The 72,089-nt window shown below is 43.3% G+C and overlaps 1 protein-coding gene across 2 annotated transcripts; it reads left to right on the top strand.

Moving 5' to 3' along the window:
* The first annotated feature begins 17,531 nt into the window (after window positions 1-17,531).
* On the top strand, window positions 17,532-61,120 carry LOC147619989 (uncharacterized). 2 transcript variants are annotated; one of them, XM_086772114.1, is made up of 5 exons: window positions 17,532-20,129; window positions 20,222-20,658; window positions 20,905-20,957; window positions 60,038-60,741; window positions 60,966-61,120. In XM_086772114.1, exons 1-4 carry the CDS (start codon window positions 18,589-18,591, stop codon window positions 60,665-60,667), a joined length of 2,661 nt encoding a protein of 886 aa, XP_086628240.1. In that variant the 5' UTR covers window positions 17,532-18,588; the 3' UTR covers window positions 60,668-60,741; window positions 60,966-61,120. The 2 variants fall into 2 exon arrangements, with proteins under 2 accessions (XP_086628240.1, XP_086628241.1); XM_086772115.1 differs by having other exon boundaries at window positions 17,548-20,129; window positions 20,905-20,948.
* The last annotated feature ends 10,969 nt before the right edge of the window (window positions 61,121-72,089 follow it).

The raw sequence follows: 72,089 nt of genomic DNA, 5'->3' as shown, positions 1-72,089 counted from the left end.
CGGATAATTTATACTATTAAGGTACCAAGATCACTCAATAGTAAAACTTCACAACGAAACATGATTTAGTTTGAACACATCAATGTAAACATCAAGAGTTAAACCATAGAATTGAATTCAAACTAACAAGATTGAGCATACATTAAAATAAAAACAAGAAATAGAATAGACATCACCTTTAACACAATATTGGGTGCAATCTTCCCCTTTAAGAAGTGTTGGCATCCTCCCACTTCTTACGTATTTATGTCTTTATTCAAAAAAATAGCCCACATGCCAAAATAGTTACACGCTTATGCATCGGCTTATCCTTTACAAAAATAGGAGTTGCTTTTACCAAAATTTTAGATAAATTCTTCCTATCTAAACCACTAAAGGAAAAATACATAAATAACCCCAAGGGCTAATTCACATGTAACAAAATTAATAGGTCCATGCCCAAGTATAACAAAAGTAAGCAGCCAACAATAATACAAAATATCTCATAGTAAATACTACGATCAAAATACCAAAAATGAGAACATTCCCGGTATTTTCTCATGCCAAATCATTGCATCATGTCCCAGCCATATCGGCTTACAAGCACAAGGCTCGTCACTCTCACCAACCTACCGGTTGTCCATTCAAACACATTACACATTAGCAACACTCGCTCAAAATTACATAAGCATTAAATCCAACACTTAGTTCCAACCATCCCTAAATTCATATATCCTACACATGGAATATTTGGAATCACCCAAGTGCCATGCTACGAACATAGTGGTAATTAGGCATCCCTAATTAACCATAGAGGGACAGACAATCAATCCGTAACACACGTCGTCAAGCCATTAAGCCCTCACACTCTTTCCCCTCTCTTCCTCCTATCACCCTCTTAGATTTTCTAGATTCCCACACTCGTCATCTCAAACCCTCACCTCCCTTAACGCATTTATAATCCAAGGGCTTCACCGAAAATTCAGACGAGATTGCAGTTTATCGCAGGATGTGGGCATCACAAGTTGCCACATCAAGCAAGGTAACCAATACATCTAGATTACATTTAGGTGCAAGAATGCTCCTACAATGCCCAGCAACAATTGTGGTGCCACGATTGCCAAAGAAGAGGAGTTCATAAAAGAGAGTTTCAGCCAAAAGAGAGTTTTGGCCAAGTGGTTGATCGACACATCTCCATGAATTGGTTGGAGGATCACTTGGAAGGGTTTAGATATAAAGAATTTATGATGCAGCGTGTGGGCTTTACCGATCCACAATCGTCTCGCTGTCAAAGTTTAGTGATGTGGATTGTGCAAGGGCTGAGAAAGCTCTTAGGCATTGGGGGCCTAACATATCAAAGTATCTGAAGCTTCCCATGGCACTCCTCTCTCAATTGGTGTTCAAGGTACTTTTGCACCTCATACTCAGAGTGCAATAAAGCCATATTTTGATTTCCAAAGATGTTTCTAAAACATAAATATATTACAGTCTAAGTTCAATGCCACATACCAAGCAAAGGTTAGTGGCTTGCCTAAGCGAGGGAGTAGAGAATACATTCAAAATGTAGAAATATTCGATAAGAATTATAAAGATGTCCTGAAGGAGACAGAGGGGCTATTTACAAAGAGGGGACATGAGGTGGCACAAGCTGCCAACCCCCCGACTGTGGCAGAGTTTTTCAAGAAGGTGATCTCCTACTAGGGTGAAAAGGCAAGCAGATTCACTACTCCTCCCAAGCTAGAAGAGATTGCTCAGGCACATATTCCAAATGCAAAGTAAGATCACACATTTTCTCTTGATGTATTAAAGTTTTTTTGATATGTAGCTAGAACAATAAAGCTGCTTCACAATGTAGGAAATGTAGGCTCGTTGACATATTAGCGGGTGGCAAGTTTGCAATAAGGGACGCCCAGATTCCTCCTTTCGATAGAGCATTTTTCGTGTGGATACATCGGCATGTGTACTGGTTCCAATTGACCAAGTACATGCTACAACTCTATGCGAAGTTGGAGGCGAGCACAGCTGCCTTAGCCGGCATGCATGAGAGAGCCATGCTGGACTCTGGGGTGGGTATCACAGATGCCCTTAAGCTTTCAAGAAGACGCAATTTGAAAAGGCGTTCATAAGGTGGAAAGGGAAAATGTGTGCCACCTTGGATCTAGACTAGCAAACCACACTTGCCATGCACGACACGATGCCTCTTGTATAGGTATGTAGTAGCATGCCACAATATTGTATGTCTCATATTATTGTTATTCTATCATATTGAAAGAGTATTCAAATGTTTCTATATTCGGTGGTGGAGAAGTTATGTGTGTAATCGGATATGTATTCCCGAGTACCCTTAAGACGCATGGGTACAATCCGAGAGAGAGGAGACGGGACTATACCGCAAGGATACCCTCAGGGAGAGTTTCCACTTAGCGAGGCTGAGCAGTTTCAAAGTAAGTTTGATTGTGTAGGATAACACGCTTGTATGAACTATGAAGTTTGTTTTTAGGGAGCTTAAGTTGCTGGATGCAGAAGCGAAGAAGGGCAAGAAGCCTCTCACCGAGTAACAATCAGCCACCAAGGAGATGAAGGGCTAAAAATCAGCCACATCGAGGAGCGAGCTAAGGAAAAGGGCAAGAAGCTAAATGAACACACACCTCCATCATCCACAACCATGACAACAACTCCCAAAAAGAGGTCATGACTAGAGTGGGAAGGGATTGAGGATGATGAGGATAGTGGTGAGAGGGAAGAGAATGGGTCAGAGAGTCCAAAAGAAGATGATGTAGACCTATTGGGATTCAGTAAGTGAACTTTGTTAAATTTGCAGCAATGTGATGAGCTATGGTGGATCAAATGCTAGAATCAACATCATTAACAAAGAGATTAGATAATAATTAAGACGTGATTAGTGATTAACTGATAGCTTAATGTAGGCATGGATAATCAAAAACCAGCAAATTCTCATTAGGTCAATGCCTCAATTTATAGAGATTATATCCAAGCATCCAATCCCACTGATTTCTCCTTGATTCACTCCACCTCTTTTGCTTGATTCTCTCCACCAAGCTCATGGCCCCAGCCATGAAAGAAGAAGAACATTAGAGCTAGAGGAAGCATTGAAGGAAGACATGGGCGCGTGAAGAGAAGCTGACATGACAAGAAGACTGAAGATAAGAGAAGATGTGAGGCTCCAAGAAGTGATGAGGCTCCAAGAAGTGAGGAGCCATGTGAAAATCTGAGAGAGAGAGAGAGAGAGAGAGAGAGAGAGAGAGAGAGAGAGAGAGAGAGAGAGAGAGAGAGAGAGAGAAAACCCTGTCCCAACAGAGTAAAACCACCTCTCAGCCACACCGATAATGTAGGCCATGTGGTAGATGTATGTGTGAGCACTTTAGTCAAGGTCACGGGCACTTGTAGTAGCCTTGGACACATAGAGAGAGAGAGAGTGTCAAGGACTATAAGTTTAGGGACTTGAGGCACTGGTCTCGCGGACTATCAAGTAAGAGGGAAACTTGGTATTTTTAGGGTCCAGGTGTGCTAGGACTATTCACTTGAGGGGAGGTGTGCTAGGCACTGGTCATGGACTATCAAGTAAGAGGGAAACTTGGTATAGGGTCCAGGTGTGCTAGGAATATTCACTTGAGGGGAGGTGTTGAAATATACAAGTGAATAGGGTGTGTGCGGGAACAAGCCCTTAGCAAGAGGCTGTAAAAGAGAATCTGTAAATGTGAGAGAAACCCTTCACCCCATATATAGCCTAAGTAAAATCAATAACTCTAGTATGAAACCAAGCCACTAATGTATAAGAAATGTGAGCCCATGTACATCAAACATACAAAAAGTAAAATCAACCCAAGAACCTATATACAATCTACATCACCCTCACTATGGCAACATGAGTAGAAACCCTGAGCAAAAACTATAATGCTCCCAATAAGCATTACTAGGCGTGAGTTAGTATACTAGTCTTGAACATATCCACGTAACTATTGTGTATACTAGCTGGTGAGTTAATATACTAGCCTTGAACATATCCATGCAACTCTTTTGTACATGGCCTCTTTTCATGTTAGTGTCATTGCTTAATAATACATATTACTTTCCTAAAAAGGATACGCTTCAATCCCATAATTAGCCTACGTAAAAATAATAAATCTAGTCTGTATACTCAACCCAAGCCACCACAAAGCAAGGGGAGACACATAGACCAAGATGAACATTGGTGGCATTAATTAAACATATTGTATGCAACTCTTTTGTACATGGCCTCTTTTCATGTTAGTGTCATTGCTTAATAATACATATTACTTTCCTAAAAAGGATACGCTTCAATCCCATAATTAGCCTACGTAAAAATAATAAATCTAGTCTGTATACTCAACCCAAGCCACCACAAAGCAAGGGGAGACACATAGACCAAGATGAACATTGGTGGCATTAATTAAACATATTGTATATCTAAATTTCATAATGAGTACCATAAAAAATAGTAAATCTTTTAATCATCTACTGTAATAGATGCCTCAACATGTGATTCAAAGCTAGTTTTAATCATTGTACACATATGGATGCCTAAAGGTTAAAACTTAATTGTCTAAGATAATAACATTTAATATGCCAAATAATCATCACATCCAATGGCACACATATCTACCTAGGTGGCATAGTCAGACCTACAACATATCGTTAAGCAAGCCACATCAATAATGGAGATGGAACCCAAACTTAAAGGTGTCCTGACTAATAAGATGGCCCATATAGGTCTCTTTGTCACACATACAATCATTAAATCACAAAGAACATCACAAACAATGCCATTGATATGCAAGCCAGATAAGGATGCCATAATAATGTTACAAAGAGGTTCAAAGCATATAATAACACATGGAAGTATGGTGACAAAAAGGTTGTGGCCTTATCTAGGTAGGTACTAACACCCATATAATAACACATGGAAGAATGCAAATAAAAAGGTTGTGGCCTTATCTACGCAGCTCTACTAACACCCATCTTCATTACAAATATGTCAAAGATGAAATCTAAGACCTCATGAGGAGGAGCGTTAACTCAAACCTACAGGGAAGGATTTACCCATGCTAGAGAAACATGCATGCACAAGAGAAAGAACATGTGGTAAAGAACCTAGGGTTCACTTGAGTTTATTAAACCCCATATCTATAAATAATAACAACCATCTTCTAACTCCAATAAAATAAACAATTCGAGTTCAAAAAAATCCACACCTAAAAATAACACCTACCCTTTTCTAATTCTACTAAATTTTCCATAACCATAGCTACAACTCCTCCTTCTCAACCACCACCTACCACTCCACATCAACCTTATCTTCCACCATAAGTAATGCATAATTATAAGGACAAACACAAATCTAAATATCCCTAAATATAAATATGTGAAAAGCTACCCATTATTAGACCCCAATATCATTTATCAAACTAAGAATTCTAAATCTCCCAAAATATTAACATATAAAAAGCTACCCACTATTAGATCCTAAGATCATTTACCAAACGAAGCTTTGATTGCACCAAAAACCAGCTCCTCACAATGTCTTACATTAGAGGCACAACCAATAAAATGGAATACTCTTAGAAGTTTCAATAAAGCAAGCCAACAAGGTAACCTTACACTTAAGGGATACTTCAACCATGAGTAAATGCACAATTATAAGGATCTACACAAATCTAAATTCACATATAAAAAAATCCCCACCATTAGATCCCAAGATCATTGATCAAACCAAGCTTTGACTCAACCAAAAACTAGTTACTCATAATGTCTTGTAGTAGGCAAGACCAATAAAAAGGAGCACTCTTGGAAGGTTCAATAAAGCAAGTTGCTCATGCGCAAGCCAACAAGTCAAATCTCATCCATATTTGGAGCTTCTTGCACTATTCTTCTTGATCATTTAACTCTTCCAAGAAGAACACCATCTATACTTGGTGGCTAATTTACTATTTTTATTATCTTGTTTTCTATTTTTGTTAGTATGGCGGTGGCTCTTGGGTGATGTGCTTCTTAGAGGTGCTAAAGGTGGTACAACTCTACATGTAAGCTAATATGCAAGTGGATTTATGAGAGAGAGATGAACGTGAACATCACTCTGAACATTCAGCGAAGCAAGTTTGCATGCCATATTATTAGCATCAAACAATAACTCATCAAAATGATTTCAAGAAAGTGACTCTATAACAATTCGTTATCCTAACAGGGGAATGATATGTTATACGGCTCTATAATATGGCTTATTGAAACAAGGCATTAATATTTTATCTTAAAATTATAGTTTAAGGGGAGACTCTTTTTTTTTTGCAAAGGAAAAGTTTGATTTGTATTAATTTATCAGGATGAAATAAAAATAGAGAGTCACTTGACCCAATAGCTTAGTAGCATCTAACATTGGATTGCTAAAGGTGCGATGCATTGGAATTAGGGTTAGGGTTGCAACAATGCACACACACAAGATATACAAGCTTGAGAGCACACAAACGCACTAGAATAGAATGAACAAATGTGTGCCAAATACAAAATATAAGTATACACCCCAAAATGAGTAGATAAGAGGGTGTACATATGCACAAGGGAAAAAACCTCCTAGTGAGGGAAAAAGTGTCCCAACGGTCCTAAGTGTGTTCACACACATCACTACTATATAATGCTACAAATCCCCCTTGGAGTGATGATGTGAACATGTATAGGGTATAGCCAAACAATCTTGAAAAGGCAGTAAGCCCAAAGCTTTACAAAAAGCTTCAAACTTTTCACGAGGAAGAGCCTTCGTGAATAAATCTGCCATATTGTCATGTGTAGGCACATAGACCAAGCTGATCTCTGCTGCAGAGAGTCTTTCCCTGACAAAGTGGTAATACACCTCAATGTGCTTAGTGCGAGCATGATACACTGGGTTCCTCGCAACTGCTAATGCGCTTTGGCTATCAGTGAAAATCGTAGTGCTAGACGACTGTCCAACACCCAAATCAACTCACACTCAACTGTAGCTATAAAAGTTACCCTGTACTCAACTTCACAGCTAAAAGTGGCCACTGTAGGCTGCTTCTTGCTGAGCCATGATATACATGAATCACCAAGGCGAAAGCAAAACCCACTAGTGGACTCATGTGTCATAACATCCAGCCCAATCTGAATCACTAAAAGCATGCAGTTGTGACTCACCCCCTTTGGATAAAACAATCCAAAATACTGAGTACCTTGTAAATAGCGAAAAAACCTGCTTAACAGCCTACCAATGCTTCAAACCTAGGCTATGCACAAATATGCTCAACTGTGACACCACATAATGTATATATGGCCTTGTGTTGCATGCATAGAAGGGATCCAACAGCCTACTGATACAAACTAGCATCAAAAGAGTCTCCTGCATCTTAAAGATTAAGTCAAGTACCTGTCTCCACCGTAGGTGTAGCCACCACAGGTTTACAGCCTTCAAGATTAAACCTCTTTAATAGCTTCTGTATATATTTAGACTGCAACATAACAATGCCATCATTATGCTGCATAAATTGAATCTCCAAATAGTAATGCAACGGCCCCAAATCTGATATCTCAAACGATGACTGCAAACCAACCTTAAAGGCTGAAATCTGATCTATATTGGGTCCCATGAGCAGCATGTCATCGACATATAGAACGATGACCAAAAATGTGTCCTTACTCCTCTTCACATAGAGGGTACTCTCTGTTAGACTGTTGCAAAAATTGTTTGCAACCAAGTATGCATGAATCTTCTCATACCATGCTCTAGGAGTCTGCTTAAGGCCATAAAGAGCCTTTCTCAACCTGCACACTTTAGACTCTTCTCTTTTCACAACAAAACCAGGAGGCTACGATACATACACCTCCTCATTAAATCACCATTCAAGAATGCAGTCTTAACGTCCAAGTGATGTACATTCCACCCATGATGTGCTGCCAAAGCAATGGGACACCTAATGGTAGTCATACGAAATGTGGGTGCAAAGGTCTCATCATAATCAATGCCCTTTTGTTGGGCATACCCCTTTGCAGCAAGTCTGGCCTTGTAGCGATCAATGCTACCATCTGCTTTGCGTTTTAACTTGTGAACCCACTTAGTACCAATGGCCTTCTTGCCATGAGGTAGATTTGTTAAATACCAGGTGTCATTCTTGAGTATAGAGTTATACTCATCCTGCATAGCATGCATCCAATGATCATCATCCTGTGCTTCCTCAAAGGAAACAGGTTCCTCCTCATTACATAAAGTAGAAATGAGAACATGATCCACATGAGAATAATATGCATAATGAGAACCTGCACGAGTTCTGCTAGGTAAAGGAGCTTCCAACTTGCTATCCCTCAATGTCTACACAAGCCATTTTGACATACGCCTAGATTCTTCTATGGCTGCTCTCTCCTCGTCCACTACATCCTAAATAATTGCCTCATCAAAAGACTGATTTGCACGCTGATTTTGCACCTGCAAAGGCTGAATTTCAGCACTTGATTAAGCATTCAATTGCTCTACATATGGCTGCCCTCCATTAAACAAAGGTAGAAGCGAATCAAACATGTCCTGTAAGCATACATTTTGCCATGGATACGAAGTGCCTAAAGCACAAGAAAACCTCTGACTTCTACTTTAATGGATACACCCAGCTATATCTGGAGTAATCATCAATAAAAGTGACGAAGTAAAGATATCCCACAATAGATGGTGTCCTCATAGGACCACATACATCTCTATGTATAAGCTGTAATTTCTTAACAGCTCTCATAGATCCATCCTTTGGAAATGATGCCTGATGCATTTTACCAAGAATACACCCCCCATATATATGTCTAGTAGGAGTCTCAAGAGTTGGCAACTCAGACACCATATCATGCCTTTGAAGGCGTAACAAACTACAAATCGTGCATGCCATAATTTTGGATCACTCATAGCACGAGTCGTAGAGATTGGCAAGCATCATGCTGCAACTTCTCAAATACATCCATCTTGTATAGGCCATGAATCAAGGTACCTGAGGCAATGATAGAATAACCATCATTTATATCCTAAATTGTACATCTGTCATCCACAAATTTCACAGTCAAGCTTAACAAGGCTAAGGCTAAAACTGACAGCAAGTTCTTCTTAATGCCTGGCACATATAAAACTTTAGAAAGAGTAAATGTACCCCCCATTTGCAGTAGTGAGCACAACTCTACCAACTCCTTTAACACGATATGAGGAACCATTTGCACATGTGATGGTTCCTACACTTGGGATAGATTCCAGAGATGAGAACAAATTTTTTTGGTAGCACCACTGTCAAAGTACCAAGCATCCGATTTTGCCACCACTGACATGGATACATCATAAACAGAAGTGTCATAACTACAATGTATAGTCCATGCCCAATCATCTTGAGCAAAACTTGTAGATTCTTTCTTCTCTGCACTTGGTGTAGATGCATCATCCACAGCCATGCCCAATTCTTTCTTTTTCTCCTTCTCTAGCCTTTTCCTACAATAGTGACACTTGCCCTTCTTTTTAGGCTTATCACCTTCTTTCTCTGCATCCTTACCTAAGGATTTTGATTTTGGCTTATATCCACCATGCAAAGAAGCTTTACCTTTACATTTCTAATTGGCAAAAAAAGCTTGGTCACCAACTCGCATAACAAATATGTTTTGCCTAGACTGCTCTTCTTGCAAGAGTACTAAAACTAGCTCATTAAATGTAAGGGCATTTGGATTTCCCTTCATCATGAGTCTAAGGGTAGAGGCAAAAATTTTGGCAATGCATTGAGAACTATGGGAACCAATGTACTATTAGGATATATCTCATCCACACTAGCAAGCTGCTCCTTAAAATCTTTGATCTTAGTCAAGAAGCTGTCCATTGAGTCTCCCTCATTCATGTGCTCTGACTCCAACTGTTTGCGCAGATATGCAACACGTGCTTGCACACCTGGTATAATGTAGCAAGTGCATCCCATGCTTGTTTTGAAGTCTTACATGATCGAATATGAGGAATAATGCTTCGCTTCACAGAAAGTGCAAGCAATGCATGTACCTGTGCATCTCTTCCATCCCATCTCGTTTGAGCAGCAGTGAGAGGTACTAGTGGTGCATGCGGAGGAGCCACATCTGTATAAGATTCTACTTCGGATGTACCTGCAACACTTGGTTGCACTGGTAGTTGTGCATATTTTCCATGTAGTAGGGGGCATCCTCAAAATTCCACTGAGCCAATTGGAGGTTCAGTGGGCCCAACCCATTGCAGTGTAGCTAGAAAAAATGCCTTGCCACCCACTAGGTCTTGGAGAAGTGGGTAGCTTTTAATAGAGCATTTCCTAGACCCAGAGCTAGCTATCCTATGGTGCCATATGAGGCCCTACCATTATCCAGGTAGGCCACGCTGAATGTAATGTCTTGTGATCACACCCCATGCTCTGTTCGTTTCAATTCTCTGTAGCTACTTGAGGGTGAGATTTGTTGCTTCGGTGGCCATATTGGTGATACCCTGCCCACCTTTTTGCTTAGGGGATTGAGTGCACTAGGCTTTACCCTCTAGAGGAAATCTTGGAACAGCTCCTCCACTACCATACAACTTTGCTAAATACGTGGCACGTGGTGACAAACATAACATAAGCTAGCACGACATGCTTGAGAATCACGAGTCTTTCAGCAAAGGATAGTTGGGTCCAATGCCGATGGGCCATTTTGGTTTGGATTTCCTGGTAGAACCAATCAAATCTTTGCTTTTGTTTTTATGTCAGCTCCAATAGAGTAGCCTAGGAGCCAAAAGGGCTGGACCATGAGGGATCCATTTGAAGCCATTAGGTTCTCCCTGAGCATCTCAGCCTTGGGTACTTGTTTCTTGTTTTGTTTAGCCTACAACTCCCCAAATTTCTTGCAAAAATCAATAACATACCTTATGCATCTATCCCATACTACAATGGGGGGGGGCCACTTTGGGCTCTTGTTTCACCCCACACAGTACCGATGCCTTCGTCAAAATCAACCTTTTTAAGATGAGAGGTATCGAACTTGAAAGGAGGAGGTGCAGAACTGCAAGGGGTAGGCATATGCAGAGCCATCTTCTTGATAATGAGGGAGTGATCAGAACATCCCCAATTAGGCAAGGCACGAAGAGTGAAAGGTGAAGAGGCCCACCACCCTCTATTTGTAAAATAGCATTTATCGAATCTCATGGCCCACCAATCATTGCCAGCCTACATGTTTGTCTAGGTCTATCTACATGCCATGGGGGCCTCATTCACCTAGTTGCCTTCTGCAAGAGTAGTTTTGGGAGTCATTGGGCAAGATTCCTTCTTAATTAGGCACATATCTAAGCGGGCATGGGAGCACTCTACATGCTCCTCCACCATGTTAAAATTCTTGATGAGTATAGCTTCCTCCCCTTCTAGGAACATCAGAGATAGTCCCATGGGGTAGCCCTTTAAAAGAGTCATTTGGTGCATAAAGAGAGCAAAGGTTGAAGTGGATAGAGGATTTGCTCACCTTAAGAGCTAGGATTTTCATCTTTGATTTTTTGTTCACATGTCCATCTAGGCTCCAGCAATGGCCGTCTCGCTCGAACCACTTCTTGGAGCATTAATCAAGAAAGAAGCACCACCCCTCTTGAGATTTAGGGCAATTGTTTCCTATCTTAAGTTCTTGTAAGCATAATAAATATGCCTCCCATTTAGCAAACATATCTTCAGTTCTTGTAGGCACAAGAAATCCGTCTGCCTACCATTTAGCAAACATATCTAGAGCTTCTATATGTTTTTGTGCAGCACAAAACCCTCGGCAATTCCAGGAGAGAATGCTAACCTTCGCATGCATGTACATATCTTCAGTTCTTGTAGGCACAAGAAATCCGTCTGCCTACCATTTAGCAAACATATCTAGAGCTTCTATATGTTTTTGTGCAGCACAAAACCCTCGGCAATTCCAGGAGAGAATGCTAACCTTCGCATGCATGTACATACTAACTACTGTGGGGGAGGACCTAGGACATTTCTAGATTATTGGACTCAATATTTGCAAGCCATCAAACTTATTACCTAGAATGAGTGCATGCCCTTCGGTCTTTCTTGTGGGAAGCCTTACCTTGATGGGGGGGTTCTTTTGGTTACAGAGGAGTGTGGGTGTTAGGGAGCTCACCTTCTGCCCCCAAGGCGAGTGTTAGGGATCTTACCTTCTTCCCCCAAGGCAGATTTCCATGGGGGGTCCCAATCACATTTACGAGCTATCTCTACTCTAGCATCAAGAGGGACTAGTGTAGTAGAGGATCGAATTTGACTGCTGCTAGATGGAGTAGGAGAAGCTCTGCATAGACACACAAGCACATACAGCTCGAACAGAGATAAGCATGAGAGACTGAGCGTGCTAGAATATGTACTTTGATAAGAATGAAATGTGAAGTACAAAGTACTATAAGTCTAGGTTTAAAAGACTAACACATTATAAGTGTGTTCACATGGGAAAAAACCCATGTCCAACCATGGTAAAAAGTGCCCATGAGTACACTAGTTCACACCTGAACTTCTATGAGGAGAAATGACTAACGAATCCCCTAAAGTGAATGATGTGAACATAAACATGGTGTAGCAGACTACCCTGGTTGAGGCTATAGGTTTAAATCTTAGAGGTTATAGGTTTAAAGCTTTGTGATAGGCTTCAAACTTCTCTCTGCAAAGAGGCTTCCAAAATCCATCTTCCACATTGGCCTATGTAGGCACATAAGTCAAGTCAATCTCTCCAGCATGGAGCCTTTCCTTGACGTAATGGTAATGTACCTTGATATGCTTTGTGTGAGAATGAAATACGAGATTCCAAGCAATGGCCAAAACACTCCAAATGTCAGTGTGGATGGTGGTAGAAGACGGTTGTCTAATACCAAGATCGGCTAATAGACATCGTAGCCAAACACATTCCACAATAGCTGTAAAGACTGCCTTGTATTCAGCTTCAAAGCTAGAAGTGGCCACCGTAGGCTTCTTCTTGTTGAGCCACAAAATGCATGAACTACCAAGATGAAAATAGTTTCCACTGGTAAACACTCGCGTGTCATAGCATCTTGCCCAGTCATTGTTTGTAAAACCAATCAAGCACAATGTAGATGAGCTGCCATAAAACTGCGCAAAGTCGATGGTGCCTTTAAGATGGCGAAAGATATGCTGACATACTTGCCAATGCTAAGTGCTAGGGCTATGCATATATCTTCTCAACTGTGAAATAACAAATTGAATGTTTAGATGGATAGTGTATAGATGAATAAGGCATCCCACAGCCTGCTGAAATGGCTCACTAGCATCCTCAAGTGAAAGTTTTAAACTTGGTTCCATAGGAGTCGAAACAGGTTTACAATCTGTCATTTAGAAAAGCTGAAGGAGCTGCTCAATGCATTGAGATAGCAGGATACCCCCCTCAACGGATATAAACTGAATCCCAAATAGTAATGTAAATGCCCCATGTCTGTGACATCAAAAGCACGCTGCAATTCAACTTTGAAAGCTGAAAGTTTGTCCTCATCAGGACCGATAATGAGCATGTCATCTACATAAAGAATAAGGATTAACTGATTATCCCCATCTTTGCGAACGTAGAGAGTGCTCTCAGCTGGACTATTTCGAAATCCATTAACGATCAAGTATGCATGAATTTTTTGGTACCAAGCATGAGGAGCATGTTTAAAGCCATAAAGTGCTCTGAATTTTAGGAATTTCAACACCATGTGATGGCTTAACGAGCCAAAGCAAGCTCTACATCATCAACATGTGACCCGAATAAAGGTAGCAATGTATCAAAGACAGCTTCTAGTCTAATTGATGGATGTTTTTGACATGAAAGCAATGGTAGAGATGCAAATTCATCAAAGATAACATCGCGAGACAATGATTTTGCCTGTAGCAAGCACATAAAGTCGATACCCTTTGCTTTCACTATGATGTAGCCTATAAAGATACATTTTAATGGCCTTTGTATCAAGTTTATGTCTTTGTTGTGCTAGTAGATGCACATAAGCTAGACAACCAAAGACTCACATATGAGTAATCACTGGGATTCTGCCATTCCAAACCTTACAAGCTGTCATAGATTTCCAGGCTTTAATGTACAATGGTTCAACACATAGTTAGCAAACATGACCGCCTCAAGCCAAAGTTTACTTGTTTGTCAAATCTTTGCTTTTAAGCATACATTAGTTCAACACATAATTGCACACATGACCGCATCATCAAGCCAAAATTTACTTGGCAAATCCTTGCTTTTAAGCATACATCTGGCCATCTCCATAAGAGTACGGTTACTTCTCTCAGCAACACTGTTTTGCTAAGGAGTATAGGGTGTAGTACATTGATGAGATATGCCTTGAGACTACATAAAGCTGTGAACTCATTTGATAAATATTCCCCCCTCGATCTGTATGCAAAGCAACAAGCATTTTCAGCCAAGGGTAAAAAAGCATGGAAGGCTGCACAAACACATTTGATTTGGCTTTCAAGCCATACACCCAAGTGAACCGAGTGTAATCATCAATGAAAGTGACAAAATGGAGATGTTCACCAAGAGATGGAGCTCGCATCTGGCCACAAACATCACTATGCACAAGCTACAATGATCGAGTAGCTTGCACAATACCATCCTTGGGAAAAGAATGTCGATGCATCTTCCCAAGTAAACAATTCACATACATGCTTAATAGGGAGTTACAAAAGAGGCAACTCATGAACCATGTTATGCTGTTACAACTGCATAAAAGACGAGAATTTTAGGTGACCAAACCAAGCATGCCACAACTCAGTGTCATGTAGAACTACAGGGGTAGAGATAGCCATAGCATCGCGAGACTCTTATATCCTGTCATGCATATCCACCTTGTAAAAACCATTGCACAATGTACCAGATATGACAATAGAAGCTACATCTTGACGGTCATGACTGAGCAACAGTGATTAGAAAATTGAACTTTAAACCGAGTTTTAGCAAGAGCAGATACAAAGATGGGATTTTTACGAATTCCAGGTACATATAATGTGTCATCTAAAGTGAAAATGTCACCTTTGCATGCTATCAAATCTATAATCCCAATGCCTTTAATGGCATACGATGAATTATTAGCACACATCACTGTACCACCTTTAGGTGCATCCTGCAAAATGGCAAACAACATCTTACACAAAGTGATGCACTTTGTAGTACCACTATCAAAATAGCAATTAGCATCAGAAACTAACATATAGGAAGAAGGCATAGACATGGTTCTACATTTGAGAATCAATGCATAGCCATCGTGGGCCAAGTTGGCCTCTTCCTTAGTGTTATCTATGGTAGCAACCAAACCTTTTTGCTGTTTCTTTTGCTCACTTGCAATACACTTCAATGACATGTCTAGGTGTTCTCCAATAGTTACACCATTTCTTCTTGTCCCCACCCTCTTTTGACGCATGAGGATCTGAACGGGCAGGTGTCTTGCCCTCCTTAGGCTCAGCACTAGAAGATGTCCCAAATTTCTCTTTACCACGAAAAGAGGCGGCAAATGCCTAATCTGTAGCAATCATGTTGTTCCGGTTGGCAAGAGAGCTACCAAATGATCAAATGTGTTCAAATCTGAATTTCTCTTCGTCAAGAGCCAAAGAGTGGTAGCAAATCCTTGATAGGATTCAAGCAAACCATTGAGAACAATAGAAATAAATGAACTATTGAGTATCACCTCATCGATATTGATTAACTTCTCTTGCAAATCCTTAACACGGTTGATAAATACATCCATAGAATCACCCTCGGTCATATGCTCCATGTCAAGCTGCTTCCAGATAAGCTACACAAGCTTCATTGTGGATCTAATACAAAGAGGCAAGTATATACCATACACCCTTAGTAGAAGTTCATTGTGGATCTAATACAAAGAGGCAAGTATATAACATACACCCTTAGTAGAAGTTCATGAACGGAAATGAGGAATGATTTGCTGTCTACAAAAGAGAGTGATCAATGCATGAGCTAACGCATCTTTTAAGTTGTTTCTATGTAGAAGGAACATGTGCAGGTGGTGCACTACCACTGGAACGAGAATCACTAGGCCCCCCAACAGTGGATCCCCTTAACATGTTAGCAGGTACAGTACCAACAAGCCTTAAGTCAACACCAAATATATATACCCATAAATTCTTTGCAACCAATACATGCTTCATGATGTATGCCCGCATGGGATAGTTGGTACCATCCAACCTATCCTCAACTAACCACATGCCAAATAAGTCACTGGTGTTTCTGGACATTTTTCAATATTATGTCACTGACTGAACAAAAGTTTAACTCAAAACAAAGACTGCAACAACTGAATGAAACTGTCTCAAATGTCTACTGAATCTATATACATATAACAATCTGTCTGAACTAAATAACTTGCAGCCAAATGAACCAAAGTACTGCAAAAATTGGGCTAAATGTTCTTGTAAGGCAAAAGTGCACAAATGTTGGCCAAAAACCTATAAATAATGTAAATCTGAGAGAAATCCTCAAAATTTCTTACATAGACCTGTCAATCCTTATGAAATAGGCACAAATTTGAGTAAAATATGTGATTTGGGTGTAAATCTTGTATGTTACGCAAAAGCCCCAAATTTTAATAGACAAAATGTGCCCAATGTGCCAATTTCGGGTCAAATTTTGCCAAATTCCCACAATTTTGCATATAACCTATAACTTGTGTGGCTGAGGTATGGAATATAGTGCACATAGGTACGACGTAGGTACATGCATCCTTCAGGTGGAGAGAGAGAGAGAGAGAGAGAGAGAGAGAGAGAGAGAGAGAGAGAGAGAGAGAGAGAGAGAGAGAGCTCATTAGGTATTCATTTCTTCTATCCTAGAGGATGTAGCATCGTATCACGTCCTTCGTTAAGTTCGTGACAGTGCATGTAACACTTTTCCCCAGCTTCGGCCACAAATAGTATGGTAAGTTTGGAAAGCTGCCCCACATTGGGCACTCATTCTAGAGTACATGCTCAGGTAAATGTTGGGTACATGACCAAGCTGATATTGGCTGGGCACCAACGGGCAGAGAGTTTCCCTTTGTGTAGAGGATTCAACCAACACTTGAAAATAGCCCTTTTCGGCAAAGTGGTATCTGAGCAGAGGAGCTTTGCCTTGAAACGTAGCCGAGGACCATCTTTTGAAATCATCTTTCATTGGGATGCGCCCTGTGAAATATAGGTAGGCTCCGCAATGTGTGGCATGTAGGTAAACCTTATCCATTGGGCCATCAGGAGGGATACACACGCTTTGAGAACTTTCTTGCCAGTGGGAACATGAGTGTCTTTGGTTCTCTCTTTGGTGGCCTTGAGATCTACAACCATCGAACTCATGGAGGATGTGCATGGTGTTAGCATCCATAGTGCCAAAGGAGAGAGTGTGAACATGGTACGAGTCATAGGGCTAAAAAGAGCGAGAGCATGCCAAGGAACTAGTGCGTTCTTGGGAGTTCCAGTGCATGTCAATTAAGTTGCCTTGAAAGAGGAACCCTAGCAGGAGGAGGCTTAATTATCAATTCAGTTGCGTGAAAGGCCGTACACTAGTTTGTTTAGATCTTTAGAATTATAAAATTATTAGGGCACACAGACCGACAAGCAAATTGTTTATCCGTGCCGGTTGGATAAAAGGGTTCACTCACCAAGTCAACCCCCCCTCTCTGACAGAAGTTGCTGTGTGGCGTGCGCTGGCTATGGCGGGCCTGCACACTGCACAGGGAGCTCTGACAAAGTTCGCTAAATACCACTGTCCTCTCGAGTCTCTACTGCCTGCGGCTGTGGTTTCTTGAACTTCTTGTCTAAGTCAGCAGTGACTCAGCACTCAGTATATTCTCCTGTCCTCAACCCTGAACTCCTATGGTGCCCCCTCTTTGTTGTCGCCGTCTGTGATATCAATTCGTTTCCAGTGTCTGATTCCAGGTTTCTGCTCTTTCTCACACACACACACACACACACACACACACAAGTGCCAAACCTCGGCGCACTTCTCTGTCAGCAGCATAGAGGTAACCTACCAGTATCGCTTGCGGTCGTGCGTGCATTTTTTAAATCTCGGAAGCTTTTCTTGTGAGCGAGGTAAATCTTCGAAGTGCGAATTGCTGCTATAAAGATGTCACGGCAAGCATACGTGCGTGAGAATGGATAGCCCAGCGGAACTGTGCAGGCTTGCCGTGGCCATATGAGGATAGGGTTTCAACATTTCACCGCTCTTTTCGGTTTTAGTTCCGTTTTTAGCAGAGCTTGCTTTTGGAGGATGCTGGCGAGGGAAGTCGGCGGACAGCTAGGGTTTCAGCATTTCACAGTTCTTCTTGTTTCTGGTTCATGTCTATGCCCTCTGGAGCTGATAAAATCAAGGCGTGCTTCTGGAGATGGTGGCAAGGCCATAGAATATTAGGGTTTTAACATGTTGGTGCTTGTTTCATGTTCACTTTTTCCACAGTTTCTAAGAGGAGATCTTGTCTCTGGAGGATGGTGGCCAGACCATGAGGCAGACTCTTAGGGTTTTGAACTTTGACTGTTCTTTGGCTCTGGTTCTGGTTCTCGTATGGTGGTTCCTGACTCTACAGGTTGGTGACACAAATCTAATCTCTGGAGGATGGCAGCACGCAAAGCCTCCTGTAGTTCCAGGAAATTCACGTATGATAATCCAATGTTGCCACCTGCTGCAAGAACAGGCTGTGGAACAGTACATGATAGCCCTACAGTGGCCACAGATGCGAGCAGCATAGTGCTCAGATCGAATTCAGTTCTTCCAGGGAATGCCACAGCTGCCATCAAATCAAATGTCACTCTTCCTAGCAATGCCACCTCGAGATTGGAGAGGCCAGTTATGCAGTCATCTTGGATTCAGAGGCTCAAGCCCTTTGGCCAGGCCATTGATTCCGAAGAAGAGCAAAAAAAGCATCCGGAGAAGCATGGTCATGTTTGGACTCACTTCACTAAGGACTTTAGCAGCTGTAGCAATCGCCTTGATAAGGCTTCCCACCATACGCTGTCCTCGTCTTGGTCTCTCGATGGACCACCTTGTAAAGAAATAGGGTTCCCGCACGTAAGTCTAGCAGAGACTACTGACATTGAAGAACAAAAACATATGCCATCGGTGGTCTCGCCCATTTTCAGTTATCGAAATCTCTGCGTTCCTTCGGAGTACGCCACACACAGCAGTGATGCTAGCTTGAGGACAGGGACCTTGTTCTCAAATCAGGGAAATGGTCGTAAGCAAGTCTCTCTACTGGAAGCTCTTGTCCCCTGCACACAGAGTAGAGAGACATCAAGCAAGGAAAAGTTTGGTGAAATTGGAGATAGTTGCAAGCTCGATGATTTGTCTGTTCAGCATTTCCAGCATCCAGTCAAGGATGGCAAGAAAGTCAGCTCTGCCGCAAGTGTTGGTGTCTCTCGGCTTACGAAGCCATCTCTACAGCCTGAGATTCTCAGTGAGAGTCACACCCTTCTGAAGGGTGCCTCTGCCAGGGTTGTAGGTGACGTCCATGCCAAGGCGGGATCCTTCTTTTCTGAATCAACATACAGAACAAGGCATATGGTGGGTGCCGGTGCAGATACAGATGATGGGATAGTTTTGTCACCTGCTCTTTTGAAAGATGTTAATCCATTGATGCCAGCAGTAGATTTCTCTAAGTCTCATGGTGTTAAAATACAAAACAAGAAAGAACCCTCTAGAGCTTCCTTTGTAAAGCTTGATTGCGAAACAGCCATGCCGGCAGCTGTGTTGGGAAATACATTGAAGAAAGACAGGTTTGGTCAGATGGGGCTGTTTAACAATGAAATTCTGGTAGATGATCTTGACCTGGGGTTCAAGGCTGGAGATGTATCGAATGGTCCTTGCTATGATGGAGCTTCCAACAGATCTCATATCAGCAACTGGAATGTTCCTTTGGCCGATGCCTTCAATAAAACACAAGGAAAAAACGTCATGGCAGCTTGTGCTGTAGGCTCCAGTACTGTTGCAACTGCTGTAAGGCCTTCTACCTTTGAGCAAAGCAATGCACCTAAGGTATTCAATGCATTTTGCAGGAGAGGAACCAATCTGATTTCATCTGATAACCCATTCTATTTGAAGGAAGACTTGGTCAATAAGATGCCTTTCACGAGTGCATTATTGGATGAAGATGTTGCAAGGTATTTGTTGGATTCCCTCTACCCCATGTTGTGGCTAGATTCTGGATTTGTGCACGTTAGGTTTGCTCACTCTTAACTTTTGATGTTAGCAGGTCTCGCATCCGGGAAATAAGCTTGGAAGAGTATTGGAACAGTTGGGTGCAACTTTTTGAAGAGCCAGAACCTCTGAAGCCTGAAGAGACAGGCTCTTCAACAGCCAGTATACCTCAGGAATACATCCTAGAAGAGTACCGTAGACACTTCCTCAAATTGACTGCAAAAACTATGAAATGTGATGCAACAGAGAAGCTTAAGGAAGTTTCAAGTCCTAGTGCACACAGTCTTGTGAATGCTGAAAACCGCTCTTCATGCGATTTTCCACAACAAACCCGTGTTTCATCTTTCAAGAATTACAAGGTGCTTTCAAATCACGAGAAAAGCCCGATCCAGACAAAGCAGACAGGTTGGGGCCAAGAGCATCGTGCTTCAGCTGACAGGACATTATTGGATGGGTTGAAAAGTCTGAAACAGAATCTCTATTTTTACAAGGGTATGGCTGCTGCTACTCAAGGCTAGCTCCAGATTGAGTAGTTTCTCATTGAAACTCTAAGGTGTCCCTTTGCAGAACGTCGATTTGCGTAGACTCATCACATGTCTTCCTGCTCAATCAATTTATGACATTAGCGGTTTTCTCATAGAACTAGCTTGCAATGGCTTATAGGCAGCTTATGATGATTGTTTGTTCGTGCTCTGTGTGGGGCTTGAGAGATTTTGTTTTTGTGGTGGTGCTTTTCAGGAGCAACAGGTAGAGCGGCTTCGCAAGTCCACAATGAAGACCCTGTAAGACTCGTGAGTCTCTTTTCTTGTACACGGGAAATGATGTGCATGGATGATACCCCCTTATAGCAATTCTGCTAGAGTAGGTCATGTTCAATTTTGTTATAATATTTTAACTCAGGACGTTTTCGGCGGTGAAGCTTGGTTTGTGATAGAATGAATAAGAGAAGGGCTTTTTGTGAGGGCAGATTTCAGAGACATAGCATAATGGTCACTATGAGGCTGTTTTATAGTGGATTATTGCTCCGATGCTTCTGTAGGGTCTTTTGAACACCACCTTTTGACCTCCTGGTTCTCACAGTTTCTCCCCCAGCATGGCCCTTTCTAGTTGCATGTGCTGCTTCAGCCTTCTTCTCATCCTTCTCCTTTCATTCTTCTCTTCTTCCCTCTCCTCTTTCTCCTCTTTCTTGTACTTCTCTTCCTGGTCCTCATCTTTCTCATACTCCCCTCTTCTTACTCTTCTTTTTTCTTGGCCTCTCCTCTTGATTCTCTTCTCTCTTCCTTATATTTTTCTCTTCTTCTCTTCCTTCTTTGCCTCTTCTCTTTTCCCATTCTTTTCAACCTATCTCCAAGCTTGTTATCCTTTCAGAGATTGAAAGCTAGAATATTATTTTTGAAACCTCGTGTTGTTTCCCCAAGGAGAGAAGGTTGTTTGAAACAAAATATTTAAAACCCCGATATGCAACATAATCTCCATTGGATATGCGCATGCTACAAATTTGTGTGAAGATTAATGGGCATCTATCGATTACACGTTTTGAGGAGGCGTGTTTAGATTTAAACACCAATTAAACGTTGATCAAGCTGTGAATTAGTGCTAATCACATGAACTGAAAGTGCACAAAAGAGAACATTGAGTGGACCTTTTCTATTGTATATTGCATGAATGAATTTATACAATGGATGAAACGCATATCTGGAAGGGATCTGTCTCATCCTTTTGGGCGTTAATGCTGCATATACATGCCAAAAGGTTACTTGCTGTTTTGGTTGTTCCTGGGCCGAAACTTGTTGCTTGGGACCTCTTCCTGACCCACAACTTCTTGAGGATAGATGATTAATGTGATTTCTTGAAGTGCCCATTTATAGATATCTGATGGCTGATTGTTTTCTGCTCGGTCATCACTTTTCAGACCCAAAAATATTATCATAAACATCATTGATTGTGTTCATATTGTACCCAAAGGTTGCTTCACTTATGGCTGCATTTCTTGGCACTTTTGGGTGTCTATTGGCATGTCAACTTGGTGGATGCAGACTAACTGTCCCTGGACTCAGGGCCCACAATGGAGTCATGGTGTACGACAAATAATCCTAGAAAAGGTTCTACTTCTGTACAAATGCTGCATTGATGATCATGCGAGTGTGTCACCGTGTACCCCAGTGCAGGGTGCATGTGACATTCCCTCCTACTTAACTTGGCGGCAGGTTCAGGGCTTCCAAGTAGTCCGCCAACAACTAGGAGTACTTCTGAAAGAACTCTTCATCCAACCAAACTGCTTCATGGGTTCCGCGGTATTTAAACTTCGTATGGAATTTTTGTATTCTTCGACTGGATCCATGCTTCCATCTGTGGAGGAGAATTTGCTCTGGCTCTATGACTTCAGCTTCGTCTATCATATTTGGTTGTTGCTCTTTGGATATATCCTGCAATGCTGGACTTACATATGACTTCAACCAAGAAACATAAAAGACATTGTGCGTAGTCCAACTTTCCGGCAATTTTAACTTTAAAGAGACATCACTTAACTTTTGAATGACTGAAAATGGCCGAAAATTCGGAATGATAGTTTGGGACAACGCTTGCCCACTTGCTTTAGCCGTTGTTTCATGATGCGGAGATATACCCAATCCCCTTCCTTAAAGTTGACATCTTGCGTGGATTTGTTGGCTTGTCGGGTATATGCTTACTGAGCCTTGGCAAGGCGCTCCTTAACCGACTTCATGATTTCCGAGAATGTCTTGGTGGTTTTATTGGCCTCAAGAGATGGTGACACCTGTCTCATCAAAAGAGAGGAGAACCGATGACCAAATGCTGCCTCTCATACGACGTCCGACCAATACTCGATGAGTGAGTATCATTTAGGATTGCCTGAACCAAAGGAAGACATTGTTCCCATTTCGACTGCTGGTCATGGATGTGTTGGACAAGTACAACTTAGTTCCAAAATTGTCAAACAATGCTCTCCAAAATTGGGACATAAATTTTGGATCTCTATTTGATGTGGTAGTCCGTGGCAAATCACCAATGGGGTACCAAAACCGAATGAACAAGCGAGCTATGTCTTTGGTTGTGGCTGTTTGCTTGCATGGAATGAGCATGCAAAACTTGTTGAATCTATCAACAATGGTCATACAGTGTGTGCTTCTAGAGCCAACTGAGGCGAGAGGAGGGCCTACGAAGTCCATACTGATGTCGTGAAAGAGTCCCTCAGGACATGCTTGTTTGGTATCAGGAACTTTCACTTTTTGACATATCTGGCATGATTGGATATGTTGGTAGACATCCCGTCGCATCTTAGGCTAATAGAATGACCTCTCTAACTTCTCCAAGGTACTGTTGATACCCCTATGGCCCCCAACGAGAGAATCATGGACATCGTGGAGAAGGACTTGACGCTTTTCTTTGAGTACATAAAGATGGTTCTTGAAAAACAACCAACCATCCTGTATATTGTGATGGCTTGGTTCTGAACTGAGGGCCAAATGATATTGAGCCTTGAACTCTTCCGAATCCGAATACTGTGCCTTCGTATTGTTTAAGTCTTTGCCTTGAATTTCAAGGACATGGACTCCTGCAATGTCTGAATAGTGCCCTTGCGACTAAGAGCATCGACAATAGTGTTATTCTTGCCCGGGACTTGTTCAATTATTCCTCCGAATTGTTGGAACAATTGACCTTATCTAGATTGCCTGTCACTCCATTGGGCACTAGGCATGGTTTGCAACCATTTAAGTGCCTGGTGATCTGTCTTAACTGTGAAGTCCCTCCGGTAAAGGAAGTGCTTCCAATGCTTAAGAGCGGTCATCACCCCCAAGAGTTATTTGTCATACACTGAATAATTCTTCTCGGCGTTATTCAACTTGCGGCTATAATAAGCCACTGGCCTACCATCTTGCTGTAAAACAGCTCCAATGGCAAGGCTACTGGCATCGGTAATCACCTTGAAAGGATCATCCCATGATGCCAACTTCAAAACTGGAGACTTAGAGGCAACTTTCTTCATTGCCTGGAATGCCTCTAGAGTCTTGCCCGTGACGAACACTTTCTGACGACGAGTCTTCACGCCCTTGAGCAAGTCAGTAAGAGGTGCTGCAAGGTCAGAAAACTTGTCCATATGGGTGCTATAGGCCTGGCAGAGACCCACAAATGAGCGGATTTCCTGGGCTGTAGTGGGACATCCCAACTGAGAATGGCCTGTACCTATTCAGGGTCGAGGCTAATACTTGAAGAACTGATGATGTAACCCAGGTAATGGATCTCCTAGATTCCAAACTCACTCTTCTTGGCATTGATAAACAACTCATTGTCCTGCAAGAGCTGGAAAACCTGTGCCACATCTTGCTCATGCTGCTCTGCAGTCCCTAAGAAGATAAGAATGTCATCTAAGAAGATGAAGACACATTTGCCAATGAGATCCCGAAAAACCCGAGACATGATTTTGTTGAATGCCGTTGGTGCATTGGTGAGACCAAAGGGCATCACCACAAATTTGTAGTGGCCAAGCTTGGTCCTAAAGGCAGTTTTTGGAATGTCGGCCTCGAAGATCCGAAGGTAGCCACTCTTAAGATCTATCTTAGAAAAAAGCTTTGCACCATTGTGTCGTTCTATGATGTCCTCTATTCTGGGCATGGGGAACCTATTCTTCACTGTTAGCTTATTGAGCGCCCTGTAATCCACACATAATCGTGCAGACTTATCTTTTTTTTGGACAAACAGAATGGGACCGGCAAATGGTGAGGAGGATGGTCGGATAAAACCGGACCGGAGTAACTAAGCTAACTGTTGTTCTAGCTCACTCTCCAATGCCTCACAAAGGTGGTAGGAAACTTACTAGGAGGTTATGAACCAGGAACCAACTCTATGCGATGGTCCTCAGGTCTACAGGGTGAGAAAGTGGGCGGGAGGTCGTCTCGTAGCATGATGCTGCTATATCGAGACAAAAGACCAACCATCCATTGCTCCCATGCAGGTGCTATTTGAACTGCATTAGACCGAGAGCGGACGTATAGTAACGCACACTCTGCTCCTTTTCTGATGGCTCTTTGGCCTACACCTTTATGGTGACTGACCATCACCCCCCCCTTCACTATATATAGCATTGCCTATGCCTCATCATTCATGTGCCACTTCATCGCCATATCAGGTACCATCTGGTTGCCTACAGCAGGGCACGTATCTGCGTTTTTCTCTGCTGGTCCAGGCCACCTTCTACAGGGCTCACATCAGCCTTACATCAGGCTGTTTCTTGGCGTTTACATCAGGCCTTCTTCTGCTCCACATCTGCGTTTTACTTCAGCATATGTCAGCGCCTACATCAGAGCATACATCAGCGTTTATACATCAGCTTACATCGGCGCTTTGCTTCAGCAATCATCTGCGTTTTGCTGCAGCATACATCAGCGCTACACATCAGCCCACATCTGCGCTTACATCAGCGTTTATCTCAGCCTTCTTCAGCGCATGCATCAGGGCTCACATCCTTGCTTACCTTTAGCATATCTTGTGTGTTTTGGGATAGCCCTTGGGACAGCAGCCCTCTCTGCTACACATCGGGAGGGCAGCCCTCTGCTTCAGGTACGCAACACCCGTGTCACCAGAGCTTGCACCACTCAGGACGGCAGCCCTCTATGCTTCAGGTAGGCAACACCTATGTCATCAAAGACTGCACCACCATCATCATCATCGACGTTGCCTTTTTCCGCTGCCACTATCACCTCGGAGTGCTTTGCCTCACATCGACGCGAGCCTTTGTCATCAACCGTGCTTCAGCTCCAATGTCTTCTTTGCTTCAGCACTGGTCTTCTTTCTTCTTAGAGTCACCTCTCATATGAGGGCTCTTGTACGTATCTGCACTCACCCTTTTATATATATTCACTCACATATTTCATGCTGCGTGGTTTTACTCTGATCTCTCGTATATCTGGTCCTTTCGTCCTTTTGCCCTCACACTTTGGGCCTGAAGGTGGGAGATGAGTGGAATGCCAGGAATACCCCGATCCTTGCGAATCATGAGAGGCTCAGGAAAGCCTTCAACGATGGTGAAAGTGTCCTGCCTCCAATCAGGAATGGGTGCATATTGTCTAAACCACTGGATCCCGAGGATCATGTCACACCCTAAGAGAGGGGAGACAATGAAATCCCGCTGGAATGTGGCCCACTGAACCTGAAACTCAAATTGCAAAGCTTTATGAGTAATGTGTGTACATAGACCAGGGGTAAGCTGTCTACATCCAAATGATAAGGAACCAAGGTACGTCTCATCTTGGTAGCCAATTGTAGAGAGATGGCATCCTCAGAATTGCCCATGTCGAAGAGGACAATGAACTGTTGTCCCTTTGATGTGCCATAGGCACGGATGAGAGCCTTTGTCTTGCCCTCACCCTCACCCTCCTGCTTATCATCAAATACCACTGGTGTCACTGAATTCAAAGAGGGTAAAAGCTGAACGGCATTTGAGGCTGATGGTGGAGGTATGGATGATGATGCTACGGTTGCTACTGTGGAAGTGGATGCCTTAGCAGACTTTTCAGCTTAGAATATTCAGCAATCTTTCTTCCCGTGTCCCACAGTGTGACAGAAGAAATAACGGTTCTGTGTCCGGTACCGTGTTTGTTTATCAGGTTGGAGATAACCTCCAGCTATGCCCTCTTTAGCTTTTTCCTCAGGAGTCTTCTTGGGTTTAGAATCTTTCTTATGGCTTGATTGACCCAAAGAATTTTTCTTTTGGTCCTTTGGGTTTTCGCTGTTTTGAGCCCCCTTACTTTGGGTAGATGATTGTTGGGTAGATGGCTGTTGTTGGGGCTTTGGGGTAGACTGTACCTGCTTGGCCTTACCTCCGTTCAACATCGGCCTTACCTCCGTTCAGCATCAGCTGCTAATTCTGAGTGAGGGTCAGTGCTTGTGCATAAGTTTTGAGGCTCGAAATTCCGCACTGTGTACCTAATGGTAGTGTCTAAACGTCAAATAAACTACTTGAGCTTATCTTCTTCCGATATGCCCAATTGCTGGGCTAGTGTAATGACCTTGTTTGAATAGGTCAAAACAGGGGAACCACCCTGAGTGAGTTTGTAAAACTCATCCTCAAGATTGGTCATGTATTGTGGTGGAAGAAAACGGGCTTTGAGATCAGCCACGAAGGTGTTCCAATGAAAACAGACTTGGCCTGTGAGGGGGTCTGTGTGAAGTTGTGACCAATGCTGCCACCAAGTAACAGCTTCCCCAGTGAGTTGGGGTGCTGCCACATTGACTTTGTCTTGTGGATCTGTGATTTTAGCTAATGGAAAATGTGCTTCAAATTGATGAATAAATTGAATAACTGCAGCATGATCACACTTACCATCATACTTACTAAAATTTGGAGAGGTTCGTATGACGGTGGTGGTAGGGGCGGTGGAGGACGAGGAATGTGATGCCTGCTGAGGAAGAGTCGCTAGAATTTGTGCCATCGTTTGTTGATTTTGGATTTGCATAGCCTCCCAGTCGAGTCTTTGTTGGAACTCTCGTTTGGCCTTCTCCGTGCGGCGTTGGTCTTCCTCAAATTTGCGTGTGGCTTGCCTATCCCTTTGTTCCTCTGCACGTCTTAGTTCTCTTTCTTCATCTGCTTTTCTTTTTGCTTCGTTGTCTTTTCTTCGTTGTTCTTCAATATGTAGCAGGACCCGTGCCAGATCTGAGATGCCTTCTTTGGGCTTCTCCTTTTTGGCGGCAAGCCACATCCTCAGAGAATTTATTTGCTGCATCATCGTTTTCAGGAGCTCTTCTGTGCTTGGCGGAAGCATTTTTTCTATTTGGAAGCTTTGTGCCTCCATTCCTTCCTACTGGCTTTCTTCTTGATGTGATGTTTCTCTCGACATGGTGGAGGCTTGGGTTTCTTTTCCGGATTGCAGTATAACCATCCACCGGATGCTCTCACTTCTTTAGGTAGCCGAGTTGGGTTACCAACCTGATGCTCTGATACCAATGTTACGTGCACCGAGGTTGATCGTGATAACGCACAACAGGGCCTTCTTTATACCTTTATGCGGTGAGAATCTGGAGCATCAACTTTAGAGAGTAGGGAGAGAGAAGAGAATGTAGAATGTAGAAGACAACGCAGTATTGGGTCCCAATACCCACTGAAGGGCCCCCCCTCCAAGCAGGAGTATTTGCTTATATTATTCTTTGGAGAAATGCTGTACAATGCTGAGTACAAATGATATGAATGCCTAACGCAAGCACGAGGAGGCCCAAACGTCGGCGGAGTATCCAGCTATCCCGAGGCTCTGCTGAAGACTCTCCTTGGCCACTGATGCAAGTCTAGATGATTGAAGGACTGCACATATGTTGGCTGAGATGTAGAGTATCTTCCTTGTTGCCTAGAGATGAGCAGGACTGCTGAGCGCTGAATACCTGAATGTTCTTTTCTGAGTTTTTGAATGACTTTACGTGGGCTGAGGAGAGGCTTTTTATACCTCATCAGGTTAACAGTCGGCGGCCTCAAGAGGCTGTCGGCTGATGCAATTATGTCCCACGACTGCAATAATCAGTCGGCTGCTGAATATGCCTGGTCGGGTACTGTACCTGCATGTCAACTGCTGCTGTAGAGCCCACGACTGGCATCCATGCCCAGTCGGCTGCAAGAAATGCCCATATACACAGTCGGCTGCCCCAACATATGCTGTCAGGCTGTAGCACACCTGTCGGCTGCTGGCCAACTGCAGGGCCAAAGGCCGTGGAAGCCTTTGCAAGGCTAGCCCAAGCTGGGGCTGCCTGGCCCCCTTCTATATGAATAAACCTAGAATGCTTACCTGCATCTAATGCTAAGGTTGACACATATATGCTCCTGAATGATGCTTTCTCCAAGTGGGTTAAGAGGACTGACAACTGACTGACCTCTAAAGCTCAGAGACTGACCTACGTAGCTCATGCGTGACTGTCCTTTTACTGAGGGCTCACAATGGGGTCATGGCGTACAACAAATAATCCTAGAAAAGGTTCTACTTCTGTACAAATGCTGCACTGATGATCATGCCAATGTGTCACTGTGTACCCCAGTGCAGGGTGCACGTGACAAAAGCTGATGAAGATTCGGCAAAACTCTGCTGCCTCTACCTACAACGATAAGGAGCAGCTTGTAGAGGAAGCAAACATAGTGGGCTTTTTGGCCACATTATCAATATGGGGGGTATGTTAAATATAAATAGTGGTGGATGGGGGAATAAACAGGTGCTAGGTGGTTGTGTAAACTGGCACCTAATTCTAGGTTTAAAATAAAGTGGTTCCAAGTGTGTATGAACATTCGCTAGTGCGTGGGTTCTTTTGTATGTAGGAACAACCTCTTAAGAGGATATTATGTAAGCAATGATGTATGTAGGTGACACCGCTTAGGGACACTTGGCATCATGGGTTTGACATGTGGCATATGTGGTGGCAGCATATGAGTACACCTTGTAAACGGTGTGAGGGCAAAAGGGAGAAAGAGCCAGATGTGTGAGAGATCAGAGCAAATCAACACAATATGAAATGGATGAATGAATATATGATAATGGTGAATGTAATCGAGTACAAGAGGGCCTCTCATGTGAGGCATTGATGAAGTGGCTCTGAGTAGTAGACTGACGATGAAGCAAGGACTAAGTTGGAGCAAGAACATGGTCGATGCAGAAGGCTTGCATCGAAGACAGCGGAGGCACTTTGAGTGAGGTAGAGGGCTAGCGATGAAGGTACAGTGTGCTGCGCACAGGGCAAGCAGGGAGCTGTCGATAGTGAAGTAGAGTGTTGCGCTGAGCATTGGAAGCTGTGGGAGCAGGGCGGCTGCTGTATGGTGAGGATGATGGAGCAAGGAGCCGTGTTGCTGGATGGTGTGTAGCAAGACGCCGCGATGATCCGGGTTGCTGCAGTGGTGTGGTGCGCAGGAGGTAGAGCACAGATGATATGCGTGTTGCGCTTAATGATGTGTCAGGGTCCTCGATAATGAATGTTCAAGACGGCTACAGTGGTGTGCTGCGCAGGTGGTTGAGCGCCAATGATTTGATCATTATGATAGAGTAGGGGCAACGTTTATATAGTGCTGGCCCCCCTAATTCTCCAGGTTGGCCAGCCAGCCTGACCTGGAGAATGGCCTTTTTAGGCCTTTGTAAGGCTTTAAAATGAGGGCCTTCAGGGGCCCATATTAAGTGTGTTTTTGGGCTGTTTGTCACACACACCCTCTCAGGCCAAAAGGGGAACCATGAGACGAGATGAGAAAAAAAAAGGGAAGTGGGTGAAGAGGAACATGATGAAGTATTTGGCATGTTACGGATGTAGATCATTTATTTGTCTCTTCGTCTTTTGTAGTCTTTTGAGTTTGGGCTGTACTGGATCAATGCCACAATGCAAGGGGTTTTCACATGTAAGAATACCCATATGGGATTTCATTCACACGTGCCCCAAACACAAAAAACAGAATGTGATGCTAAGGGTATGCAAGACGGTAAATGCTATGCAGTGGGTTTTCACATGAGCAGTGCCCTCATGGGGTTTTCACTAACTCATGCGCCCTTTACAACAATGATAGATAATTGATGAGGATGGTCCCCCTCTCAAGATTGTGAGGGTAATGGTGGAGGACCGATGTAGATCCGCTCTCGAAGACGCTTGGTATAGACCGATTGACGGACTTTGTAAGAATGTTGGCATGGTTGTCCGCCGTAGGAATGTACCGGAGCCAGATGGTACCAAGCTCAACTTGCTGCCTGGTAAAGTGAAAATGAACACCAACATGCTTGGTATAGTTAGAAAAAATAGGATTACTGGCAATCACACTTTGACTGTTGACGTAGATGGTAGTAGCGGTGTCCATGGGAATGCGCAACTCCTCAAGAAGCTGATGGAGATACATAGCCTCAGTGGTGGCGTCATAGAGGGCCCAATACTCGGCCTTAGCTGAAGAACGTGCGATGGTGTCCTTTTTCTTGCTAGATCGAGAGAGAGAGCCGGATCCAAGTGAGTACAAATAACCACCATGCGAACGTCGGGGATCGATATCATTGGCCGAGTTGGAGTTTGTTGTCACAGGGTGAACCTGTCAGAATACGCAGCGGAGATGATGACCAAATCTGGGAACACGAGCAAACATAGTGCAGAAAAACAACACAAGAGAAGGAGAGAGACTCTGCTCTATATACACAAAGAAGATCCCGAATACAAGATACAAGACAAAAATGGCAAGGGGTGTGGGGGTCCATTATATATGGACCCTAGGCAGCAGTCGGCCTGCTCCAGAGGCAACCGACAAGGTCTAGTCCTCCACGACCAGGGCCAATTGGCCAGCACAACTTGAGTCGGCCAGCACTGTACATAAGTCGGGTTCAGTCGGCCAGAGGAAAAAGTGCTTGCCAGCTCACGAATGCCCCCCCCCCCCCAAGCCATAGATAAATGGAAAAAATATGGGGAAAAATACGGGAAGTGAGGAAAAAAGAGAAAAGCACCTACAAGGGCGGGCACACCCACAGCAGAGGCCCTGGTGTCTCAGTAAAGACAGGAGATGCCTTCTAACACCCCCTCTCAGCTCCTGGCCCTGAAACCAACCACAGGGAGCTGGGGTGCCACCTGAGCAAAGCCTGAGATAGCGTGTCACGTAGGCTGTAATGCCTGTGTGACCGACGGCAGACCGGATGGCCATGTCCGGGGTTCAGTGGGAGAGGACGCCCATGCGGAGTCATGGGCGGCCAGGCTAGTGTGGACGGCAGGCCACACACTATATAGCCTGGGGTGATGGGAGAGTATTAGGGTTAGGTTAAGTTCATGTGGGAGACATACACAGAGAAGCACAAGGGAGAGAGAGAGAGAGAGAGTTGTGGGGATAAGTCAACTCATGAGGCATGAGTGTGTGACTCCCCTATCACACATGTATATTGCACTAGTACACATAGTGCACTTAGTACATTAAAAGTACTAAGTGTACTATGTACTATAACTTATGGGCTTGTACACACTATAAGGGTGGGCATAACGCCTTTACCCCAACAACCTCCCACTTAAAGGCAAAGTGCCCTTAAGTAAAGGAAAAGAAAAAATCAGCATGTACATGATAATATACAAGGCCATATCAAGGCTGAAACTGGCCTCATCCAATGCCCATCAAGTGTCTGCAATGAGCAAACCGCTCCGGAGGCAAACTCTTTGTCAACAGATCAGCTGGGTTGTCATCCGTATGAATCTTAACAAGCTGAATTTGCTTGTTCTCTATCACCTCTCTGATGAAGTGATACTTCACATCCACATGCTTCGTCTTTGCATGAAAGACAGGGTTCTTTGCCAACTGGATGGCACTCTGACTATCACAATGCAACAATGGAATATCCCCTGTATAGCCCAAATCAACCACTAACCGAGATAACCATAATGCCTCCTTGCAAGCCTCTGTGGCTGCAATATACTCGGCCTCTGTAGTAGATAAGGCTGTGCACTTCTGCATCCTGGATATCCATGACACAGCACCTCTTGTGAATGTAAATACATAACCGGTAGTAGACTTCCGGTTATCTGGATGACCGGCATAATCCGAATCCGTGTAACCATGCACTAATGCATCCTGTTTGCCAAAACAAATGCACATATCCTGTGTGCCCTTCAGGTATCTCATGACACCTTTCACTGCTTCCCAATGCTTCTTGCCAGGGTTGGCCATGTATCTAGAAACCACTCCCACTGCAAATGCAATGTCTGGCCTAGTAGCAACCATGGCATACATGAGACTGCCACAAGCTGAAGCATACGGAATCTTGGCCATATCAGCCCTGTCTCTATCTGACTCTGGGCTGTCCATAGCACTGAGTTTCACATATGGAGGCAAAGGAGTACTAGTATTCTTCCCCCCATCCATATTGAACCTCTGCAAGACTTTGCCAATGTATTCCTTCTGAGACAAATACAACACATGCTGATTTCTGTCCCGAAGTATCCGCATACCCAAAATGTGATTTGCATCACCCAAATCCTTCATATCAAAGGTTTCATGCAGCCTCTTCTTCAAAGCATCCATCTCTTTACGAGATTTCCCGGCAATCAACATATCATCAACATACAAAATGAGAATCAATAGACTGCCATCCAAAGCTTTCTTGGTGTACAAGCAGTGATCTATGTCACTTCTCCTGAATTTCTGAGATTTCATGAATGTATCAAATTTATGATACCATTCTCTTGGTGCCTGTTTGAGCCCATAAAGACTCTTTTTCAGCTTGCATACAAGCTTCTCCTTTCCACTCACTGCATAACCCTCTGGCTGCTGCATATATATCTCCTCATGGAGATCACCGTGAAGAGAAGCAGTCTTCACATCGATCTGAATCAAGTCCAGATCATCATGTGCAACCAAAGCTAACACAGCTCTAAGTGTGGTCATTTTGACCACTGGAGAGAAGATCTCATCAAAGTCCACACCATATTCCTGCTTGAAGCCCTTAGCCACTAACCTGGCTTTGTATCTTGGCTTAGCATCTGGTGCAACTTTGAGCCTGTAAACCCATTTGCATGGCAAAACTTTCTTGTCTGCAGGCAAATGCACCAACTTCCAAGTTCCATTTTTATGCAGAGAATCCATCTCTGACTTCATGGCACGCTCCCATAGAGCCTTGTCTGCCCTCTGTAAAGCCTCTTTATAACATGAGGGCTCCCCACAGTCAGTAAGCTGTTGGGTTTTATGCTGTGTATGCACCCACAGGAGTGCTAGTGATCATCAGTAGGTTACTGGGGCACTTTTTACTTCAGTTAGTGGAGGTTTTTTCCCCCAGTTTAGTTCATTTTCACTTATATGCAGTTTATAAGTGTTTTGGTCCACCCGGCACATTTATGGCCGGTCATGTGAACACTTATCCTTTAGGGGTCACTATCATGTGGCTTGTACTTCACCTTTTCATAAATTGAAGCATATTGGAAGTCGTGTTCCTTCATCTCTTTGTTTCCACGCCTGTTTGAGCTTGTGAAAACCCTAACCCTAATCCTTCATAGTCTTCATTTGGTATCAGAGCATTGAAGCTCAGCTCAAGCCCTGTCCGTACACTATCAGCATCAGCTGCCCGTACACCTGTGCGCCGTACTGCTTCCGTACCTGACAGCGCCATCGTACTGTACCAGCCGGTAAACAGTCAGCGCCGACTGTACCAGTCATCACCGACTGTACTTGTCAGCGCCGCCTTCATCAGTACCTGTCTGCAGTCACCTTCAGTTCTGTACAGAACAAGTCGACTGTACCTGTATAGTACAGTCAACTGTACTTGTTCCTGTGGTGGACTGTACCTGCAGTACTGCTGCGTACACCTCAGTACAAGACTGCGCCGCCTTCAGCTACACCTCTGCGTCTGCTGCCCGTACATACAGTAAGCGCCGCCTTCAGGTACTGTACCTGCCCAGACTGCGCTGTACCAGCCCCGTACACCTATCAGCGCCGACTTACAGAACTGCAGAGTATCTGTTCGCATTGTTCAAAACAGTGCTTCGTAAGAGTACATTCACTGTACTTCAACTGTACCTGCAGTCTATTCACATTGAAGTCAACTTGTACCTGTCTGCTCAGATTCCGTACTGCTTTCGTACCTGCTTCCGTACAGCACCTCGACTGTAGTTGCTGTGTACCTGCACAATACAGTCGACTGTACTTCTGCTCAGCACAGAAGTGGTAAGCATTACATATTTTGAATATTGGGCATTTTTATTTTCTCTGTGAAAATATACAGGCACAACAGGCAGATTTTCTAGCCTTGAAAATATACAGGTTTTTAGCACAGTTTGGGTGCAGCAAATTTGGGCATTTTTGGGGCATTTTGGCATTGTGCACGCCATTTGCTGCTCTACTCAGTCATTGGTGCATTGAGCTGCACATTCAGAGGATTGAGAGTGCAGGCAGATTTGGGTGAACTGTATTCAGTGGAGTACAGTTGTTATCAGGGTTTTTGCTTTTGGGTTTTTTGGTAAACAGGTACAACATTGTGCGTAAAGCATAATGGCAAATCAACAGCAAAGTGATGTATTCACATATTTGTCTAAGGAAGACAAATTGGATGGCACGAACTACTCCTTGTGGAGTTTTATGCTGAAAAATGTGCTTGTGGCAAAAGGTCTTTGGGATTTTGTTAGTGGTGATGAACCACGTCCAGGTCCATTGGCTCCAGAGACTCCTCCTCAAGGGGGTGCTCGTGGACGAGGACAACAGGTACAGGCTCCAGGACAGCCATTGCCTGTTCAGAGAACAAATGCTCAAAAGACATGGGATGCCAGGGATGCACAAGCTTTGTCACTCATTGCATTGTCAGTTCAGAGGTCTATTATACCTCATATTCGTTCAGCTGGCACTTCACAGAATGCATGGGTGACTTTGGAGCAGATGTATGCTGCTCGTAATGAGGCTAGGATCTCATTTTTGAAAAGAGAGCTGGAAAATCAGAAAATGAATGAAGGGGATGATATGTCTAACCACTTAAACAAGCTGCAGGATTTGAGAGAGCAACTCATCAATGTGGATGAGATTATTCCTGAGACACAGCTTGTGTCCACCATCTTGCACTCTTTGCCAAGATCTTACTTGGCTTTCCATACCTCTTTGAACCTCAGCATGAGGAATGCTGTTGAACCCCTCAAGTATCAGGAACTTGTTGCTCTCTTACTACAAGAGGAGCAAATGAGGAAGAATATGAACATGAACACAAATGCTGAACAAGCATTTGCTACAGGTCAAAAGGGGAAAGGGAAATCTCAGCCAAAGAATGCAAATCAAAATTCTGGTGATGGTGATTCTTCACAGGATACCAAGAAAGGTAATGGACAGCCCAAGAAGAAGGGCAAATGTCATTATTGTAAGAAGCCAGGTCACTACATCACGGAATGTAGGAAGAGGATTGCCAAAGAGAAGGCAAAGGAAGCTGGGATGTCTGTTAATGATGCTCCTAAAGCTCCTCCAGAGACTGCTTCTTTTGTTGAGGACAGGGATTACTGTTTCTATACATGCAGCTATGATGCCTCTTGGTCTTCACAGGCACTCAGTATGACAGAGCATGCATGTACTTGGTATTTTGATAGTGGTGCCTCAAAGCATATCACATCTCGCAGGGATTTGTTTAGTCATGTTGGCCCTGCCCCTGTTGGCAAAACTGTTCAGTGTGCCAACAATGCTTCATATCCAGTGTGTGGCATTGGGGAGATTCAGCTTACAGCCATTGATGGCTCCATTCTCCGCCTTACAGATGCCTTATATGTACCAGGGATAAAGAAGAATTTGTTGTCCATTTCTTCTTTAGCACATTGTGGAATGCAAGTCCACTTTGATGATGATAAATGCATGGTCAGAGACAAAGCAAATGCCTTGACCTTGATGCTTACTGGTACATTATGTCATGGACTTTATGAGTTGGATGCATTTCAGCCAGTGGATCAGTCTGCTTATCATGCATTCACTCTTACTCCAGCTATGGTTGATGCGGAGTTATGGCATGCTCGCATGGGGCATGTAAATTTTGGTAGTCTTATGCTTATGCAGCGACATAATATGTTTACAGATCTACCTCTCATGGAGAAGCCTCCAGATCACATTTGTGAAGGATGTATTTTGGGAAAAATGCACAGGTTTTCCTTCCCACGTGATCAGGCTCTAAGAGCAACTGCGAAGTTGCAACTTATACACAGTGATCTTTGTGGTCCCATGCAGACGAAGTCATTAGGTGGTTGCTTTTATTTTGCAACATTTATTGATGACTTCTCTCGTATATGCTGGGTCTATCCTTTGACACAGAAATCACAGGTATATGATGCATTTTTGGCCTTTGTAGCACTTGCTGAGACAGAGTCTGGATGCAAGGTGAAGACTCTCCGTTCTGACCGAGGGGGGGAATATATGTCACATGTGCTGAATTCTTTTCTTGGGAGTAGAGGTATAAAACATCAGTATACTACTCCTTACACTCCACAGCAGAATGGAGTTGCAGAAAGGAAAAATCGGTCACTCATGGAGATGGCCAGATGTATGCTAAAGGCAAAAAGACTACCACATATCTTTTGGGTGGAAGCAGTAATGTGTGCTTGTCATATTTTGAATCGATGTCCCACAAAGGCATTGGTTTCTATTACTCCTTTTGAGGCTTGGCATGGCCGCAAGCCTTCTGTATCGCATTTTCGTATCTTTGGGTGCCTTGCATATGCACACATACCCAAAGAGTTGAGGAGGAAGCTTGATGATAAAGCCACAAAATGCATTTTTGTTGGGTATAGCCGTGAGAGCAAGGGCTACAGGTTATATGACCCACTATCCAGGAAGATATTTATCAGCCGGGATGTGATTTTTGATGAAAAATCAGAATTATCCATGGCTGGTTATGAGGCAAATCAGGCTGAAAATGATGTATTTGAAGGTCTTCTACCCATGGAGTTTCATTCCACAGTTGGTGATCCAACTCATGAGGGTAATGGACAGCCAGCAAATGATGTAGGTGGTGCAGAAATTCAGCAGCCAAATGAGCCAGAAGCTGAACCAAATATGGGACAGCAGGCACCACAGGTCAGACATATACCTAGATGGTATTTGAGGACACTACAGGACAGCCATTTAGAGGGTCCTCTTGCTGGTCGTACTCGTAGGGAGACAAGGACCAATGAGCATGCACACATCATGGATTTGAATCTGGTTATGGCAGCCAGTTTACAGGATGATGATGAGCCTGATTCATTTGTGGATGCACGAGATAATGTGCATTGGAACAAAGCCATGCAGGATGAGATTGATTCTATTAAAAAGAATCAAACATGGGATTTGGTTGATCTGCCCAAAGGCAAGAAAGCCATTGGTACTAAATGGGTCTACAAGTTGAAAAGACATGCAGATGGATCCATTGACAGGTACAAAGCCCGTCTAGTTGCAAAGGGCTATGCACAGAAGAAGGGCATTGATTATGAGGAGACATTTGCTCCTACATCCCGTATGTCGACACTTAGGTGTGTCATTGCATTGGCTGCACATCGTGGTTGGGTTGTTCACCAGTTGGACATAAAGACTGCATTCCTACATGGGGACCTCGAGGAGGAAGTTTATGTATTTCAGCCCATGGGATTTGCAGAACATGGTCATGAGGGGAAAGTATGCAGGCTGAAAAAGGCCTTGTATGGTTTGAAACAAGCTCCACGAGCTTGGTATGCAAAAATAGATGCTTTTCTACTCACTCAGGGATTTGTGAACAGTCCATCAGAGACCACTTTGTATGTGAAGAAAGAAGAGACAGATCTGCTGGTCATCAGTCTTTATGTGGATGATCTCTTGCTCATGGGATCAAATGATGACAAAATTGCAGCATTTAAAGAGATACTGCAACAGACATTTGACATGTCTGACTTGGGCCTTGTACATTACTATTTGGGCATACAGTTTGTGCAGGATAACAGAGGCATTGGGTTGTTGCAATCACGTTATGTTGCTAAACTTCTGGAGAAGTTTAAATTTCAGGATTGCAAGCCTATTAGTACTCCTATGGAGCCTGGGATGAAACTGTCACTACAAGATGACAGTGTTTCCTTTGATGCCACTACATATGCTCAGGCTGTTGGGTGCCTCATATACTTGTGTAATACAAGGCCAGATATTCAGTATGCAGTCTCTCAGTTGAGCAGATTCATGCACAGCCCACGGTTGTCACATTGGCAAGCTGTGAAGCGTGTATTCCGTTATTTGCAGGGTACCTTGTCTCTTGGGTTGCTTTATCCTGAGGGGGGTGACATGCAGTTACATGCTTACAGTGATTCAGATTGGGCTGGTGATTTTGATACCAGACATTCCACTAGTGGGAATTGTTTCTTCCTTGGCGCTTCATGCATTTCTTGGCTAAGCAAGAAACAGACCACAGTGGCCACTTCATCTTGTGAGGCAGAGTACAGAGCAGCCTACACTACTACTGTTGAGTGTGTTTGGCTGCGTCGTCTTATGACTGATATGGATATTTCAGTGGAGGAGCCTACACCTATCTATACTGATAGTCAGAGTGCCATTGCTGTGGCCAGGAATCCTGTGTTTCATGCTCGCACGAAACACATTGAGATTCACTATCATTTTGTTCGGGAGAGACTCCAGGCAGGAGATATCAGTCTGATCTACTGTCCTACAGATCAGAATGTGGCAGACATCTTCACCAAAGCATTACCACGTCCGAAATTTGAAGCATTCCGCAATGCTTTGAATTTGTTTCCTTTTGGTGGATGATGTCAGTGATCACATATCACTCCAGGGGGGTTTGTTGGGTTTTATGCTGTGTATGCACCCACAGGAGTGCTAGTGATCATCAGTAGGTTACTGGGGCACTTTTTACTTCAGTTAGTGGAGGTTTTTTCCCCCAGTTTAGTTCATTTTCACTTATATGCAGTTTATAAGTGTTTTGGTCCACCCGGCACATTTATGGCCGGTCATGTGAACACTTATCCTTTAGGAGTCACTATCATGTGGCTTGTACTTCACCTTTTCATAAATTGAAGCATATTGGAAGTCGTGTTCCTTCATCTCTTTGTTTCCACGCCTGTTTGAGCTTGTGAAAACCCTAACCCTAATCCTTCATAGTCTTCATAAGCATCAAATAGTCAACCCCTGGAACAAACCTGTCAGGGGCTCTGGAGGGTCTTGTGGACCTCCGTACCCAATGACCATCATTTGCAGGTTGCTGTCCAGCCTGCATATCACCCATTGGTGGCTCCTGTTCCATGCCATAAGGCTGAAATATCATGCCCGGTATCTCCTCCAACTGTGGTATATCCATAGGGATATCTTCTGCCATCTCTGGCTGTCCATTTGGACCATTTTCAGCACCATTTAAGGGCTGGTTTTCCTGCTGTAATGGCTGATTTACAGCCCTTTGTTGTTGTCCATGATGTCCATCATCATCAAAGATGACTCTGCCAGGCTCCTGTTGCCTTGCAGGCTCCTTATACATGCATGTTTCATCAAAAATGACATCATTGCTGCGTATGATCTTTCTATTTATGGGATCCCAAAGTCTATACCCCATTTCACCTCTGTCACCATATCCTAGGAATATGCATTTGTGAGACTTAGGATCAAGTTTGGTGCGCATTTCCCTGCGTATGTGCACGTACGCAACGCAACCAAACACTCTCAAGTGCTTGTATGACGGAGGCTTCCCTGTCCATACTTCTTCTGGCACTTTCCCACCAAGCCTCGTGTTAGGTGACCTATTTATAAGGTGAACGGCTGTCATAACAGCTTCAGCCCAAAAACCATGAGGTAATGCAGCATGTGACAACATAGAACGGACCTTCTCCTGTATGGTCCTGTTCATCCTCTCTGCTGTCCCGTTTTGTGGAGGATCATAAGGAGTAGAGAGCTCCCTCTTGATGCCTTTAGCATCACAAAAGTCCTGAAACTGTTTGGACATATACTCTCCACCATTGTCGGAACGCAGAGCCTTCAGTGTTTTGCCAGTTTGATTCTCAACATGAGCAACAAACTTCTGAAACACTGAGAATGTATCACTCTTCAAACGAAGAGGATAGACCCACACCTTGCGTGTGGCATCATCAATAAAAGACACAAAATATTTTGCCCCTCCCAAAGAAAGCTGAGGCATCTCACATACATCTGTATGCACAAGCTCTAACTGAGCATCTTTCTGTCCAAGAGCTTTCTTGTGGGGGCACTGTAGTTGCCTACCATATATACAATGCTCACAAAACTGAAAACTTGAAAACTTTAGAGAAGGCAAGTAACCCAAACGAGACAATTGCTCCATTCCCTTGACACTCATGTGTCCCAACCGGCTATGCCACATAGAGATTTCCGGCAGCTCGGTTGCATTTACATTAGCATGGTGACAAACACCTGCATGCATAAAGTAAAGAGTGTCCACCTTAGAGCCTCTGGCAACAACCAGTGAGCCCTTACTAATTTTCCACTTTCCACTACCAAATGTGGTAACATAATCAGCATCATCAAGCTGTCCAGTAGAAAGCAGGTTCTTCTTGATCTCAGGCACATGCCTGACATCATGGAGCATAAGCTGTGAGCCATCTGAAAATACAAGCCTTACATCACCTCTGCCAAGAATCTTGCATGCATGGTTATCACCCAAATAAACCACTCCTTCATTGCCAGCAGTATACCTGACAAACAAGTCTCTGCAACCTGTGACATGAAAGGAGGCACCTGAATCAATGATCCATGAGTGCATACCATGACCACCTGTAAGAAGTGAATGGGCATCAAGTGAAGACGTAAAGAGGACCTCATCCTCACTGCCACCTGCATGTGACACATTGATTTCTTCGATCTTGACTCCACTTTTGCCCTTTGGCTTTACATCTTTGGCTTCATCCTTGTCTTTGTCTTTGCCTTTTCCCTTTTCTTTTTGATCATTTTTCCATTTGTAGCATTGCTTTTTGATGTGTCCCTTCTTGCCACAATAATGGCATTCCAAATCCTTTTTGGAGCGAGACTTGCTCCTTCCCCTTTCTTGGCTTTTTCCCCTTTGTTGGGATCTCCCACGTGCATTCATTGCATTGGACTTTCCAACAGAGTTGTTTTTCCTGTTCATCTCTTCTTGAAGAAGAGCACCCTCAACATCTGCATATGACAGCATAGCATGCGAATTGCTAATGCGAATTGCTAGTGGCTGTCCTGAATGTGTCCCAACTCTCTGGCAAAGTGCATAACAGAAAAGTGGCTTTGAACTCATCGTCCATTGCCAACTTTTGATTGATGACCTGGCTGACAATACCATTAAACTCATTTAGATGGGCTGTCATAGAAGCCCCTTCCTTCATCTGAAGGCCTATGAGTTTCTTCAACCAATACACTTTGCTTGAGGCACTTTGTTGGGCATACAAGTCCTGCAATCTCTGCCACATTCCCCAAGCTGTCTTCTCTTCACGAATGCTGAAAAGTAATGAGTCTGACACAGACAACATGATAGTAGATCTTGCCAGCTCATCCATATCTTCCCACTCTTCAGCAGTAAGAGAAGCGGGCATCACACCCCTTTCTTTGATAGGCTTGTGTTGCTTTTTCTGGAGCAACACATTGTAGCACTGGGTTTGCCAAATATCATAATTATGCGAGCCTTCAAGTTTCTTGATGTGAAGCAATGAAGAGCTCTCACCTGTGGTTGCCATAGCAAAATGCAACCTGTCAATGCCTGACTCCCTGCAAAATGTGCAAACACTGCACCAAAAGCACACAAAGTGCTCACAGTTTTTCTCCCAAGCTTTATCTCCCACTGCGGAAGCAAGAATGCAACTTTTCTCCCACTTTATGTGATGAAAACACCAAAATCTGGTTGCTGCAGATTTTGGACAGCACCTTAAATGTGCTCTTTTGCCCTTCCAAAGTACTGTACAGCAGTACTAAGTGCTCACCAATGATGTACCAAACCTGTACCGGCAACTTCAGCAGCTGAAATTGAACCTTTTGGTCACTCAAAACAGTGTACAGCCATGCCAAAACATGCACAAAGCTGTGCCAAATCTGTACCAGCAGGTACAATAGCAATAAATGCTCTCCTGGCTGTCCAAATGAGTGAAAATCAGACTTTTACAGTCTTGTACACTGCATACAACAGTCCCGAACAGAAATTGGGCAAAAGCCCCTTGACTGCAAGCTGATTTCTGAGGATTCAAGGCATAAATGTCTTGCCTGCTGCTTTGCCAAGCTCAACAAGCATACAAACTTGAAAAGCCCCTTGATTTGAGATCAATTTCTGATCATACATGGTACATTGACGCACATGAAGGCATCCAGAGTGTTCACGATGCTTCCCCCTGGCCACATATACATCAAATACATGAAAGCCCCTTGATTTACAGGCACATTGAGTGCTTGTAAGGCATCAGCACATTATCCACAGCATCAAATGCGATTGCCTGCATGCAAATCAACCAAATCGGCACAAAAGCCCCTTGATTTGCACTGCAATTTGCTGCAATTTTGCCCAAATGTGCGATTTCTCACATCATACAGCATGTATGAGTGCTTAATTGCACAATTACATCAAAAGCCCCAAATTTCGACATCCAATTTCCTGCAAATTGATCCTGATTGTGATCAATTTCCTGCAAATTGATCCTGATTGTGACCAATGTCACCCAATTTTGCCAATTTTGCTCAAAAATTGAGCAATTGAGCACCTGTATCGCTCAATTGATTTAATTGATAAGAAATTCGCAAAATTGAAGCAAAAATACCTCTGATTTCTGATTTCTGTTGCAATTTGCAGGCTGAATTTTGTTGTTGCAGAAGAAAAGTGGGGACACGTTTGTGTTGATGCTCTTTTTAGCTTTCCAATTTCTCCAGCACACAGATGGCAGGGAAACCCTTTGCGCTATCTGGTTGCCTGCGCCCAGGTGCAGGGGCCGAGGGTAGAGAAGCCTTGTAGACTCCCACACAACTAGACGTAGACCAAAGTCTTGTGTGTTCGCTACGAGCTCGGCTGCCTTGCCTTCGCTTATCTGCCCAATGTGGTGTGCCTTCGCCGTTTCTGCCTGGCTGTTGGCTACCTGTAGCCCGCGTGAGTGCTTGTCACGCCTCGTATGTTCGCCTGACCACCACCACGTAGGCGTTGCAGCCTTACGCCTTGTGGAGCAGCGAAGCGACCAAAGTTGCCGCCTTCGCCTGATAGCTCTACGCCATCTTCTCTACCTTCGCCTGGGAGATCTGAGGGCAGCTATGGTACCCGCAATGGTTGATGGGCTATGGCACAGCTGCTGCTACTGGGCAGCGTGGATTCGCCTGCTGGGCAGCGTGGATGCGCCTGCCCACGCTGCTGCTTCTCTCCACCCACCTGCCTGCGACTGGTCACACAGTCGACCAGTAACCAGCGCTGCACAAAGGCGACCAGCGCTGCACAAAGGCGACCAGCAAAAAAGGCGACTTACAGAATGAGCAAACGACCAGCAAAAGGGCAAACAATTCTTGATGAGAGGGAGGGGAACCTGGTGACCAAAGCTCTGATACCAGTTGATGGGAGAGTATTAGGGTTAGGTTAAGTTCATGTGGGAGACATACACAGAGAAGCACAAGGGAGAGAGAGAGAGAGAGAGTTGTGGGGATAAGTCAACTCATGAGGCATGAGTGTGTGACTCCCCTATCACACATGTATATTGCACTAGTACACATAGTGCACTTAGTACATTAAAAGTACTAAGTGTACTATGTACTATAACTTATGGGCTTGTACACACTATAAGGGTGGGCATAACGCCTTTACCCCAACATGGGGGATGAGGGGCAATCCTCATTCTTCCTCTATGGCTAGGTGGTGAGCCAGAGGCCGTCCCCTCTTGTGGTAACGCCCGTAGCGGCGTTACAGATATCTAACACTGGTATCAGAGCGTGGTTCGATGGGATCGTCAGAGTCCGCGCGTGACCGGGGGACCGGAGCCCACTCGATGGTTTTCGACCATTCATCTCCTCATTCTTATCTCGAATGGAGGGTGTGGAGGGAGGCGGCCAAGGAAGAATGGAAGGGAAGAATTCTCTCACTCTCTCGATCTCTCTCCCCGTCACACACAGCAAGTCTCCACGCAGGTAAGCAAAGCAATTTTTCGTTTTTGTTTTGTTTTTTTTTCTTCTCTGCGTTGAATGGCTGCGAAAGAACTTGTTGAACCCTCTGTGTGGGGGTGGGGGGCGAAGCAAGCCCAGAGCATTTGCGATTTGCGTGGAAGATTAGAAAACCAACCCCACCAGTCCCACGGCCGCGTTGAAGAGCCTTGGGAGGGGGGGGGGGGGGGGGGCTTGCCTTGAAAGGGCAAAGAATCTAAGCCAACCGTCGAAGAAGAGTTTTCGAGCGCCGTTATCGAAGAAGCTAGAAATGGCTGGAGAAGGCGTTGAAGAGCATTTGCGATATGCGCCTTTGCTTGTGCTGCGTAGCCAGCCAGCCTTGCGATCTGTGTAGAGAGAGGGAAAGGCACCTTTGCCTGTGCTGCGTAGCCAGCCAGCCCAGCCAGGCTAGCCAGCCAGGCGGCGGCGACGGCGGCCAGCCAGGCGGCGGCGCCGGCTAGCCAACGGCGGCCAGCAGGCGGCGGCAACGACCACCAGGCAGCCGACCAGCCCAGCAAACGCCACGACATGAAAAAAAAAAGAAAAAAAAAGAAAAAAAAGAAAAGGGTTAAAAAACCATTTATTTTTTTAATATATTTTCATTATTCATTTTTATGAATAATGAAAATAACGGGCGGCCAGCCCTTGATGCCATCACATATGGGCCTGCCCAGCGCACAGCTGGCAACGGGCGGCCAGCCAGAATCGTGTGGACACTCCCCACGGGCGGGCGGCCACGCCCGAAGCGGCGAGGGCCGGCCCGGCCCGTTATTTTATTTAAAAAAAAAAAAGAAAAGAAAAAACAAAACAACGTCACACCCCACGAAACAAACCCAACACGGCCGTCGCGCCGTGTGGCCGTAGTGCCTCTTTTCCACGAAAGAGACCCACCGCACACGGCCGTAGCGCCGCGTGCTAAGAGAGAGACAAATCCCACGGCCGAATATTGAGTCCTTCGAGAGAGAGCCGTTCTATGGCCGTTGTGCCTAGTGAACACTTCTATGGCCGTAGCGCCTCGAAAGTAGCACATGTGGTGATCACACATTTGGTTCAGAGAGACTAAATTTAAGCTGAGCATAGACTTAGTATTGACCATCAAAGTCACGTAGTTTGGCTATAGTGTAAATCTAAAACTGCGGTGTGTTTTACTTGGGCTAAGAGGACCGGCAATGGCGTCAGTTGTGCCCAAATTAGACGAAGTGCTTATCACGAGAAATCAAAGTAAGCCTAATTGAGCCGTAGTGCTCATAACCCTTCACAATCTTTTAACAGATGCTAGAAGATTGTGATAAACTTTGGCAAATGAGAACCATGTACAAGCGTAGTCTTGATGTGGTTATGCCTTGTGTCCAAACAAGTTGCTTACTGTTTGTAGCAACAAGAGAGCCTTGGCCCGTAGAGGCAAGCTGGCCCTTGTTGGTAGTAACAAAATAGTGTCACTACTTGGGCCTAGAGAGTGGTGACTAGTTTGATTTAGTCACGTAGATTGCCTTGTCAAAGTGATCCCTAAGGTGTGTATTACTTGGGATAAAGGGGCTAGCAGTGCTGCTAGCAGTACTCAATTGAATGGTTTATCTAGGAGTACTAATCTGAAGGATTAACATACGCCTAGATAATAATAGCAGATTTAGGATTGATTTGTAGAAATCAAAGGTAAATCTGAAGGGGTATAATCTTGAGATGTAATGCTCAATGCCCTTATAGAAGTTGATCGAAGAGAACTGTTCTTAAACTTACTAGCATGGTTTTCTCTTCTTTTTATTGCCATGCGTCGACATCCCACTGCTCGAGAGGTTGTGGTGATCTTTCGAGGGAGGAAAGAGCCTTTTTATATGTCACATCAATTGGTTTGGTGGTAATTTGATGGTATGGGACATCAAATTCTCACGGAATCGATTGTAGTCTTGGTGGAATGGGACGCTAAGGCTTGTGCATGTAACTTGACTCTTTGGCAGGTCTGTATGTACACTTGTCTGTAGTAATAAAGTGTGCAAGATAAAGTTTGAACTTTGAAAATTACCAAATATAGCCATAAGTTGGGATAAAACCCAGTTACAGAGTTCGGAGAAGCTCTAGGTAGCAAGACCATGATGGTGTGCTAGTGCTAACAGAGTGATTTAGTTTCGGAGTGATCTAAATCTAGAGGTTAGCAGTAAGACTAGTTTGGTTGGACAGTTTCATGCATGGGGGACGCCCTATAGCATTTTGCAAGCGTAGTCTTGCCTATGTTCAACATAAGTGTGCGATTGTGAGCACATTTTAGTTGCTACCATATGAATTTGGGAAATATATTACTTTCCTACATAAGCAATTGTAATATTGCATGACAGGCTATTTTGCTTACAAAGTTCATGTGCGTGTAAACCCTATAAGTCGTATGACCCCTGGGGAATGAGTGGAGCATTTCTAGGATTTAATAAGGTTTTACATGGCAATAGTGAGTAGTATCTCACTCCAGATGAGCCTGGTTGTTGTTAGTATCGGATCCGACATATGTAGTGTACATAAAATCGGGCTGAGTTAGGATAGGAGGCTAAGCCGGAGAGCTTAGCGGTAAATCCTACTGTATCTGGTGAGTTTTGACTTAACCGGAGTGTTAAGAAGTAAACTCAAAGTCTGGGGCTGAACTGGAGTGTTCGGAGGCAGACATATCTGTTGTTAAATCGGAGAATTTAGCAACAGATGAGCTTGGGGTGAACCATGGTACCCAAGAAAAAAGCTCTTCACACTAAAATAGTGCACAATAATTTTAGGGTGATAAAAATCCATCGCAGGAATGTTTTACAACTTTCCATAGATGATAGATGAAGACCATGTACTTTACGGAGTTAAAGTACATAGGTGGTGACTTCGGCGCCACATTTTTTGTAGGAAGTCACCAGTGGTGTAATTAGGTCAGTCGAGACTCCACAAGACCTATGCACTAGTTTTTAAGTTGACCTGTATGATAAGGACGTCCAAAATTCGTGTTGTAATACCAGAGATTGTACTGCAATGTGCAATGGAGGGGTCAATTTGTGTAGTCACTTTTTAGTAGCAAGTGACTTAAGCATCTTGTTATAGATGGTTGTATATGGTACTCCCACTCGGGGGAGGTACGCCATTGGGTACGGAGTTACTCACAGACTAGTATGGAGCTACTAGTGTCATGATAGTGGGTACGTAGTTACTCACTACTAATACATAGTTGCTAATAAAATTAAGATCCTCGAGTGAAAGATACTCTAGATCAACATTTTAAATTACCGAACCACAATCCATGAATATCGAGATACTCATAAATATGTTGACGTTGCTCAAATCGAGGGACCGATTTGTTCAATGGTATGGAATAAGCAAGGAGAGTGGAGTAACTTAAAAGTTACACATCACTAGTCCTAGTGAGTTGTCAAGGTCATCCGTAGTTTGATGATCCCCTCTACCTATCAGACAACATTCAATTTTGCAAGCCCTGGCATTTAATCCGTAGTGATTATGAGTTTGGTGTGACATATGGTTATGAAGTTCTTACAAGAGTACTCGTTTATTTGCTTGTCATTGGTTATAGCTTGGTAGAGATTGCCACCTGTGATGGGTAGGTAGCTTTGCCGCTATAATGAAAAGGCAGCAAATAATGTTCTCATAGTTATACTTCATACCAACACCAAACAGGGATAGGATGAAATTCCTAAGTTCATCATCACGAAGTACTGTGATGTTTGCATTTATATTGAATGTATGATGTAATGAGACATTGGACTTGTGTAATTACCATCAATTATCTAGCAACCTATGGCTTCACAGCAAGCTCAGTCATTATCTGTGGATTAATAATATGGTTATTAGTAGTTTGAAATTTTCTGGATAGATGGTACAATCCACCCAAATGATTCATAAGTGTGTAACCGCTTATGAAGGGTAATCATATGCAACAATGAAGCACTTTGTTACAAGTGTGAAACCACTTATCTGTTGCAAAGCAGTTTATCAATAGTACCACCATATGTGCGTAGACACTATACCACATCTTCGTTGCAAGATGTTTAAAAGTTTCTTGGAAGGACTCAAGAATATAACATATGATATTAAACACGGTCTAGATTTGTTCTTGGACCTATGACACTAGCGCGTAGTTGCTTGAGAGTAGAGTTTTTGAGGACAAAAACCTTTCTTGAGGGATATCCTCAAATATCACATAAATTGGAATAGTTGTGTGAGTCCAGACAATACTTGAAGGGATGTGTCTGGTAATAGCAACAAAGAGTTGTAAGTGATTGGATGTAACTCCAGACACCCGTAGTGGTGCAAGAATCTTTATCAAACATCTCCACATACTATATGATCTGCCCGCATATATAGTATGGCATAAGAGATAGGAAGTTTGATTGTTATATTTGAAGGAAAATCTTCAAAAAGTTACATTTACTCTGAGTTAGAGTGGAGTTTAACCATCCGTAGATTGATGGTAGTTAGAAACTCAACAAGATTCTAGAGCATATGCTTGTGCAAAGATGTTACTCTAAGAGAAAAGTATCTCTCAAGTTTGGAACTAATCCTTGTGATGCATGATTAGATTGGCTCTAGTTTATTTCTCCTATGCCCGTAGAGCTTTCCAAGGAGAAGTTGGTGATGCAACGTGGTAGCGTAGTCTACAAATATCTAGTAGCATAGTCTAAGAACTTGCGCTACTAGAGTGCTCTCCAGTACATTAGCTTCTGTGCTAATGACATGATGCAAAATCAAGGCATGAAATTTGCCTTGGGGTTTTGGTTGAAATACCAAATCACGGCTTGCGTGAGTACTACTAGACATTTGCTTACCAATGACTTCCCCAGTTAATGGCACGTCGAATTGCCCGTAGCGGCGGTCGAGTTCGACCGGACACGTGGGAGAAATATGTTAATTACTCCATTGACGACGGGTACTTACTTTACAAGGGTAGAGTATATGTACCAACTATTGGTGACTTTCGGGTCCAAATTCTTAAAGAAAGTCATGATAGTCCAAGTGCGGGTCATCCTGGGATTCAGAAGACCTATGCACTAGTAAAAAGACGGTTTTATTGGCCTAGTTTGTTTAAGGAAGTCCAGACTTATGTGCTGAAATGCAGTAAGTGCCAGGTCAATAAACATGACGTCTTAAGGTTAAAGGACTACTCCGTCCGCTGGAGATTCCTCAAGGGAAATGGGAAAGCATTTCCATGGATTTCATTACCGGTTTACCCAAGACGAGTCGAGGGAATGACTCGGTGTGGGTGGTAGTGGACAGGTTAACTAAAATGGCAAAGTTTATTGCCACGAAGGAAACTTTAAAAACGCCAGAGTTGGCAAAACTCTTTATTGAACATCTCTACAAGCTATATGGCCTGCCCGCAGATATAGTGTCGGATGGAGATAGAAAGTTCAACAGTCATTTTTGAAGGGAAATCTTCAAAAAGTTGGATACTACTCTGAGTATGAGTACGGCAGATCATCCGGAGTCTGATGGTCAAACTGAAAGAGTTAACCAAATTCTAGAGAGGATATGTTGCGTTCTTATGTTAGTAAGAAGCAATCTAATTGGGAAGAGTACTTGCCCTTATTGGAGTTTGCCTATAACAACTCCAAACACTCAGCGACTGGATTTACACCATTCATGTTAATGTATGGATTCCAGCCGAGATCTCCGATGGCTGTAGGCCTAGAAAAGGAGAAGATTCAATCTGTCAAGGATTTCCTTGAAGATATGAATGTTATGCTCAGAGCCGCACGAGAGAGCATTCGTAACGCTCAGGATCGCGCTAAAACTTATGCGGATAAAGGACGAAGAAAGGTGACCTTTGCAGAAGGTGACTTTGTATTCCTCAAGGTTCCTGCGCAGTCAGAAACCATGAAAACGGGAAAGTGTGATAGACTTTCTCCGAGATATTGTGGTCCTTTTAAAATCCTTAAGAAGATTGGGGACGTAGCATATAAACTTGAGTTACCGGAGAGTTCTCAAGTCCATCCTGTCTTCCATGTTAGTAAACTGAAGAAATCAGTTCACGGGTTAGAGAACGCAGTTTCTCCAGAGATTTTGGTGGACTTGATAGAGCCACCAAAGATACCACACGAACGTGAAAAGATTCTAGAGTATCATGACAGACAAACCCGACATAAAGTGTACCAGGAGGTACTTGTTAAATGGACAGATAGGGATGAGGAGGTAGCTACCTGGGAACGCCGTAGTGCAATTTTCAAAAGGTTTCCCCAGTTTGTTTTCGAGGACGAAAACTCTTCTTAAGGGGGGGGTAATGTCACGTAGGCTGTAATGCCTGTGACCGACGGCAGACCGGATGGCCATGTCCGGGGTTCAGTGGGAGAGGACGCCCATGCGGAGTCATGGGCGGCCAGGCTAGTGTGGACGGCAGGCCACACACTATATAGCCTGGGGGATGAGGGGCAATCCTCATTCTTCCTCTATGGTTGGGTGGTGAGCCAGAGGCCGTCCCCTCTTGTGGTAACGCCCGTAGCGGCGTTACAGATATCTAACATAGCGACTTCGTGAAGATGTCCACCGTACTGTCCTCCGTTGAACAGAACTCTAGCAAGATGTCATCAGCAACGATCTGTTCACGAACAAAGTGCCTCTGGATGACCGTGGGTTCCTCTAGTGGAAGCCCAATCCAGCCATGCAACCTTTGCAACCTCAACACTTCACAAGCAGCATCACAAGCAACCCGATATTTTGCCTCTGTCAACGACAAGGCAAAAGATGACTGCCTCTTATTGCTCCATAAAATTGCTCTTGGGCCTGAAGTAGATCTCCTCATGTCTGGATCTCCTCCCCAATTTGAGTCACTCCAACCGTGGAGTCGGACTCCATCCATCAATCCCCCTCCTGTGTAAAAGAGTCCATGATCCTTTGCATGCTGCAGAAACCACAAGATACGCAATCCTGCCTCCCAAAGAGTCATCTGCAACCATGAGCTCAACAGCCTCTACAGGAAGCTCCCGTCCAATCTGGTATCCATCAACCAAATCAATGAGCCATTCTGCTTCTGAGTCAAAGAGGCATCACACTGCTCTCAAGGATCAACACCTGTTACGGTGGGAAGCCAAGTCTTGGAAACCTGTTGAAGACCACGCAAGGCCTTCTGAAACCTGTCAACCACCCCCTCTGAATCCAAAACCACAAAGCCTGGAGAATGTGCAACAACCACCTCCTTCTGCAAGTAATCAAGTGCCACCTGCTTGGCTTTCCAATAGGTCCCCGTGGAAAGAACTTTCTCATCTACAAGAGTTTCTTTGTCCCGAATACTACGAGACATCAGAGCATAAGTTACCTGTAAAGTTTCCTCTGACTGACGAACACAAGAACTACCAACATCTGTACTGGAAAGTTCCTGCCAACTGTTGCCATCAACTGGCAAGCTATCCTCCATCTGGTCCCAGAAAGCCTACACCTGCAACGTATCCACACTTAAGTGGCCATTACTAGACTGCCACTCATCACAAAAATGAGGACCTAGGAGAGAGAGTGCTGAAAGTTTGTAAACTCCATTCTCCACTCTGCCTTCCCAAACTACCTGGCTTGTTGCCTTGTCCCGGAGAGCAACAAAATGCTCATCAAACTCCACCCGTACGCCAATCTTGCAAACCTGATGCACTGACAACAGATGAAAACCAAGTGATGGAACATACAACACCTGGGAGGAATGCTTCCTGGGACATTGCCTCCAATAGTGGCCTTTCTCGCCACAATCATTATTACAGGTCCTCTCTGCCTTTAGTTTCTTGCGGTCAGCGTCGGACTTCTGCTCAGAAGACTTCTCCGTTGAAGCCTTCCCTTTGCCCTTGTTACGGCCTTTCGACCGTTGGCCAGTTAAGGCCTCCGAACCTCCACCTTGAGGAGGGTTCATGAATCGTTCCTCCTGGTCCAAGACCATGGGCACAAGCTCCTCCCACGTGATGGTGCTGAGCTTGCCACTGGTAATCAAAGATGAGTAAAATGCTGAGTACTGAGAGGGCAAATGCGACAGCAACATTATGGCCATGTCCTCCGATGATATCTCCTTCCCAGCCTTAAGAACTTCCTACTGAAGAGCTTGCAGCTTGTTAATATGCTCCCGCATCGTCGACGACTTTGCAAGGCTCATAACCCGCATCTGTACTTCCAAGGAAATCCTCTTCATGGGCGATACCCTGTTATAAAGAGAAGCCAAATGCTGTTGGCCAGCGTCATATGCTTTACATGATTGATTACTTGCGGTGTGCAGTTGAGGAAGATAAATGAACAGACCCTGGCGTTGACATGATTCCACAACTGTGCCTGTGCCTCCCGGTCCTTTCGGGTTGACGGTAACTCCCCTTCCTCTACTTCCGGCCGTGGAACCCCAACAACGATGAAATCAACAAGGTCGTAAGACTCCAGAACAGATTCCATCATAACCTTCCATATGCCGTAGTTGTTCCCGTCCAACTGACGGTCCACCGGGAACGTGGGGAGTGTAGGGATCTTCACATGCCTCTCAGCCATCTCTAACAAATCTACCATTGCGGGGATGTAATCTGAAAAAGGGTGGGTGGGTGGGTGGGAACAAAGAAGAACTTAACCTGCAAGTGGCTGTCCAGCAAATCAGCCCGCCTTCCTCTTGCTTCTCCTCTTCCCGAATAGTCCAAAACAGTCCACCAATCAGCAATGCAAGAGTCTCCCTCTTGCTCACACAACTCCCAAAGAACTATCAAGAACCTAGGGCTCTGATACCATGCCAAAATACGCAGTGGAGATAATGACCAAATCTGGGAACACGAGAGCAAACACAGTGCAGAAAAACAGCACAAGAGAAGGAGAGAGACTCTGCTCTATATACACAAAGAAGATCCCAAATACAAGATATAAGACAAAAATGGCAAGGGGTGTGGGGGTCCATTATATATGGACCCCAGGTAGCAGTTAGCCTGCTCCAGAGGCAGCCAATAGGGTCCAGTCCTCCACGACCAGCTACAAGTGTGTGTCGGCCAACACAACTTGAGTCGGCCAGCACTGTACATAAGTCGGGTACATTCGGCCAGAGGAAAAAGCGCCTGTCAGCTCACGACTGCCCCCCCAAGCCATAGATAAATGGGAAAAATATGGGGAAAAATACGGGAAGTGAGGAAAAATGAGAAAAGCACCTACAAGGGCGGGCACACCCAGCCCTGGTGTCTCAGTAAAGACAGGAGATGACTTCTAACAGAACCCACGACTGAAGTGAAGTCCGAACATATAAGTACCCGGCGCCTGCCAGATAGCGAACAACCCTCATCACTGAACTCCAATGTGGCTCCTTCAAATACTGACTTAATATGGATGTGGAATAGGAAATGTCAGGTCTAGAGTTAGTGAGCCATATGAGTTTCCCAACCACTTGTCGGTAGGCTCACTCTTCATGTGGCGGTGAATCCTCTTCCTTTGTAAGTTTGATGGTCGGATCCAATGGGGGGTGGCCACATGGATAGCACCATCAGGAAAATAGGAAGTAATGAGTTGAAGACAATACTTTTGTTGTGACACATGCCAAGGAAATACGAGAGAAGGCCGAGATTAGTCATCTCAAATGTTTGTCTCAGTTGTGCCGTGATATCAGCCACTTTGGCTTGATTTGAACCAGATATGATGAGATCATCGACATACAACACTAGGTAGCACACCATCCCCTGATCTGTGTGGATATAGATATTGGGATCACAGTGGGATGGTTGAAAACCTTGACTGCGAAGAAATTTGTCCATGCGATGATACCACGCTCGGGGGGCTTGCATAAGCTCGTAAAGAGGTTTATGTAGGCGAAAGACTTTGTCCTCATGCCCGGGGAGCGGGAAGCCCGGAGGTTGGTCAACATAGACTTCCTCCTCGAGAATGCCATTTAGGAAGGCCCTCTTGACATCCATTTGGTAGACTGGCCAGTTGTGGTGTGCAGCCAGATTACGGATGGTCCTCATTCGAGCTGTAGGTGCGAAGGTCTTATCGAAGTCAATGCCTTTTTTTTGGTGAAAACCTTGTACTACAAGCTGGGCTTTGTACTTGTCCAAGGTACCATTGGCCTTAAATTTGGCGCGGAATATCCATTTGGTTCCAATGACCTTCTTGTGACGAGGGCGATCCACAAGGGACCATGTGACATTACAATCAATGCTTTCGAGTTCTTGTTCCATAGCTCGTTTCTAGGCGGGCTATCTGATTGCCTCTTTCCATGATGTTGGCTCATCGTGCGCCACATAGTTATTGGTACCAACAGGATAAAGGATCCTTAGGTGGCTGTAAGAGGAGGAAGGCTCCTCAAGTGGAGGAGTAAGAGTAGACTAATTGGGTTTATGTGGCACAGTCGGAGATTCTTGGTGGTATGGGTAGCAGAAGGCGAAGTAAGTCCCGCTCATCAAAGACAATGTCTTGGCGAAAAAAGGCTTTGTTTGATCTTGAATCAAAGACTTTGTAGGCCTTTGATTCAGAAGAGTAGCCCACAAAAATGAGCAACTCACTCCTTGGCTCAAGCTTGCCTCTCGTGTTTCGGAGTGTGTGTGTAAGCACGACACCCAAAGACATGAAGATGGGGAACAATCGGTTTCACAACATAATAAATGCCTTCAACCAACTGATCCCTAGACAGCTCATAGACTCGGTGAAACTCAGAACCCTCGGAAGATGGCTCAGATAGAAAAGTAGACATCCGGTAGAAGCCATCCTTCTGTGTTTGACCTCGGGCAACCACGAGACCAATAGTCTCATCAATCACCTTGACAACTCGCTTGTTGAAGTAAACTCCATGATCGAGTTGGGTCAATTGGGATACAGAAAGTAAGTTGAGGCCCAAGTTAGGATCAAGATAGACATTGTCCAAGGTTGCCTAGTTGGGCCTGTGGTACGGTTAAATAATACAATGCCAACAGATTTGATGGACATCAAGGCATTGTTGCCACATTGAACTTCACCCTTAGCAGGATGCTGAGAGAGGAAAATATCGGCATTCCGTGCCACATGGTGTGTAGCTCCATTGTCGACTATCCAAGTGACTGGATGGCCACATGGAAGAGTTGGGTGGGCTTAGATGATTGGCACGGATGGATCGTCAGGTAACTGATAGATTTGAACGAGGGCAAAAGCTTCCATACGCTTGGTGCCTCGTCTAGCCCGATGTTTCTTCTTCCTGTCGGAAGAGTGGCCAAAGTCTAATTCAGATGTGGCTTGAGTGACATTGGCCAAGGGGCCTGGATGAGGTGTAAGAGATGACCAATCAGACATCCCTTCCGGGGTGGCGAAGGATACTGACGGGGGGGGGGGGGGGGGGGGGGGGGGGGGGGGGGGGGGGGACCTTGAGTGACTTGACCAGTGGTTCGCCACTGAGAAGGCCTAGGCCAATTTGTACTAGTGCCTTGTTGATGGTTCCCTGGTGGGAGACCATGGAGAGTAGGTGCCAAGATTGTCTGTGGGACGCGTACTGCACCACGAGAACGTAAAAAACGGTACGAAACGGGACGGGCGTACAAAAAAAGGTCCGGGACCTTTTTTTTTTCCATGACAGTTTCACTGTTGCGTTACGTACTTATTCGTGCCATTTCATACTTGGCTGGTACGATATGTCCGCATGTTACAGCTGAGCAAAGGGTGGGTGGGTACAAGGGAGCCAGCATACAGTAGCCAAGAGATGTGTGGGTGGCCAAAAAAAACGTCTTTACCGATTGTACCGTACCGGCCGCTGGCATACAACAGCCAAGAGATGGGTCGGTGGCCAAAAAAACAGCAATAAATAGCGAATGCCAGAAAAAACGGCTTTTCCGATAGCTTCGGGGGAGATTAGTAACTTCAATGCTCAGAAATCAGCACACTTGTCACGACGAAAATTAACGCACAAAACTGAATGTAGATGTGCAGAAAAATAGAGAGAGAGAGAGGGAGAAGGACACAGTATTGGGTCCCGAATACCCTCTGTAGGGCCCCCACCATGAATGGTGTATTTGCTTTTATTAGAATGATGCAAATCTGAAAATAAAAGAGTGACTGAACCTGTTTTAGCTGAGATAGATCTCTGCCCTTGACCTTCAAATCTTCACCATTGTGTTAGCTTCTCCCTTGGCTGTCCTGGCCCTTGAGTAGCTGCAGCACTTTGTGAATTATGAGATGAATGACCTGATTTATGGCTGGGCTTTATATACTCATTCATGCTACTGGTTGGCTGTCTTATAGGAGTCAGGTGGAAGTTTTATTCTCCACAACTGGTTTAAAACTGCACTTTATACTAATAATCAGTGTTTTCACACTTTATGACAGCCGGCCACTTAAGCGCCTACTGTCCAGGCTGCTGGGCAGCCCTTATGTCCTGGCCGCCTACAGTCCTGGCTGCCCATGGGCTAGCCGACTAGCTGGGCTGGCTTTCAAAGCATGTCGGCTGGCTGGCCAGGCTCTTCTATGGCCTAGCCGACAGAACCACAGCATCCTTGGCTGGTGGGAAGAGGCCATGGGCCTCTTGGGCCCCTTGGGCCCCTTGGGAACCCTCTTTGGCAGGAGCAGGTGAGACGCATCATAGCTTTGGGGAAGCCGATCATCCACTTGTTGAGGATGACAGATTCACTTCAGCCATGCATTGGAAAGATTTACAAGGGGATGGACAAGATGGTGGAAAAGTTGGAGCACATTGAGCATAGTCACAAGGGACGGGGACGGGACGGGGGACGGCCATAAGTAGGGAACGGGGACGGGGGAGGGAACGGCACTCAAAAAATAATTTTTTTAAAAAATTTTCTACTCTGCACTTATTCTACTTTGGAAGCACATCAAAATGAGCACAAATTTACACTAAAATGCTAAGATTTTGAGTCAAAGATAATAATTAAGTAGATACAAAATGAGTCATGACTCAAGAGTCAGGACTCAGGAGCCTTAAGGAGGCAAAATACAAGGACGGACTCAAATGAGTCAATGACAAAAAAGTGCTGAAGACTAGAGGCTAGAGGCTAGAGCTAAGTAGTAAGGCCACCCGTTCGCCGGTACGGGCAAAGCTTGCATACCCATGGCCGAGAACCGCCTCCATGAACGGATGTGGTGTAGTTTACCTCCTCCCACCATGTCCATCCCGTTGTCCTTCTACGAGAAGCCCCGGCACGTGAGGAGGATGCCATGGTTGAAGATGGCTTGCCGCTTGACTCTTGAGCCTTGAGGAGTGAGAGAGAGAGAGAGAGAGAGCCTAGAGGCTTGGAAGTTGGAAGAGTCAAGACTCAAGAGGCTTGAGGGAGAGGTGAGAGCCTAGGCCCTAGAGCTTGGAACTTGGAAGTTGGAAGAGACTCGAGAGAACTTGAGAAGATTCAAGAAGCTTGAGCAATGAGCAATGAACTTGTGTGTGGCAGCTTGTAGCCTTGTAGAGGTGGGCTCTTATATAGATAGGCAAGAGAGAGAGAGGGCCAAGGCCCAACAGCCATAAACGGCTAGTAGAGCCCAAGCCCAACAGCCATAAACGGCTACAGTGGGGCAGGCACGCGGCACGCAGGCACAACGGCCAGAAACGGGCAGGCGCAACGGCTATCTGCCGTCCCCCGACAGCCGTCCCCCGTCCCTACGCCGTCCCCTGCGCCGTCCCCGGTTTGAAACGCCAGACAGGGGACGTCCGTCCGTCCGTCCCCGTCCGTCCCCGTCCCTGCGCGGCTGCGCCGTCCTGTGTCGGCGTCCCCGCGTTCCTAGGCGCCGTCCCCGCCGTCCCCTGTGACTATGACATTGAGCAAGATGAACAGAAATACCAGGTTTTAAGGAAGCTATGCCAAGATAGATGGGATATGTACCATTCACCTATGCATGCGACAGGTTTCATGGTTGATCCCCAGTTTCAAGCAAGCAATCAATACACAGATTCAGAGGTGGCAGATGCATGGGACATGATTTTGGAGAGACTTGAGCCTGACATTGCAAAGCAGAGAACTATCAAGGATCAGTTGGCAGATTACAGGGCTTGCAAGAGGAGGTTTGGAAGAGCCAATGCTTTGGCAGATCGCTTCACCACTGATCCATGTGTTTGGTGGGAGGACTATGGGGCAAACACTCCAGAGTTGCAACAATTGGCCATCAAGATTCTGAGCTAGGCGGTCAGTTCGTCTTGTTTGGAGCAACTATGGAGCTCATTTAACCATATCGCTTCAAAGAAGCGAAACCAGCTTGGCACTCAAAAGACCAATGATCTAATTTTTGTGAGTGCCAATTTGCGTCTTCTTGAGCGAAATGAGAACCCCCAATCTTGGAAGCATTGGTCAGAGGAGGATCAGAAGGGTTCAGAGGCAGAGGAGCATGCCAATTTACCGCCTACGCCGATAGCTACTTTGGGCGAAGCAAGGGATAGCGGCTCCAACGACTTTCTAGATTATGATGATTTGGGCTCAGACGATGTGCATCTCTCGCAAGTTTGAGTCTACTCATGAGTTCCAAACTTGGCGGATGCATTTGCATTGTACTTTCTATTCTTAATTCAACAAGAAATTGACTTCATCTTGAGGTGTCCTTTATGCAAATTTGAGAAAGTCTCGCTGTTGAGTTTGTAATTACTAGTTTTTGGTTCTATAGTTTAATTTATGAAGTATATGTGCCATTTCCTAGCCGTTCCCGTTTCCCGCGGTTGCCGTTGCAATTTCCGAGGGGGGTGCCGTTTCTGTTTCCGTTTCTGGTGACTATGCATAGACTACACACTAGTATGCAGCTGATGCTGTTAGTTTTTTCATTTACGTTATTTACCAGAATCATTCTAACCCATGGATACTTCGTAACATATTTTTGATCTCATAGACTAGTGGTCATTTGAAGACATTAATCTCTCTCTCTCTCTCTCTCTCTCTCTCTCTCGTCGCTTCTTTTTGCTAAAGCATTAGAGAGACAGATGATGAGAAGATGTGTTGCACAAGTGCACCAGATCAGGCACATGTGGAGAGATTCCAGCCACTCTGAGTTTCCAGATGCTTAATTGCTGCAGAACGCCCTTGAACGACACTTGATTTGACATATCATACCTTCATTGTCCATCACTATACTCTTGGCATAGTTGACAGGTTCCACCTATTTTTTTATTTACATAAAGTATTTGGAGATGACCTATGCATCTTTCACCACAGAACGCACCCTCCCCACCCACCCACGCACCACACACACACACACACACACACACACACAAACCAAAAAAAAAAACATGCACATACTTTTCTGAACAAATTTAAAAAAACCCACCAAAATGTATTCTTGAGAAACTTAAGCTTGCCTTGAACAAGCACATGCTAAGTGTTTTCTAGTAGTTTACTTAGTTTTGTTGATAGCATTTTTTTATTTTTTACAGTTCTAAGTAAGAACATCTGGTAAATAACCATGGTGATTTATCTGATTTCGTTTTGTTTGCAGAACTTGCACCCCAGATTAACATATGATGGTGGTACTAATTCACGGATGCATTTTACTCATCAATCACCTGAGTTTTGCAATGATGAGAGAACAGGTGAGGCTTCTAGCATGCATCAAGCTTGGATTCAACGATGGCGCTCTTCTGCAAACTTTGACACTATGTCAAGGGAGGCCTCAACTCTCTTTCCTGATGGGAAATTAAGCTCTGATCCTCTCTTGAAGCGCCCTGTGAGCAGGAATGCAAGTGCACAATGCACTGTAGCACCTAGCTACAAGGGGAAGAGTAACATGGGCTCTTTTGACCATAACTTGACAGAATCTCACAGGCACGTGGAAGCTTCAGGTACACTTTTAGATTCTGGTTCAGGATATACTCCTGGGGGCTCCTTTCCTGCAGGGAGGAGTTATGTTTCATCAAGGGGCACCTATATGGAACCAAGTGTTGAAGCTATGGCAATAGTTGGCACATCCGCACTGCAGAATAGAGATTCTTTTTCTGTTTGGCCATGTACTAGTGCCAAAGTTCTCAAGTCAAGAGGACTTTCTGAACATGTCAAGGGCACTGCCGCAGACAAGGTGCACTTGAAGGACATGGATGATCTGGATTTTTTGCAGCGCCACATTGGCTGATTGATAACTTGCACCAGGCACCTACCGCCTCTATTTTGCAGGCCAGCGTGTTTTGGCAATAAATCCTGTGTCAGGTATATTTTTAATTTTTGTGAGTGTACAAGATTCAAATAGGAACTTGTTCACGTACTGGGAATGAATGTGGATGTCCATCTATGTCTGTGCATGTCCATGTGTCATAAAGACTCTGCAAGGTCGCATCTGTTTACTTCCACTTACAAGCTGTCCAAACTTGATTGGTAGGTAAGCAGATTTGTATAGGCGCTAACTAGTTTTGTTCATGGGAAAATTTTTACAGGCTATTACTACCATAAAACTGCGTCCACAAACCAGTGATATGCAGCTTCATTATTTGTTGTGCAGAGTTCTATTGCGTTGCTTTAAATGTACTATGGATTGCTTTTGAAGAAAGCTTTTGGGGGACAACCTTTATCAAGCAGTGGTTTTTGTCCAGCTTTTACTCGTCATTTTTGAAGCTTTCTTTGGTCATTGGTTTTCAAGGTTTGTTGTGCATTCCACAAAATGTCTTGCTCCTAGGCATTCAAGATTCTATGCAGGTTGATTTCTGTATATTGTTGAATAAGGTGTTTAGTACTGGACACTCTCTGTCTTTCGTCTTGCAAATACCATATGCCATAATCTTGTATAACAGCTTGCAGTGTGATACAAAGCTATACCAAGCCACGCATCTGTTTAGAAAATGGATGCAAAACATCTCTAACCATTTTCGCAAACGATCTATGCATGAGATAGCTGTTGTTGACAATCAACAATCTCGGATTCCTCAAGGAATAATCACACGTGTTCATTCCAAAATACAATGCCAACCATAGTGGTGCATGATCTGAAAGCTACAGGGAGTTGCCCAACCACATTTTGTAAGTGAATACATCATATTGCGTTGCATTCAAAAGATACCAGTGATCTACAATAATCAGTAAAAGCATTATGATGGATGGTATAGCCATTATGATGTGTCATAACTTGTGTCCAAAGATCACATGCATGTAAATGCATAAGGGTTTGGTTCCATATCTGCTTTTTAGATGCCATCATGTGAGAGTTATCATATGTTGGTGAGTTATTAAAATCACCACAAATAAATGCATCAGAGCGCTAGGGATATCTATGAAATGAGTGTCACATTTTACCCTTTGCGTTGAATTTTGTGAGTCATACACATAGGCAAATTCATAAATTTCTCCATGAATCATACACTGAATTACCATCTATCAGCTTTGGGGATCATTGTAAGCAATCTGAGGATGAAGCTTGTGCTTATAAGCATGTCTATTCCAGAGTTTATATACGAAACTTCGAAAAAGCCTCTTATTTTTCATGTCTTAGAGGCCTTTCACATTGAAGGAAAGACATTTTAAAGGTACATATTGAACATGCATATTTATTTACAGTGTTGCATCTTAGTCTCATGCATCGTAGATTTTGTATTCTTTGTGGCATGAGACAGCTCATATCTAGTGTCATCATCCATATAAAGCATTCTACTCTTTACTACTTCATCCCATTTTTTTCCAATTCCTATGGCAGCTTTCAGAGTTACTAACTCACCTGTTTTAGTGGTTGATTTGTGTTCAATTACAAGATTGAATTTGGTGTTGCCTTAATGAGACCACTTGGCACGGTGTTTGCTATCCATCCTCTCTTTTTCCTTCTCTTTTGTTTAACTGTCCTTGTAGGCATTACATGTTGTTGCTATACATTAGTCTCAACCTTTTGTTTTTCTTTATCCAAATGGGTTAGAAGAGAAGTCATCATAGCCTCCCTCTCCCACACACGTGTGTGAGTATGCGTGTGTATATGTCTATATGTGTGTGCGTGTATACACATGTATGTGTGTTGTGTGTGCGCATATGTATATGTGTGCGCATGTGTATACACACACATACACATGTATGTGTGTGTGTATGTACATATGTATATGCAATATTCAATGTTCTGATTTCACTAGTTTTCATGTCTATATGTGTGTACCTATGTGTATGTGTGTGTGTGTGTGTGCACATGCAAATATGTGTAATAGACACATACATAGGCACACATATATACATATGTACACACACACGTGTGTGTGTGTGTGTGTGTATACACAAACATATACACGTGTGTATGTAACACACACACACACACACACACACACTTAATATATATATGTATATATATATTTATGTGTGTGTATGTGTATATATACATATACACACATATATATGTATATATGTGTGTATATATATACACACTCACACACATATAGTGCATGTGTACGTACGTATGTATATATATGCAATATTCAATGTATGGCTTTCAACAAATTTTTAGTATGTATATGTGCGTGTGTGTATGTATATGTGTGTGTATATATATATGTGTGTGTGTGTGTGTGTGTGTGTGTGTGTAAATATATCTATATATATATATATATACATATTTATATACACACATTTATATACATACACGTGTATATGGGTGTATATATATACATTTTATATATGTATGTGTTGCATATATGTGTCATTAAACTATTTTTCACTAGCACATGTACACATTGGGGTTGAGACAGGTTTTGGGCATGGGCTAGTGTGGACATATTTCAAGATAAGTGGCTATATAAGTCAGCTAGTAGATAACTATTGTACTTTTTTGATACCTATTATAATCTTTTGACTATTATGTCATTTCTTGGAGCTCATGCTTCTATGGTTAGTTCATGAGAGTCTTTTCATGTCTAAGTGGATATTCTCTATAATGCAGCACATGGCTAATGAGTGTAACCTAAGATTTCCTTCATTGCATTGGTATCAGAGCTCTTGGCTTTGATCTTGGTGTTTTAATTAGAGAATGACTAAGATAGTCATTTTCAGATTAAGTTTTACATAGTTCTCAAATTTTGATTTTTTTCATTTTGAGAAGCTTAGTAGTGAGATTAATACTTAATCATTTTTGACTTTATACTAATAACCATTTTTAAAAACCCCTTATCTACACAATGTTTTGATAATCTTTTTGTTAGTGTTTCTTGAATTTTTACATTTCTTGATCTTCTTGATTTTTAAAAAAAATTTTCTTGAGATCTTGAAATCTGTCAAGATTAGAGGTTGTTTCACTAAACCTACTAGTCTTTCTCTATCCTTGCTTACACTGAAAATTTCATAAAAAAAAGAAGTGTAGATTTCGGATCTATTTACAAAAAATGCTCAAAGATCGTTGTGCAAAGATGTAAGGAAGCAAGATTATTGAATCTTAGTGATAACAATATAAGTTTATGTTAATAGTTTATTGATTAAGTGTCATTAAGATATTTTCTTGATCAAGATAATAACTAACAATAAAGATTAGTATTAATCTTATAATTAATAATTAATCTTGATAAAACTTGACAAATCAAAATAGTTTGGATAGTTTATTAATCAAGGAGATCATTAACAATAGTTTATTAGAGCGATGATCTTATAATTAGTGACTAATCTTGATAGATATTGATAAAATCAAAGAAATAAATCATGAAGTGCTATAATAAGTTAAGAAATCTTGACATGGATTTTATAAAGTTTGTAAAACGATAAGTGTGCAGAGGTCAAGATGTTGGTACATATAAAAAGATTCATCACGGTTTTGTGTAACTTGCAACACCCTATTGGGAGTTGAACCCAATCCTTTTGGTGTTAGTACTAGTGTATAATTGATGCTCGGGGCTTCCATTAGATATCACAATAGAGGAATTAAGAGATCAATTTGGGAGCATTGATCAAGTTGCAAGGTGTATACAAGGTTCAATGGCCATGGAACATCAAAATCTATACTGGTGATAAAGGGAAAAACAAAGGAGATGCATCAAATTTTTTAGGAACTTCGATTACAAGGCTCTAGAAGAAGGGAAAACTTCAAGAACCAGAAAAGTTTGAGAACCAACACCTTGTTCTTTGCCTTGTCCTTCTAAAGCATCATTAAGCTTTGCAAAAACTCGTAACAAGCAACAACATAGAGCGTTGGAGATAGTTTACTGAAGATAGCTTAAGAAGAAGGTGTAGTGGGAGCCATAGAAGCTATTATTCCCCAAGCTATCAAAGAGAAGTTATCACAAGCCATGGAGGTTTTTTGGGCACCCTAATTAAGGCTTTTGAGAAGATGCTTCTGGACCAAAGCCTTGGCTATCTAAGGAAGGACTCTGATCGATTTCCTCTGTAGTTGTATCTCCCAAGGGTTATTTGCAAAACCTTGTTGGAACCAAGGAAAAATCTACTCCTATTCTTGTTCTTCTTCACAAGTGACTCCTTATTGTATAGCCATATATTTGTTGCTATGAAACCAAGGCAGTTCTGGGGCTTTCCAATGGGTTCCTACTTGGACATCATCTCCTTCAATGCAGTGCGTGTAGGCGGAGTTGGCTTGGCTCTAGGCACCATGAAAACTCTTTGTGACAGCTCGCCCAGAATTTAAAAAAAAAACCCTTTGTGATAGCTCACGTAGAACCAAAAAAAAAGGACATATGAAAGATTAAACAAGCAGCCACAACACGTTAAAATCACAAGAGAAATGTTGCTTGAGGAGAGAACTGTTGGTTGATGTTGGCACTCATTTCCATTAAGACCTTAGGGTTTTCCTCTTGCCCTTTTCACACTATGACCCACACATCACCGCTTTCACACCCTTTCCATCCCATTAACCCATTTGTCCGTACTTTTTTATCTAGCCTTTTCATACCCACACTTTGGCTTCAATGTATTCATGTGGTGTGCCGCGTGCATGGGTGCAACTGTTAGGTTGTTTAAGCGCCTTGTTTTGTGTGAGGTGTGATTCACACACTTAGTGTTTGTGGAGTGTGTTCACATGTACGCATTGGTTGGTGTTTTTTTTCACATGCTTTCTGTTGTGTGGGGTGTTCACATGCCTTGGGATTTTCTTGGTGATTGTCACGTGGTGTGAGTTTTGTGCATTGCTAGCCTTGTTCACATGATGGACACACCTTGGTATTTTAATGGGCTTGCTCACATGCTTTTGGATTTGTTGGGGCTTGTTCATGCTCATTGGAGCATTGTTGGCCATGTTTGCACACCTTGGTGCATTGTGGGCTTGTTCACACGCATTGGTGTATTGCTAGCTCCTTTTCACACACTTTGTGATTAGTTTAGTGTATTCACACACTTTGAGCGTGTTGGGTGGTATTCATGCACAGTCATGACTTCATGCTATGACGAGGCAACATACTCATGTCATCGAGCTTGCGGGTTTGTTGCCTAGTCATTTAAGGCGTTATTATGATGAGGAGGATATATAGTTGGGATGGTCCACATAAGGCGACTTCATCAACTTTTGCTTGATTACCTCGACACAAATGGCTCGGCATTGTTCGCTTGGGACGAGTCTTGTTTGGTGACTTATGCAAGTGTCCCATACTCTTGAGCGGCCAGGATTATGTTCTTGATGGTGTAGATTACATTAACATGAATCTAGATGATGATGATGTATCACACACACTTATGGATATTGATGTATCATACACATGTGCACATAATGATATACATAATGATAATGATATATGTGTACATGATAACATGGACACATATGCACGTGATGATGATGTATGTGATGGTGTTGTGTGTGAGTTAGATCATGTGAGCATGATGTTGAGGGCATGGCATCGAGTACATTGAGCATCGTACATGATGATACGTCTAGTGTGTCTACCTGCTTCTCTAGAGATCATAATGAGGACTGATTAGAGGATCTTGAGTATTCATCTATTGCACAAACACGAGGTTAGAGTATTAACTCAATTCTAGGGTTAACAAGAGCTACCGCCATTATCTTACATCAAGGAGTCACGATAGATACACCAAAGGGTCATACATTCAAGATATGAAGCAATAGTGTCCACCAAAGCTACAACTTAGACGGGCGCCTGTAATGGTGTGACGAAGTATTTATGGCGATTCCTGCTTCAAGAGCGTGTGGTAGCAAGTTAGGATGAAGTCCTAAGTGATGTACTTCATGGATATATTATGAGAATAGTCATTGTAATAGCATTAGGCCTGTTATGAGCCTAAAAGTGTCTGATATAAGTGAATTTCTCTCATAATACAACATACTCTCCCATTGTGCAATTGAGTCTTGCTCTTGCTAATCCTCTTGCAAATCTCTCTCCCTAATGCATGCTAGTTAGTGTGTGTGAGTGAAGTGAGGTGAGAGGAGGGACAAGTACCCACAGTGCAATGTGGCAGTGTGACAATGCTCACAGGAGAGGCGTAGTGGAATTGCTTCTCAAGGAGTTGTAGAGCTTGGAGACCTCAAGGGTTACGAGCTCGACCATTGGAAAGATCCTCATCACGACAGTTGCGGTTCACCAGGTAATCTATTTTTGGATGTGTTTCAAGGAGGGTTAGGGTGAGCCTTAACATAGAGATACTCCACATGATACCCATGAGAATACGATGGACCATGATGAGCTTAGTTATGGGATTCTTATGTTAGATGTGTTGGAATATTTCTCTAGAGACCACATGTGGGGATATCTATGGTTTGACCACTAATCCTAGTTTTCATAGTGTACCGAGCAGCGTTCATATTTAGATATAGTTTATGTGTTTGAGTAGTGCATGAAGGTAGTGATGTGACTTCATTGAGGTGAGACCTCATAGGCGACGCATGAGTATGCACATAGATTTTGAGAGCTTTGCATTTGACTCAGGCATTTATGTGGATTCAATGATTATGGAGGCATACCATACATGTGGTATTGACTTGGATTATGAGGCATTTTATTCTGATGCTTGTGGATGCTTATGCATTGATGTGGATTCAATTTAATGGGCATTCACTTTTGGTCATACTACTGGAGTTCATCTTGTGAGCCTATGCTTATTGACACAGCACGCCATCATGACATATTCATCTTTGACCTTGGTGGATCATGATCTTGGTGGCGTATCTTGTTGATTAGTATTTGATTCAGGCTTCCTTGGTGGTGACCACTTTTGACAGTGGGGTAGTGTTACTTCATATTCAATCCAAGTGGCTGCCCCATGACTTAGAGTGATATGACTTACCCTTTTGATCTAGGTAGAACGAGGTCTATGGCTATGATTAGGCTACTTCTTGGTTTCACATTTGACCCTAGAGGATGCATTGTTAACTTCATCTCATTGACATTGCACTACATTCCTTTCCATTTTATCTAGGAGGGCCCTTGATGAAGACATTGACATTTAGTTTTGGATGTGATTTTTGGCTTTTCTATATAGCCTTTTGTATGTGTCTTTTGTGTATGACCACCCTTTGATTTCGAGGACAAAATCATTGTAGGAGGGGATGGTTTGTAAAAACAAAGCAATTTCCCACTAGGACATGTACACAGGCACATAGGTTTTGGGCATGGACTAGTGTGGACATATTTTAGGATAAGTGGCTATATAAGTCATCCAGTAGACAACTATTATACCTTTTTGATACCTATTATAATAATCTTTTGACTATTATGTCATTTCTTGGAGCTCATGCTTCTATGGATGATTCATGGTGGCAGTCTTTCCATGTCTAGGTGGCTAATGATGAGTAGCACATACTCCATGCTAATGATGTGAGAAGCACATACTCCATGTTAATGAGTGTGAGCTACTCTCTAGAATGTGAGCAAAACATACTCCATAGTAATGAGTGTAACCCTAGACTCCCTTCATTGCAATATGTGTATACACACACACACACACGTGTGTGTGTGTGTGTGTGTGTGTGTGTGTGTGTGTGTGTGTGTGTATGCAATATTCAATGGTGGGCTCTCACCAATTTATGTGTATATATATGTGTGTGTATGCGTGTGTGTATATATGCATGTGTATATGTATGCGTGTGCGTGTGCGTGTGTGTGTGTGTGTGTGTGTAAATTTTGATGGATTCATGATGGTTACAAGGCTAGATTCTGTGCATTTTGGCAAAGGGGCTTCCACAAAATTGTTAATAGGCTTGGTTTCGACAAATCCCCCTTGGCTTCCACAAGATTTTAAAAGATTGGATTTTATAATTTTTAGTGCTAATCATGTTTTTATTCACCCTTCTAAACCTTCTTTTAATCATTTTTAGTGCTAATCATGTTTTTAATAAATTTTTAGCTTCTAATCATTTATAGTGCTAATCATTTTTTAATTCTCCCTTGTAACCCTTCTTCTAATTAACTCCTAATACACTTCTAAAGAGCTTCTAATCTCCCTTCTAATCACACATACTTATTTTTCTTAATCAAGGACACCTAATTGGGATTGAGTGCTATGCTAGTTAAGTTGGTATTATGTATGGTATTAGGCATGATTCCATTATTTAAATACTAACAACACTAGCATTATTGGTACTATATTTTTCCATGCTAGTGATGGATTTCACTAGTGTAATACCTTGCCATGCTAGTGCTGTATTTTGCTAGTGTTATTGGTAGTGTTTGCTCTGTTAAGCATTGCCATATTGGGATTAATTTGGATAGCTAATGTTATTGGCTTGCAATACTTTGCCAGCTAGTGGTATTGGTAGTGTTTGCTCTGTTAAGCATTGCCATATTGGGATTAACTTGGATAGCTAATGTTATTGGCCTGCAATACTTCGCCATGTTAGTGATGTATTTTGCTAGTGTTATTAGTAGGTGTTTGCTATCAAGCATTGTCATATTGGGATTAATTTGGATAGCTAATGTGATTGACATTTGATGAGGATATATATAGGTGATGGATTGAAGGAATGAGAATAGTACGAAGACTTCGTTTATGGTATTATGTGGAGTGTTGATTTGGTTTGAACATTTGACACTGTCAAATCAAATGTCCAAGTTTGGTAGTGTGCCAAATTTGGACATTTGATTTATTTGTATGCCTAGAATTGAGGGATTAGAATTGTACTAATTTATAAGGTGGCATGCAACACTAAGGTGTTGTGCAACAAAGACTAAGGTTATTATTATTGCTAGAAAGTAAGGCCCATTATTTTTGGCTCCATGGGCCTACATATTTAAATACTCTAGCTAAGAAACTGCAGCAAGGGAAGATCGAACCTATTGCTTGTGTTGTGTTCTTGTTGTTCCATTTCATTCTTTTGTGCTTTGAATCATTTTTTTTCTTTGATTGATTTGTTTATGTAGAATTTCAAACTTTAATGGGCATGCACATGCGGGACAAAACCTAACCGAATTCCAAATTGGATCCCATCACTACAGTGGTTGGGTGGTTGGCTAACCCATGGGATTGGATGGGGTTAGGCTGGACTGATGGATCCGTAAATCGAGACTCAACTTCTGTTATTACGATAGATAAAGTAAATCCTGGATAGTAATTGTTCTATGGATAGGAATCAACGGCTGTGCCTCTTGATGGGGAAAAAAGCGTTGATCCCAATGATCCAAGTGCAAGTTTCTTCCTTGATCCGACCGAGTATCTTTATAGGTGCAGTCGGATCAGCGTGATCAGTAATGATCTTGACTACGTTAGAGTAAAGAGTTATCCTGGTGGAATCGACTATGCTTTCCGGGTAAAGGAAGTTTTTTCGGTTTCGGTTTTGGACAAACCGACGGATTAGTCTCTTGTCCGGATATCCATGGGCGAGGCCCCGACGAGTGTGAGACCCCTACCCGCGCATGATGTGCTACTTCCGCTGCTAGTACCCCGAATCCGTTACGCGGTGGAGACCGGGATCTTACAGTTGGTATCAGAGCGAATTGGTTAATAAAGATCAACTGAGAAGCCAAATATGTCAAAAATTTATCAAGAAGCACAAAAAGGTTGTAATTGTGTGATATAATTCATACAATTTGATATTTAAACTGAAATTCGTAATTTGGTAATTGGGTCTTCAGATGGAAGTACCGTAATTATATAGAATCCCTGACTTGCTTGAGGCCTAGACATGATGGTATTTACCTTATAATTCCAAGGGCCGTGACTACCCGTATATACTGAGAGTATACTGCAACTCTTTACTGACAGTATATACGAGTAAATCTAAGACTTGAAATTATAAGCGTTAATGCTATCCAGAGGATGATTTTGAATGTGGTTGATATGATTTTTAATTTTGTTTGAGAATTGATGAATTGATTTGGATTCTGATTGAAAAATGATGATTCCTGAAAATTGGTTGAAATGTAATAAGCTGAACGAAACCTCAATGAGGATGAATGGGACGAGTCCCTGTGATGATATTCATAACTGGAATGATAATAATGATTTCAGCAAATCACTGTGAGATTAGTGGATTGTGCTGTCAGATTGCTATTATTAACACTTGACCCGTAGATCAAGTTAAGGGATGGCAAATTGAGAACTTGCTTAACTGAAATTTCCGTGGAGGAATCTTCAGAAGGGAAATTTTTGGTCTAATGGACCATTATCATGTTAAAGATATGAATGATATGATTTGAATGAATTGTCATTTAATTCTGTTGGGTTGACCAAAATATAAGGAACCCAGGAAAAAAAATTGGATCTTAAGAAAAAGAGTTGTCCTCTACCTTGCGAGATGAGGACATCTCGCACTTTTCAAGTGGGGTAGAATGTAAGATTCTCCCCCAGCCTTCGAGGTCTACAGGAGTAAGAATCTCCCTTTCTGATCTTATAATTATTCTCTCTCTAAAATAAAAGAAAGATTCTGTTTAAAAAAGAAAGAACCTTTTCCCTGAATACTTCTCAAGAGTCCCACCTGTTTTAAGGATTCAGAACAATGAGTTCAGAAGTGAGAATCGATGTTGTGGATATTAAGGTTTTGGTCTTCATTCGAGTACGGCCCAAAAGAAGTTCTTTATCTCTTGGGAAGTATAAGAAGTTATCTCCCAGATATTGTGGACCAAAGAAAGTAGGTGATTTAGCTTACGAACTTCTTTTATCTCCTCATCTCAAAGTTCCGAATGCCTTCTATAGAAAAATGTGCCAAACCCAAATCATGGAAAGACGGTAAAACTTCAGTGGCAAGTTACCGTTGGCTTCTAAGTTACGCTAGCTCCTTCCTTTATATAAGTCGTAACTTTTACTTGTCGATCTCCTTTCTTTCTTAATCTCCTTCATGGCTTGGCAACAAGAATTAGTTTTATCCATAATGATTCCTCACCTTCAAGACGCAAGTGAGTCTGTGAAGAAGGATTTTATAGAACAGTATGAGCGCTCACTTTTTCCTCACCTAGGAACTTCTGTAGCGCAGACCAAATGGCAGACCTATCAAGACATAACTAGGGTAACACCCTGGGGTCAGCAGCACTTTCGTAACAATGTCCGCTTGGCCATGGTTATCGAAGCCTTGGGTTTGGGTCCTCGATACTACTGCGTCATGAGATCAAGACATCTTGGGTTTTCTGAGCGGGTCTTCTTACTGGCGTGTTTTCTTCCTCATGAGAAGATATGCCTTTACCCCGTTTTTGGCTTGCCTCTCAGAGGTCCTTTTGTTA

The sequence above is a fragment of the Cibotium barometz genome, chromosome 32, assembly GCF_041138505.1.
Source record: "Cibotium barometz isolate CiBa-2024 chromosome 32, ASM4113850v1, whole genome shotgun sequence".
NCBI classification, from domain to species: Eukaryota; Viridiplantae; Streptophyta; class Polypodiopsida; order Cyatheales; family Cibotiaceae; genus Cibotium; species Cibotium barometz.
Note: the sequence above shows the minus strand (reverse complement) of the source record. Positions and strands in the feature narration are given on the sequence as shown.

Excerpts from the sequence above, each read along its gene's own strand:
- LOC147619989 (XM_086772114.1), top strand. The coding sequence starts at position 18,589 with ATGGCAGCACGCAAAGCCTCCTGTAGTTCCAGGAAATTCACGTATGAT. Across the intron at positions 20,130-20,221 it reads TTGGATGAAGATGTTGCAAG|GTCTCGCATCCGGGAAATAA; the intron begins GTATTTGTTGGA and ends TGATGTTAGCAG. Across the intron at positions 20,958-60,037 it reads ATGAAGACCCTGTAAGACTC|AACTTGCACCCCAGATTAAC; the intron begins GTGAGTCTCTTT and ends TTTTGTTTGCAG.